The sequence below is a fragment of the Ovis aries genome, chromosome 6 (assembly GCF_016772045.2).
Source record: "Ovis aries strain OAR_USU_Benz2616 breed Rambouillet chromosome 6, ARS-UI_Ramb_v3.0, whole genome shotgun sequence".
NCBI classification, from domain to species: Eukaryota; Metazoa; Chordata; class Mammalia; order Artiodactyla; family Bovidae; genus Ovis; species Ovis aries.
The window spans coordinates 108,589,780-108,661,868 of NC_056059.1; positions in this window are offsets into that span (position 1 = coordinate 108,589,780).

Here is a 72,089-nt window from a genome sequence, read left to right on the forward strand (position 1 = left end):
TAAAAAGATACAAGAAAGATAAGAATCCTACATGATTCTTTTTCTCCCATACCACCAGGAAATGATGACAGTGACATTAAAAATTATGTTTTTCTGGGCTTTATACAATCTGTATTTTCTCCTGCTTTTGTTCATCTATGCTTCTTGCAATGAATTTGAAAGTATACATAATTTCATTAGTTTAATTTTAAATTATGATTTAACAAATTATTTTAGATACTATTTAATAAATTTACATTTTAAGATAGTTATTTTAATGTTATTTTGTTATATTACTATAATTTTCATTTACATTTATGAGCTAACCAATAAATAATATAAACAACTTCAATATACAACATCATTTTCTTTGAAATATTTTTTGATTTTGCAATTTTAACTATTTCATGACTTCCTTCCTGAAATAAATCCACAAATCTATAGTCATTGGGCTTTCCTTGAAGCTCAGAAGGTAAAGAATCAGCCTACAATGCAGGAGACCTGGGTTCAATTCCTGGGTCAGGAAGATCCTGCAGAGAAGGAATGGCAACCTATTCCAGCATTCTTGCCTGGAGAATTCCATGAACACAGGAGCCTTGCAGGTTATAGTCTATGGGGTCTCAAAGGGTCATAACTGAGTGACTAATACACACACATAGTTAGTTGGTCTTTGACAAAAGGGCCAAGGACAAGCAAAGGGAAAGGATGGTAGCTCCAAGGAAGAGTGCTGATAAAACTGGTTTTTCACATATAGAAGAATGAAATTAGAAACTTATCTTATTCCACATACAAAAATCAAATCAAAATGGCATATAGGTTTAAATGTAAGAGACCTAGAACCATAAAACTATTAGAAGAAAACATAGAAAAAAAATTTCTTGATATTTCTCTGTGCAATGATTGTTTATATGACCCCAAAAGCACATGTAAGAAAAACAAAAATAGAAAAATGGAATTTCATCAAAATAAAAAGTTTTTCTTTTCCTTGACAGGAAATATTCAACAGAGTGAATTTTTTAAAAAGCAGTCAATGGAATAAGAGAGAATATTTACAAACCAAACATTTGATAAGGGGCTAATATCAAAAGTACACAAGGAACTCAAACAACTCAATAGCAAGTAAACGAATAACCATATTTAAAATGGGAAAAAGGATGTGAACAGACACTTCTCAAAAGAAGATACACATATAGCCAACAGGTACATGGAAAGATGTTCAAGGAAGTGCAAGTCAAAACCATAATATGCTATCACCTTAATACGGTTCAAACAGTTGTATATTTTAAAAAAGTTCATTGGAGAAAAAGGAACATTGCTGGGAACATAAATTGGCACAGTCATTATGGAAAACAATATGGGAGCTTCTTAAAAAATTAAAACTAGAACTACCATTCAGTTCAACATATCACTTCTGTGTTTGCATTCAAAGGAAATAAAATCATCATCTCTAAGAAATATCCACTACCTGTACTATCACATTCATTACAGTGTTATTTACAATATCCAAGACATGGAAACAGCCAAGTGTTTATTGACAGATGAATGAATAAAGAAGATATGATATTATTCAGACACAAGGAGGAAGGACATCCTTCCACTTGTGACAACATGGCTGAAACCAGAGGGCATTTTGCTAAGCAGAATAAGGTGGACAGAGGAAGACAAATACTGCGTGATTTCACTTATATATGAAATCTATATAAAAATGAAAAGTTGAAATCATAAAAACTGAGAGCAGTGATTACCAGGGGTTAGGGATGAAAGTGAGGGAATCAGGGAGAAGTTGGTCTGGTTAAAGATTACAAAGTTGCATTTACACAGGATGAATAAGCCTACAAATTTAGTGCACAACCATAATGCCATAGTAATAATGTACTATATATTTTAAGTTGCAAACAGACTGCATCTTAAAAGTTCTTATAGCAAGGAAAAAATCATAGCTATGTGCGGCAATGGATGCTAACAAGACTTATGATTATTTTGTAATATATACAAATACTGCATTGTTATGTTGTACACTTGAAGCCAGTATAATGTCATATGTCAAGTCTATATCAGTTAAAAAGTGTGATATGTACGTGTGTGCTCATTTGTGTCCAACTCTTTGCTACCCCATGGAATGTGGCCTTCCAGCCTCCTCTGTCCATGGGACTTTCCATGCAAGAATACTGGAGTGGGTTGCCATTTCCTACTCCAAGAAGTGTGATATTGGTCTATAAAATGACAAATGTATCAATGTTACATTGTCAGTTCAGTCACCCAGTCGTGTCTGACTCGTTGTGACTCCATGGACTGCAGCACACCAGGCTTCCCTGTCCATCACCAACTCCTGAAGTTTACTCCAACTCATGTCCACCTAGTCGATGATGCCATCCAACTATCTCATCCTCTGTTGCCCCCTTCTCCTCCTGCCCTCAATCTTTCCCAGAATCAGGGTCTTTTCCAATGAGTCAACTCTTTGCATGAAGTGGCCCAAGTACTGGAGTTTCAGCTTTAGTATCAATCCTTCCAAAGAAATCCCAGAGTTGATCTCTTTCAGAATGGACTGGTTGGATCTCCTTGCAGTCCAAGAGATTCTCAAGAATCTTCTCCAACACCATAGTTCAAAAGCATCAATTCTTCTGCATTCAGCTTTTTTTATAGTCGAATTAGGAAACCCAGAAATAGATCCACATATATGAATCATTTTGGGGTTTTTAACAATAAAACTATGATTTATCTACTGACTGTAGTCCTGGTCTGCATGTAGAATAAGAAATGTCAAAGAAGATAGTATGAGAGACAAAATAGTGTTAGTTGCCTCAAATAGCACAGCATGAGTACATATGAATATGTAAGTTTGGAAGCTGAAGAGGTTAAGTCAACTATCACTAGCCATCTGCAGTCTCCATATTCTTATATGTTAAAACTATTGTCATGTTTAATACCTGGTTTGTTTTTAGTACATCACTCTGGTAAAGAATCTGCCTGCAATGTAGGAGACCTGGGTTCAATGTCTGGGTTGGGAAGATCTTCTGGAGAAGGGAATGGCTACCCACACCAGTATTCCTGCCTGGGAAATCCCATGGACAGAGGAGACTGGTGGGCTACAGTCCATGGGTTGCAAAAAGTCAGACACGACTGAGTGACTAATACTTCTACTCTCAGCACTAATACCACAGAGATGATAACTCCAAGAAAACAACTGAAACAAATACAATAGAGTCAGTGTGTGTGTTGGGGAAAGAGGTACTCCCCCAAGGGATTGTTAATACTAGTGAGGAAAAAAAAAACACACATTGAGACTAGTTTATATGGAGGAATGAAGAAATATGTTTTAACTAATCTGAGCACTAAGAGCAGCTGAATGGTAATTCATTTATATAGGTAAATGTAAAGGATAAATTAAATAATATTGCAAAATTCCAAATAGAAATGTTACCAAGTAAGGGTTTTGCTGCCATACATGTAGTTCTCAAATAAGTCTTGCTGATCCAGGGTTCAAGTGAAATTTTAGTGGAAGTCATTCCATTGTGTATGACTCTTTGCGATCCCATAGACTGCAGCCTGTCAGGCCCCATGCTCCTCTCTCCGTGGAATTCTCCAAGCAAGAATATTGGAGTGGGCTGCCAGTCCTTTCTCCAGGGGTCTTCCCAACCTAGGGATTGAACCCAGGTCCCCTTCATTGAGAAAGAATTGATACTTTTGAACTGCAGTGTTGGAGAAATCTCTTGAGAATCCCTTGGACTACAAAGAGATCAAACGAGTCAATCCTAAAGGAAATCAACTCTGAATATTCATTGGAAGGACTGATGCTGAAGCTGAAGCTCCAATACTTTGGGCGCATGATGTGAAGAGCCAACTCATTGGAAAAGATTCTGTTTCTGGGAAAGAGAGAAGGCAGGAGGAGAAGGGGACGACAGAGGAGAAGATGGTTGGATGACATCACCGACACAATGGACATTAGTTTGAGCAAACTCTCAACTAATGGTGATGGTGAAGGACAGGGAAGCCTGGTGTGTTGCAACTCACAGGCTTACAAAGAGTCAGACACAACTGAGCAACTGAACACCACCAGGGAAGCCCAAATTTAAGGGGTTGAAGGAATAAGCTGATTGGCTAGTCTCATATCAATTTATATATGGTAGTCAACTTCTGAAAGCTGGATTTTCCTTATTGAAGGACTTCCTCACTTTGTAATGGACTCCCATAGCACCATCTCAATTCTTTGAGTTCTGTGGACTGAAAAATTTTGGTTCTGGCATTATCCTGGAGACATGGGTTCCTGTCTTACATGTGTGCAATGCTGTCTCTGTAAAATAACTCCAGGTTTGATTAATCAACAACGTGTTTTAAGTAAGAAGCAAAACCAATTTAAGCTGGTCAATGTTTTGTACGTTGTTTCAATAATATCCCTGAGAAGCATGTGTGAAAATATTACATTCCACTCTCATGAAACACTAGACTAAAACTGTATCCGTTCAGCCACAAAGTGGAAGATCCCCTGGAGAAGGGAATGGCAACCCACTCCGGTTTGCCTGGAGAATTCCATAGACAGAGGAAACTGGCCGGCTACAGTCCATCTGATCCCACAGAGTCAGACATGACTGAGCGACTAACACAACATGGTCACGCTGGCAGGCCTGATTTCAAAATGCTGGTCTCTGAGTTGATGTAATCTCCCCCTGTGATCTCTGTCCTGAGAGAGCCCTGGACATCATCCTCACACTGGAACCTAGAAAGGATTATGCATCTCAAATGAGTATCAAGATATTCAATGATCCTTGGATTCTGTGCTTTTCTCTAAATAATATTATCACCCTAGATGTTAGGGATCTCCTATTACAAAGAAAATAATGCTATACTCCTGTTATCAGAACCAGTCTTAGACATGGACCAGAGAGGAAGCTGCCTACGGAATTCAGATTTGAGGGTACGATGGCACCCCACTCCAGTACTCTTGCCTGGAAAATCCCATGGACGGAGGAGCCTGGTAGGCGGCAGTCCTTGGGGTTGCTAAGAGTCGGATACCACTGAGTGACTTCACTTTCAATTTTTACTTTCATGCATTGGAGAAGGAAATGGCAAGCCACTCCAGTGTTCTTGCCTGGAGAATCCCAAAGACGGGGGAGCCTGGTGGGCTGTCGTCTCCGGGGTCACACAGAGTCTGACAGGACTGAAGCGACTTAGCAGCAGCAAGAAGAACTTCCTACCTGAATCCCTTCCACCTCTTCAGTGCTATTTGAATTTCCACCATCATGTTACTGGCTGTCATCAGGCACCTTCGGGACATATTGCTCTTTGTCAAAAGCAATCACAACCAAAGGAACCAACTTCTTTTCTCTGTTTGTTTGGCACCATGATTTATTGATCATGTATTAGTTGAAGATATGGAATGTCACTAAAAAAGAGAAAGGATAGTATAGAAAAAGAAGGCAAGGGCAGGAAAAAGGAAGTTTGAGGAAACAGAGTTGATGTTAGCAGTGGCCCTATAATTATAAGCTATGATTTCAGCATTTTCACCAAAAGACTAACCTTGTACAAGGTCACCTTTTCAATTTTTTTTTTTTGTACATGAAATGAGACGAATAGTAACCACTCTGCTCATCTCTGCAGACACTACCTAAACAGCCCCATAGGAATCTTCCAAATGTAACATTTTACGGTGACCAGAATAGCTCTGGTCAAAGCGCAGTTTTCACTCCCCTGAGATTTTTCCCATATGAAAATAGACATGAGAAGGGAAAGCAAACAGAGAATAAAAAGCATAAACTTTTGAAATACTAAAGCAGCTTAGATCAATAAGAACATATTGACCAGCCGCTGTGCCTCTTCCTGTAAGGTGGGTTGTGGAAATCAAGACAAGGGGGTGCAATTCCTACCTGCAAAAATCACTAAACACTTTATTGTGTTTGTAGCTAACATTTATCAAGGACTCAGCCAGACAGAAACTATGCTATATACTTTATCTTCTGATAATGTATACAAACATAACCAACTGTATAAAGAAACTTTATTAGTGGTTCTCAAATTTTAGTGTGGATAAAATCAGTTGGAGAACCTGTCATAAAAGTATGAATCCCAAGGATCCTCATTCCATATATCTTCAATCAGTTCAGTTCAGTTCAGTTGCTCAGTCATGTCCAACTCTTTCGACCCCATGGACTGCAACACACCAGGCCTCCCTGTCCATCACCAACACCCAGAGTTTACTCAAACTCATGCCCACTGAGTCGGTGATGCCATCCAACCATCTCATCCTCTGTTATCCCTGTCTCCTCCTGCCCAGCCGCTGCTGCTGTTGCTGCTAAGTCGCTTCAGTCGTGTCCGACTCTGTGCAACCCCAGAGACGACAGCCCACCAGGCTCCCCCGTCCCTGAGATTCTCCAGGCAAGAGTACTGGAATGGGGTGCCATTGCCTTCTCCCCTGCCTAGCATCAGGGTCTTTTCAAATGAGTCAGCTCTTCACATCTGGTGGCCAAAGTATTGGAGTTTCAGCTTCAACATCATTCCTTCCAATGACTATTCAGGACTGATTTCCTTTAGAATGGACTGGTTGGATCTCCTTGCAGTCTAAGGGACTCTCAAGAGTCTTCTCCAACACCACAGTTCAAAAGCATCAATTTTTCTGCACTAAGCTTTCTTTATAGCCCAGCTCTCACATCCATACGTGACTACTGGAAAAACCATAGCCTTGACTAGACGGACCTTTGTTGGCAAAGTAATATCTCTGCTTTTTATATGCTGTCTAGGTTGGTCATAACTTTTCTTCCAAGCAGTAAGCGTCTTTTAATTTCATGGCTGCAGTCACCATCTGCAGTGATTTTGGAGCCCAAAACATAAAGTCTGCTACTGTTTCCACTGTTTCTCCATCTATTTGCCATGAAGTGATGGGACTAGATGACATGATTTTTGTTTTCTGAATGTTGAGCTTTAAGCCAACTTTTTCACTCTTTTCTTTCACTTTCATCAAGAGGCTCTTTAGTTCTTCTTCACATTGTGCCATAAGGGTGGCATCATCTGCATATCTTCAATAGAGTTTGGAATTTACATTTTTAGCAAAGTCTCCACGTGTTCTGAAGCAGGTGGATTATGGACCACTAATACAAAAGCACTTCCATATGTTAAATATGAGATACCATGGACAGAGGAACCTCGCGGGCTACAGCCCGTGGGATCACAATAATCAGACACAACTGAGCAACTGAGAACACATACACGCACCAGGGGACACAGAGATCTCGAAGGCTAGTATCCCCCACTAAAAAAAGAAAATCCTATTGCAAGCACCACTTGAAACACTTGCGAAAAAGTGTATTAATAGGACCCCGGGCTTATCCCTTAGAGGTTCTGATGCAATAATCTGAGGACAAGTTTAAGAATCTGTGTTCTATTTGTTTGTCTTAGCCAGAAATTTTGGTCCCAAGTGATTCTTTTTTTTTTTTTAATGTTTTATTTTATTTATTTATTTATTTTTTTAATTTTAAAATCTTTAATTCTTACATACGTTCCCAAACATGAACCCCCTCCCACCTCCCTCCCCATAACATCTCTCTGGGTCATCCCCATGCACCAGCCCCAAGCATGCTGTATCCTGCCTCAGACATAGACTGGCGATTCGATTCTTCCAAGTGATTCTTAAGGTTAGGAAAATTTGTAGTAGATTAAATGAATTGTCTGTGGTAAGCTAGTAATATCTTCTCGGAAGGAGAACTGAAACCCAGTTTTCCAGCTCCCAGGCCAGAGTTCTTTCAATGTTATTTTCTCCTTGGAAAAAAGTATCGATGGGATATACCAAGGTTATTATACTGCCCCAATTTTTGGAAAGAAAAAGAACACGTGGAGTTCCTTTCTGCACCTATTTCAGGTGTCCTCGGCTCATTCTCAGGGATTCTCAGGTGGCTCAGTGGTAAAGAATCTCCCTGCCAATGCAGGAGATGCAGGTTCAATCCCTGGGTCGGGAAGATCAGCTGCAGGAGGACGTAACAACCCATTCCAGGATTCTTTCCTGGATAATCCCATGGAGAGAGGAGCCTGGTGGGCTACAGTCCTCGGGATTCCAAAAGAGTTGGACACTACTCAGTGATTGAGCAGGCATGCGCACAGCTCATTCTCGGAGCTGTGATCAGTGCGCACTGTTTAAACCGCATCACAAAGCACTTCCAGCGTGGAAATTATAGAACAGAATGGCTGCGTGTCAGGCCTGATGAGGGGTAAAAACAAATCTGTGGAAACTGTTGTCACAGTCACCAAAACTGCTTAGCCAGCTGTGGGAAGCAAACAAATCCACTGAAACATTAACTCAGGCAGAAGGTTCCAGCTCATTTAAAGCGGGCTCATTTGTTTTCCCATTACGGCTCAGCAGCGTCTACCTGGGCTGTGTTTGCAGGGTTCCGGCAGCGTCATGACAGAGCTGGGGAAGGCTGATGGATTTATGACACACTGCCTTGATGACATATTTACCAAGCCCGGCTTGCAGGATTCTAGGGGCAAGAGGCTGGGAGCTTGAAAAGGAGAGAGCAGCTGGAATTTGAGCTGGCTGGGAAAAATGATCAGTAGAAGGCTACTGATGAGAGAAGTCTCTGCTTCAACGTGTGTTGAAGCAGTATCACCTCTGATACTGAGGGACAGAGGTTTCAGAGATTCTGACCCTGTGGGGTCCTCTGGTGTTTTCTGCCTGTATAGCTATGAGGAAGTCACTTGACTCCTTTGAGCCTCAATTTCCACAATAGAACAAATAGGATTAATTCTCTTCCAACGCACAGGATTGGTGCAATATGTCACATGATAGAAATACAAGGCTGCTTCCCAGGTGGCACTAGTGGTAAAGAGCCTGCCTTCCAATGCAAGAGACACAACAGATGTGGGTTCAATCCCTGGGTTGGGAAGATCCTCTGGAGGAGGGCACAGCAACCCACTCCAGTATTCTTGCCTGGAGAAGCCCATGGACAGAGGAGCCTGGCAGGCTGCAGTCCATGGGTTCACAAAGAGTCTGGCATAACTGAAGTGACTTAGCACATTGTTATTGTTGTTCAGTAACAACAATATTGTTATTGTTGTTCTTGTTCACTCAGTTGTGTCCAACTCTTTGCAACCCCATGGACTGCAGCACACCAGGTTTCGCTGTCCTTCACCATCTTCCAGAACTTGCTCGAACTCATGTCCATTGAGTCAGTGATGCCATCCAATTATCTCATCCTTTGTCATCCCATTCTCTTCCTGCCTTCAGTCTTTCCTAGCATCAGGGTCTTTTCCAATGAGTCGGCTCTTCGAATCAGGTGGCCAAAGTATTGGAGCTTCAGCTTCAGTCCTTCCAATGAATATTCAAGGTTGATTTCCTTTAGGATTGACTGGTTTGACCTCCTCGCAGTCCAAGGGACTCTCAAGAGTCTTCTCCAACACCACAGTTCAAAAGCATCAATTCTTCGGTACTCAGCTTTCTTTATGGTCCAACTCTTACTTCCATACCTGACTACTGGAAAAACCATAGCTTTGACTATATGGATCTTTGTTGGCAAAGTATTTTTTCTGCTTTTTAATATGCTGTCTAGGTTTATATAGCAAATAGTTCATATATATAGTTATAAAGCACATTGTTCATATAACATATTGTTATATGATCTGGTATTAGAAATATTCATACATTCCAGAAGTTAAGACCTAACTATTGCTAAGAAATAATTTCCTTACTTCTGACTTGTTTTGTTGTTGCTTCATCTGAAGGATAGGAAATCACATAGTGCTAACAAGGACAGAGATTTTGTTTCTTGACTAATTTATATTTCTTGTCATAGAGATGGGAAAATATAAATTATTAAGTAAATACTATGCTGGAAGCTTTATATAATGCTTTGCATTCAATGTTCACAAAATTCTTGCAAGTTAATGACTATTATTTCTACTTTATGGGTGAAGAAACTGAGACTCAGAGAGCTTAAGAGCTTTGTCTGTAAATTACACAGAGCCAGAACTTGAGCAGTACCTGGGATATAGCAAGTGTTCAACAAACATACATACATATATGGAACGAATATGCCTAAAGCTAGAATCCTATTTCTTACTCTGGTGCACATTTATACAATAGCCCTTAATTGTATCTACTGTGCTGTGCTTAGCGGATCAGTCATGTTCAACTCTCTGTGACCCCATGAATGTAGCCCACCAGTCCCCTCTGTCCATGGGGATTCTCCAGGCAAGAATACTGGAGTGGGTTGCCATGCCCTCCTCCAGGGGATAATTATATCTATTAGTGCTCATTTATTCATTCAGAAGACTCCCCTTTAATAAATTCTTTATTAGAAATATAAAGGTTTTGTTGATTCTTAGTTTCTAAGTCATGTCTGACTCTTCGTGACCCCATGGACTGTAATCCACCCAGCTCCCCTGTCCATGGGATCTCCCAGGCAAAAATACTGGACTGGGTTGCCATTTCCTTCTCCAGGTGAATCTTCCCGACCCAGAGACTGAATCTATGTCTCCTGCATTGGCAGGTGGATTCTTTACCACTGAGCCATCAGGGAAGTACAAATATAAAGGTAAGTGAGATATATCTCCTTTTCCTAAGGGTATGATAGTTAATAGAAGAGAGTGGATAATTACAGAAGTTACTATGACACAAGCCTGAATGTGCTGAGCAAATGGAACATTCCAGAAGGGAGAGAGGAAAATAATCTTGGGCAGACACATTTCATCTGGGTCTACAAGGATATTTAGAACTTGGTGATATAGGGATGGGATTAGGATCCCATGGAGAGCCAGAACAATCTGAACATGGGTAGTATTTAATGGAAGTTTGGGAGATGGGGTGGTTTAAAGAATCAGTGGGTCTTTAAACTTTGGTGAGGTGGACAGGATAAATTCAAAGGTTTCTGCATCCATTTGGTGGCCACAGCCTCTGTACAACACCCCTAAAAGCCCTCACCACAATATGCTTATTGCAGGTATCCCCTCTTGTTAAGTGTTAAGGGGGAGGGTAAAATGAACTTTCAAAGTCTTCACTCTGTAAGTATACATTAGGTGGGCAGGGTACCGTTTTATGATCTCAAGACATTCAGCAAGACGTTTGGTTTCCCCTTCCAATTGGAGTTCTCAAGATATCTGTGCCGTATTCCTACATGCCAGTAACCAGTGAGAGCTGAATCATTAAGAAAGCTGCACTGCAAAGACACAAGGATAAAGGCTTAGCAGGGTGCTATAAGGGCTTCCCTGGTGACTCAAGTGGTAAAGAATTTGCCTGCAATGCAGGAGACCTGGCTTTGATGCCCTGGTTGGGAAGATCCCCTGGAGAAGGGCATGGCAACCCACCCCAGTATTCTTGCCTGGAGAATCCCATGGACAGAGGAGCCAGTGGGCTACATCAATGGGGTCCCCAAAAGTTGTACACAGCTGAACAACTAACACACACACACTGATGGTGCTGCAAATATTTGTCCCGTCACCCTCATTTTATTATAACAGGGCTGTAGGAAAGGTGAAAACACAATGAAGGCAGTGATACACTTGCAGAAGCCAAAATTTAAATCATGTCTGAAAAAACATTCATTTCCTGTCTTAGATTTTTGCAAACATTAATGACAAGACTATCACATTATGCATGAATATGATTAGCATAATTCTACCTAATGAATTAATTCCTTCTGTGAAACTGAAGGTAAAAAAGTTTCTCTTTCCCCTAAGCTTCTCTAATACATGCAGGTTTGCTAACAGAAATTGTTATTTTTTACATTATGATACATTTATTAGGTGGATTCTCACCTTAGGCATAGATGAGTGAATAGTGAATATACTTAATTGCAGTCTGTGCAACTTCCATTTTAAGAACCAGAAAGACAAAAAAAATTTTTTTTCAGTTTATTCTCAGGAAATTTACGGTCATATTAGGATGATTGGTTTCACTCAGATGCTTGATCCAAAGAAATTATTTTTTTCCTATGCCTTCCTGGATCTAAGAAAATGGACAACCTTACTTTGCTTTTAAAAGTGCAAGACAGTACAAATATTTTGGAAAGCTGTCTGTCAGCAGGCATCAAGAAATGTTAATGTGTTTAATCTTTTGACCCAGGAATTTCATCTCTGAAATATGTCTTATGAAAATAATCCTAAATATGGAAATCATATTGTGTATACTCAGTAGCATGTTATTTATAATAATAATTTTAAAAAACCTAGAAAACCTTAAATGTTCTATAATAAAGGAGAAGCTAAATAAACCATGGTGTTACTTGGAATGGAGGAGTATGCAGATATTTTAAGATGATATATATATATATATATATATATATATGTATATATAACTATAAAATTTGTAATAACATGGAAAATTATAAAATTAAACCTTATAGAGTTTCAGTTAACTTACCATAGTTACACAGCTAATTAGTTTTGAAATCAGATTCTGTGTCATTCCAAGTACCCAAGACCACTCTTAAGTCACCAGTTTGCTAGAAGGACTCACAGATATCCAATAAGCTTTCGTGATAACAATTGTAGTTTACTACAACAAAAAGAAAGTGAAAGTGAAAGTCTCTCAGTTGTGTCAGACTCTTTGGAATAAACAGTCCAAAGAATTCTTTAGGCCATAATACTAGAGTGGGTAACCTTTCCCTTCTCCAGGGGATCTTCCTAACCCAGGGATCGAACCCAGGTCTCCCACATTGCAGGTGGATTCTTTACTGGCTGAGTCACAAGGAAAGCCCATTACAGCAAAGTGGTAGAGGTTAAAGTCAGTAAAGGCAAACAGAGCAGAGTTCAGGAGAGTTCAGGCATAGTCAAACTTTCATTTGTCCTCTCCCCATGCAGCAGAACAGACGACATTTAATTCTCCCTGCAGCCATGTGTGCCAGTGTGTATATGTGAGCCCTCGTGTCCAGTATTTCTGTTGTGGCCAATCATGTAGGTATGGACTGACAAAAGTTTCTCAGTCTCTAATTCCTCCAGATATGAAACTGACACAGCTTGGCCCAAGGCCTTCATCATAAATAACCTGTTAGCATAAACTATCTGGAGTAGCTCAAACCTCAAGGAGTAAGAAGACACTCTTATCAGGCAGGGATTTCCAAGGGATAAGCCTGTGAAGGGATAGTCTTTGCTTTGGAATGTGCAGAGTTTGAATATCCCAGATGTGGAGTTAACCCTTCACTGTGTAAATGCCAATTAGAATTCAGAGCCTGAATGCTTAGCCATTATACATTTTGCCAAGAAATAAACTGCAGTCAGTTGCCCAGTTCAGTGGGCCACCTGAACCATAGCTAAGTGATATGAAGTTGAAAAATAATGATCCCTGCCTATGGTAAGTGGACTAGCCAGCAAGCAGACTTTGCAAGTCATATGCGAAGGTGAAAATATGCCCAATACTGAGGGGGAAAGAATAAGAATTCCCTTTGAAGTGGAGAGTTGGAGCAAGAGGTAAATTGTCACCAAGCCAGAAAAGTTCATTTGGAGGCTTGTGGGAGAAGTAGAGGCATCATAGATTTCAGGAGTGAAAAGTGATTTAGGCATTTATTTTGGCCAACTGTGGTTGAATATACAACTATCTGAAAAACATTAATTTAACAAAGTGGTTGGGGTTTGGCTGGAAAAAAGAGTGAAAAAAGAAGAAAGGCTAAAGGTAAAGCTAGATGCACAGAGGAGGGTCATTAAGGAGGCTTTGTGTTTTTAAGAAAGCTAATACTGATCCAAAAAGACACTGGGAGTGACTGAACAATTTAGAGCCCTGGAGAAAGATGGTCAGATTTTTTCTTCTTTAAAACAAGTCTCACGGTAGAGTGGAACTCAGGCTGGCTAAACCTGATGGAGGTAGGCAGACGAGGTAGGTGGTAACTAAAAAAATTCCCATGGGGAGAAAAATGAATGTCTACACTAAGAGAGTGGTTGTCACAGTAGAAAAAAAGGACAAGATGGAGAGAGAGAGCAATGGAGAGATAACAAAGGGATAGAAGATTGTGTATGAAGGATTGTGTATGAAGGAGTGAAGGAAGCCTTTTACTTCTTGACTTGGGGACTACTTGTCTTGGGGACTACTATGTTGATGTTATTATCCAACTAGAATATTGCATTAGTCAACTAGAAAGGGAGCCATCAGTTCAGATCAATTCAGTCAATCAGTTGTGTCTGACTCTTTGCAACCCCATGAGCTGCAGCACGCCAGGCCTCCCTATCCATCACCAACTCCTGGAGCCTACCCACACTCATGTCCATTGAGTCGGTGATGCCATCCAACCATCTCATCCTCTGTCGTCTCCTTTTCCTCCTGCCCTCAATCTTTCCCAGCATCAGAGTCTTTTCAAATGAGTCAGCTCTTCCCATCAGGTGGCCAAAGTATTTGAGTTTCAGCTTGAACATCAGTCCTTCTAATGAACACCCAGGACAGATCTCCTTTAGGATGGACTGATTGGATCTCCTTGCAGTCCAAGTAACTCTCAAGAGTCTTCTCCAACACCACAGTTCAAAAGCATCAATTCTTCAGCACTCACCTTCCTTCACAGTCCAACTCTCACATCCATACTTGACTACTGGAAAAACCATAGCCTTGACTAGACAGACCTTTGTTGACAAAGTAATGCCTCTGCTTTTTAATGTGCTGTCTAGGTTGGTCATAACTTTCCTACCCATTTGGGGCTTGCAATTGAGATGATGCTGTACATTCAGCAAATCTGTTTATTTTCCTCCTAGGCCCATAGGAAGATTGTACAGAAGACCTACATGATTGACTTCCAGCTGATGAAACATGGGCAGAAATGAGGTCTGTCACTCCCAGTCCCTGCTCTTAAAGTTCTCCCACAGGAACTTTTGTGTTCCTTCCCCTGTCAAGTGTAGACTTCAGGGCAATCGTGAGCTACAGAACAGAAGTGTCCTGGGACTGAGAGATGCTGCTGAAGGAAAAAGCACCATGTACACATTAGACTATTGTGGGGGTGAAGAATGGTCCTCCACAATGTCATCCCAATGAGATCTGCTGTTGTTTCCAATAGAAGTTAGCCTGCCCTCACTAAATCAGAAATTGGTACCTTGAAATAGGGAGTTGTAAAAACAAAACCAATCAAACAGCAGAAACTAAACAAAACAAAGTAAACTTGATCTGAGTGTCACTTCCTTAGTGGACTGACAGGTGATAAGGAAGCAGTTGCCTGGCAGATGAGCAGGTTGGTCACCAGACGGCTAGAGATCCAGGCTACACAGTAACAAATCACTCGATCAAATTGTGATAACTGGGGCAGCAGCTCGTGTTCCTCATGAGCTGAAAAATGTCTGTGAATGGTGTGTATTCATTGTTATTGGGTGCCTTTGGCAAGAATTAAATTAAAGGGGAAAATAGCTCAGGAAAGAATTGGCTGGTTGGCAAGCAGAAAATAAACAGAATGCCAAAGTCCAGAAATTTAGAGCTGTTCAGTATTGGAAAAGCTAACTATTCCAAGGTCCCAAGTGTAAAAGATAGAAGTTTAAGAAGCTTTGTGTGAAAAACCAGTACAGAGTCTCATCTGAATAAAAGGACTCAGCTCTATGGCAAACACCAGAATAAGGATGTAGCTTTCCCAGATATTGTTTCAGAATACCTCAAGATAGGAGTTACCCTTAAATAGAGAAAGGAGACCTCACAAGGAAGAAGCAAAGATATAAATCAGAATCATGGCTCAGGAAAGAACTTTGGGTATGGTAACGGACACATGCGGCTGACTAACAAGAAATAAATCAGAAGCTTGTGGAATTTGTAAGCTTTTAAGGAAAGTGTTTTTCCAAAGAAAATATGAAACTGGAATAAAAATAATTGAAGAGAAAAAAAGACTTTGTTCAAGACTTGCAATTACCATACAATCACCAAACTTTCACGAGCAGGAATGAAGCTGAAGATGCAGTATAGGAAGGAAATACCCTCCTTACCCTTTCAGATGTGGCCAACAGAGATTACATATGTGAGGAACCCCCTAAAAGGTGGGACCAGTCATCTCAGAGCATAATGGGCAGGAACGCTCCTACTTGAGGGCAAAATGGAAACCCAAGTCAGAACTTCTCCTTTTCCTTAAGGTAGAGAACTTCCAAAGCATCTATTCAGCAAGACTTCGACATGAGTTACTATGATCCAGGAGTTCCTTTTTTCTGTACAAATGGAAATTTTTTTTCCAGCTTTATTTCATTAGCAGTATCTAGTCTGATGAAGAGGACTCTGTGTTACCCATAGACTTGGGCTTTGAAATTGATGTAATTTCTAAATGGGGCTTTGAGTTGTCTTTCTCAGGAAGAAGGTAAAGTGGATCCTAAGTATGGGGAGAAAGAGTCAAGACCCTGAAAACTCCAAAATGATCTTCATGCTCCTTTCCTTTCTGTAACCAACATGAATTTAGAGGCCCCTGGAAGCCTCGAAGCCTAACTGTGAAAGATAGCAGAGTCACAGCAAAGAGCCTGGATCCCTGACCACCCGTGTGGAGACCTGGCCCAGCCAGGACTACACTGCACAGGGTGAGCAACTAACTTTCCAGGGCATGTATGTTGTAGCAGCTAGCAAGATGTATTCTGACCAATATAAGACAAAGGTTATGAACTAAATTTTGTACATGGTGAGTTAGAGATGCCTATAAAACATTGAGACTGAAATATTCATAAAACAATTGTATTTATTTGTGTGTGTGTGTGCCTACCATCTAGGAAGAATGTCTAAGGTGACTACTAACTCATTTCGACTTCCTCCATTGAGACATGAAGTCTAATCCTTTTGTATTTGGATGGGACGTAGTAACTTGATTGACTGATTAATGCGGCATGTGAAGCTAAGTCATAAAAAATATGCAGCTTTGTCTGGATGCTTGCAACACTAACTCCAGGAGCTCTGAGTGGTCCTATAAAATGTCTAAATACTCTGCAACTGTCATGCTGAAATAGCCATAGGTAGGGGCTATGACTGACAACCTCAGCTAAACTTTCTACCTCTCTATCAGGATGCCAGACATGCCAGCCTTCTTATATCCTCCAGACCAGCTCATCACCAGCTGAATACTGACTGACCACTGTCTATGAAAGTCTAACAGAAGCAGTGGGATGTGGGTTAGCTGGCCCTCTGGGAAAAAAAATAAGAAAGATTCTAGTGTTTCCTGGTTCTGTAATTTAAATATCTCCACTGTGGCTGGTTCCAAGATACTAAAGAGTTAGCCACAGAGTTTACAAAATTCCTGAATATTTAGCAAATGGCTCTAGTGAACCAATGCAAGCCATTCATGGCACATTATAGAAGAATCCCTAGCTGAACCTTGTTTGAATTCTTGAGCCATAATATCATAAGATATACTACAATGTTTATTGCTTTAAGGCACTAAGTTTTGAGTCATCTTTGTATAGTGATTGTTGCTGTTGTTGTTGAGCAGCTAAGTTGTGTCAAACTCTTTGCAGCCCTATGGACTGCAGCCCATTGGTAGCTAGTCGTTGTCATTCAGTTGCTCAGTCATATCCAACTCTTTGTGGCCCCACGGACTGCAGTACACCAAGCTTCCCTATCCTTCACCATTTCCTGGAGCTTGCTCAAACCCATGTCCATTGAGTCAGTGATGCCATCCAACCATCTTGTCCTCTGTCATCCCTTTATCCTCCTGCCTTCGATCTTTCCCAGCATTAGGGTCTTTTCCAAGGAGTCAGCTCTTCACATCAGGTGGCCAAAGTATTGGAGCTTCAGCCACAGCATAAATACCTCCAGTGAAAATTCAGGACTGATTTTCTTTAGGATTGACTGGTTTGATCTCCTTGCAGTCCAAGGGACTCTCAAGCATCTTCTCCAACACCACAGTTCAAAAGCACCAATAGGGAGGTAGTAAGTAACCTAACGGAGAAGGCGCTGGCACCCCACTCCAGTACTCTTGCCTGGAAAATCCCACGGATGGAGGAGCCTGGTAGGCTGCAATCCATGCGGTAGCGGAGAGTCGGACACGACTGAGCGACTTCACTTTCACTTTTCACTTTTATGCATTGGAGAAGGAAATGGCAACCCACTCCAGTGTTCTTGCCTGGAGAATCCCAGAGATGGGGGAGCCTGCTGGGCTGCCGTCTATGGGGTCGCACAGAGTCGGACATGACTGAAGCGACTTAGCAGCAGCAAGTAACCTTAAATCATGTGATTTGGATTCAAGTGGTTCAGCTGGCAAAGAATCTACCTGCGAAAGCAGAAGACACAAGAAGCAGGTTCAATCCCTATGTCAGGAAGATAGTCTCATTCAATGTACCATCATACCTTTTATTTCAACACAAAGTTAAGCAACTTCAAGAGATGATAGAGAACAGAAGAACATGGTGAGGGGCAGTCAGTGGGAATGCAAAGGGTCAGACACAAGTAAGTGACTCAACAAGAGGCATGCACACTCTTGCGTAGGTCAACAGTTTGAACAACTATCCCAAAAAGGTTTTGAAAATTTCCCACTAGCTCTTTCAACACAAGTGTGAAGAATTCTTATCTATCATTTTCCCATCAAAATAATAACTAACTGTATTTTGGTTCACTTGCATTGGTTCATTTCATTCTTCCAACTCCATGAGGAAGATACCATATTTCTCCTGTTTTGCAGGGGAAAAAAAAATGAGAATTAAAGACTTGAATATCTTGAGTAAAGTGACACAGTCAGTTGTGGACAGAAAATCAGCTGAAATTGAGGTGAACCTGATTCCAATTGTATACACTTTATTGTTGTTTAGTCACTAAGTCATGTCCAATTCTGTTGCAGCTCCTCTGTCCATGGGATTTTCCAGGCAAGAATACTGGAGTGGGTTGTCATTTCCTCCTCCAGGGGATCTTCCAGGGCCAGGGGTTGAACCTACAGCTCCTGCCACATCTCCTGCATTATGGGCAGATTCTTTATGGCTGAGCCACTGAGGGAGACTATACCCTTAACTACTATCTTCGATTGCAATGAATTCCATGTTTCTAAAGCAAAATAGGAAAAGTTAACAGTTTCAACAACTGAACCTCATTTTCCTCATCTATAAAATGAGGGAAATCTGTAAAATATTATAAATATCCACAAATATTGTGATTTATAATAAGCAAAAAAATTGATCTTTGATCCTGTTCCTCACACAGAGATCCTAAAATAGTCAGGGTTTCTTATAAGAGAGATAACAATACCTTTTATCAAAGAGGTGATTTTTGGAAAGCCTTTAGGTCACCTTAGAATGGGGATTGGTTGCCATGGAAACCAATCCTGTGATTAAAGGATTGGTGTTTTCAGTAGCTTCTTCCCCCAGCCTCCAGGGGAAGCAGAGAAGCTGCAGGCTGAATCAGTTGCTAATGGCCAATGACTTAATCAATCAGGATTGCATAATTAAAGCTTGATTAAAATTCAAAAGGATGAGGTTTAGAGAGCTTCTGGGTTGGTAACATGTGGTGGTGCTGGGGGCTGCCCCTGGAGAGGACAGGGCAGCTTCTAGCTCTGTCCCCATACTTTGCCCTATATATCTCCTCCCCCTGACAGTTCCTGAGTTGTATCCTTTTAATATAAATTGGTGATCTAGTAAGTAAAATATTTCTTTGAGTCCTGTGAGTCTTTCTAGCAAACTAATCATACCTGAGAGGGAAGTTTGGGGAACATCCAGTTTATACCCAGTGGGTCAGAAGCACAGATAGAAACCTGGGCTAGAAACTAGCATGTGAAGTGGGGGTGGGGGCTGTCTTGTAAGACTGTGTTCTTAACCTGTGTCATCTGATGCTATTTCCAGGTAGATAGTCTCAGAATTCTGTTGTATGGCAGAAAATGAAGAGGAACTCAAAAGCCTCTTGATGAAAGTGAAAGTGGAGAGTGAAAAAGTTGGCTTAAAGCTCAACGTTCAGAAAACGAAGATCATGGCAACTGGTCCCATCACCTCATTGGAAATAGATGGGGAAACAGTGGAAACAGTGTCAGAGTTTATTTTGGGGGGCTCCAAAATCACTGCAGATGGTGACTGCAGCCATGAAATTAAAAAATGCTTACTCCTTGGAAGAAAAGTTATGACCAACCTAGATAGCATATTTAAAAGCAGATACATTACTTTGCCAACAAAGGTCCATCTAGTCAAGGCTATGGTTTTTCCAGTGGTCATATATGGATGTGAGAGTTGGACTGTGAAGAAAGCTGAGCACCGAAGAATTGATGCTTTTGAACTGTAGTGTTGGAGAAGACTCTTGAGGGTCCCTTAGATTGCAAGGAGATCCAACCAGTCCATTCTGAAGGAGATCAGCCCTGGGATTTCTTTGGAAGGAATGATGCTAAAGCTGAAACTCCAGTACTTTGGCCACCTCATGCGAAGAGTTGACTCATTGGAAAAGACTTTGATGCTGGGAGGGATTGGGGGCAGGAGGAGAAGGGGACGACAGAGGATGAGATAGCTGGATGGCATCACTGACTCGATGGACGTGAGTCTGAGTGAACTCCGGCAGTCAGTGATGGACAGGGAGGCCTGGTGTGCTGAGATTCATGGGGTCACAAAAATCAGATACGACTGAGCGACTGAACTGAACTGCACTGATAAGCCACAAGCTGGTATCCGGAGCTTTGATTGTTGGTGTGGGAACCACCCCACACACACTTTGAAATTGGTCTCAGAACAACAAAATAATCAACTACTGTAAATGTCCACTTTTTGCAAGAACAATAGCTTGCAGTCAGATACTGTGAAGTCTTCTTTAACTAAAATATCACCTTTTGCTAACTCCCTCACCCCAGCTCCCTTTGACAGTAGCTGTCATCCCTTCTGGGAGTGACTTGCTGATATCTCTACTGGCGACATTTGGCTTTTGAATATACTTAAAGATGCTTCATTTCCCTTGTTGTCTTTGTCTGCACATTGTTAATGATCACCTGAGTCCCAGCTGGTCTCTGTGAATCAATGGAGGGCTTGCAAAAGCATTTTCTAGACCCAAAGGACCAATAGATCTATGATCTGTTTAGCAGTGTTGTTTCTTTTCTTCCAATTTTCATCTCACCAGACAGATAGTGGTATTTCAATTGATCTTGGTCATTTAGACTGGTTTACCACTTCCATAGGATATAGTATTGCTGCAAAACATTTGTATTTTCTTGGTCATTCATTTAATCAATATATCTTCAGTGCATCCTATTGTAGGGCCCCAAAAGTCAGGAAAACTAGGATGATTCAGTCAAAATCTCTACCTTTAGATCCCTACAACCCTGTTGGAGAGGGAGAGAGACCAGGAAAGAGAGAATTACAATGTGGTGTGATGAAGGCAATGAGAAATCTCTGGAAGGGCATTGTGGGCTCACAGAGAAGGAGGATCTCATCAGAAGATGGGGCGTTGATCTGAGAAGGCTGCTGTAACAATGTGTCTGAATCAAATAGCAGAGCATGAGTTTAAGCTGGCAGATGAAGGAGGAGGGCAGTCAGATACTGTGGAGGGCACTGTAAAAAGCGTATGGGCACCTTCAGTCACCCCTCATGCATTTAACAGATATTGACTGTACCAATACATATGATAGATACTGTGCCATTGAGTATACCAGGTACCCAGAATATGGCTTTGAATAAGAGAAGCCAGATCCTTCCACCCTGCAAAGATCTTATTGTCAGGTGGTCCCAACACTCGACCACTTGTCAGTAAGAGCTTGGAGGGGTAGGATATGACATATACCAGTCATGGTCAGAAAAAAAGAGCAGAGTGGGAATGTGGTCATGAGCTGAGGTGGGGCTCAAGGTGCTGCCCAGTAAGGAGCAAGAAGAGATGAAAATGAAGCCTCACACGAGGCCAGAGCCCAGTCAGGTCATGCAGACAGCTCAGGTATTTGTTTTAGAAAGATCTCCCTGCCAAAGCTGGGAAAATCTGGAGGCAAAAAAGAAGACCCATCACTTTGCTTTCATTTATCTCAACAAATACTTAAACAAAAACAAGATGCAAAGGTAAGAGGGATGCATGTCCTGTGTCCTCCTGAGCAAGCGTCTCAGCAGGAGAGAAATTTACACCGCAAGCTCAATTCTGGCTCAATTTCAATTTCTTCTCATAGAAACAGACGTGAAATGGTACCCTTCCCCCACCCCCACCCCACCTCCATTCAGAAGACACCAGCCCTGACTGAGGAAGTGAAGCTAAAGTGAAACTGACATTAGCTAAATTCCCAGTTCTGGGTAACATTTCCTCCAGCAGAGGAAACACTCACCTACTTGGGGGGGAGGGGGGCAGAAAAAGGAACAGGGGATGACCTCATGGTTGAAATGATTGCAAAAATTGCCTGATTCAAAATAAAGAACTCGTGACCCACACATGTCATCAGACAATGAATGACAGTCACCGTGCAGAAATGGACAACGACGGTTTAAAACACACGTTTCCATCACAGGGACCTCTGAAATCCATTACAGCAGTCATCTGATTCTGCAGTGGTGATTCAGGATTGTCTCTTGAGGCGAAGAGATTGTCCTTGTCTCTCTACAACAAAATGGTATTTTTGGAGAGAGGGAAGATCACCAGGGGGCTAATTAAAAAGAGTTATCAAGCACCGGGCGAGAGTCCAAAAGCTGAGCAGTCAGAATTTGGGAAGAGACTTTCAGGCAATCTCTTCATCAACAGAAATAGAGTGGCCGGATGACCCAAGGCTGGAGAGTCAGGTTCTTAAAGGAACAAACCGCTGAGGACTATAGAGTGCCCCCTGTCTACAGAAAAGGGCACATCACTACATAAAACCAGATGACCACGCAGCTTAGTAATGTCTCCGAGAGCCAAGTAAGGTGCTTCAAAAAAGAATCTTAGTTTTAAACTAGATCAGAACAGCAGGAGACTGTCCTAAGTGCAATAGATATTCCTACGCTTTATTTCAACAAATACTTATGTCTTACATGGGCAACTGATACAAATATGGAGCCGAGTATTTAGTCTCATGAAAATGTTCATTAAATGGAGAGAATTGGTTCTTGTATTTAATTCTTTGAGCCTAGATAATATAGGTTGTCTGGACACGGAGGTAAGAAAACAAACAGACAGACAGACATAGGTCTTCTCTGAAGGACACTTTGCCTTTAGGGTGGGAATTGCAAGCACCGAAGGTATTGTATTGTGACAGGGTGGGGTGAGATACAGAGGCAGGCTGGGTTAGGAGAGCTGAGGAAGGAGCTCTCAGGAAGGCCCCTGAAAGGGGGTGAGACTACATATAAATGTTAACAGAAGAGATAAGAAAAAAGAGATAAGAAAGGGTAGATAGGGATGGACACACATACACTAATGATGACAAAGCTCCATCTAGTGAAAACCATGTTTTTTCCAGTAGTCGTGTATGGATGTGAGAATTGGACCATAAAGAAGGCTGAGCACCAAAAAATTGATGCTTTTGAACTGTGATATTGGAGAAGACTCCTAAGAGTCCCTTAGACAGCAAGGAGATCAAACCTAGTCCATCTTAAAGGAAATCAATCCTGAATATTCACTGGAAGGACCAGTGTTGAAGCTGAAACTCCAATACTTTGGCCACCTGATGCAAAAAGCCGACTCATTGGACGGCAGTGCTAGGAAAGATGGCAGGCAAAAGGAGAAGAATGTGGCAGAGGATGAGATGGTTGGATGGCATCACCAACTCAACAAACATGAGTTTGAGCAAACTCCAGGAGATAGTGAAGGACAGGGAAGCCTGGCGTGCTGCAGTCCATGAGGTCACAAAGAATCAGACACAGCTTAGCAACTGAACAACAATTTTTGACTTGGAAGAGTTATTCCCAAATAACCTTTATGAAAAGGGGAATGAGGGGAGTTTGGCCCCACACCTCCAAACCTCCATCCCCACTCACCTGTCCTGACCCAGCAGTGCCATGAGAGGGTGTGGCAACTTGCTTGCAGTTCTTCCAGGCCTTATGAGCTTGGATGCCTTGTTTTTCCTTTGAGTCTCAGCTTCCTCATCTGGAAAACGGACAAAATGGCATTTTCCTAATACCAGCCACAGCATAAGCACTGGATAAAGAAAGGAAAAAAAACATATATGAATGGATAGATGAGAAAGGAAGGGAGATTAGATATGTTTGGTGCCTGATATTAGTAAGTGTCAAATATTAATATATGCTAACTTCACTCTTATCTTTCCCCCATATATTTCTGTAACACCACTCAGATCGTTACCTTAAAAATTTTTAAAAAGCAAAACAAACAACAGCAAAGCTCCTTCTGATACCTACAGGCACAACTAACATTTTCCTCTCCTGGGCTCCCACAGCAATTAATATACACCTCAATTATAATACTGATCACATTGGATAATAATCATTTTTAATACTCCTGTTTTCCACTCAAGAGGGGATTTTTTTTTCTAGAGATACTGTTTTATTTAGGTTTGCATTTCTAATGCTAAGCACTAGAAATATATAATTTCCAATTGCAAGAAAATATACTATCTGTACTCATAGATTAACTTAATGATCCCTGTAAAAGAGTGCTATATTTCAGACACTTTATTTTGATAACTTGATGCAGCCGAGTGAAATTGTGAGATTTGCCCAGGGTCTTCCAATGCACTCATAGCAGAGCTGGGACTAAATCTATGCCCCTTGAGTTTAAAAAGCATTCACCTTTCTATGCAGCATCTTTAAAAATATATATATTAACTTATTTGGGGCTATGCTGGGTCTTCATTGCTGCACAGACTTTCCTCTAGCTTTAAGGAGTGGGGGCTACTCTCTAGTCGTGGTGCAGGGACTTACTGCAGTGGCTTCGCTTCTTATGCAGCACAGGCTCTAGGGCATGCAGGCTTCAGCAAATGCGGCATGTGGACTCAGTAGCTGTGACTCCCAGGCTCTAGAGCACAGGCTCAGTAGCTGTGGTCCACGGGCATAGTCGTCACATAGCACATGAGATCTTCCTCGATTAGGGATTGAACCCATGTCTCCTGCATTGGCAGGTGGAACCTTTGACCATTGAGCCACCAGGAAAGCCCCTCTATGCAGCATCTTGAGAAATAAGAACATGAAATAAAGATGGGATCAGATAGACACAGTATGGGTCTCTGGGTGCAGGGAGGGGGGAAGGATAAGTGAAAACTCTGCCTGACTCGTTATCCTTCCAAACAGGAAGAGTAGGTGCACAGCACAGAATTACCTTCATGACTCATATAAATAAACAGCCAAAGGATCAACATGTGCATTTTTTAGTTTTAGTTCAGTTGCTCAGTCGTGTCTGACTCCTTGTGACCCCATGCGTTACAAGATGCTTATCAATTCCCTGGTAACAGTTCTCTCTGGAGAGAGAAAGAAGGAAATAAGACTGCTGGTGGGGATTTTAGCTATCTGTATGTTTTTTAAAGGCTGAAATAATATGATGGAATGATAGCATTTGTTAGATGAAGGTGGTGAGTACACAGGTGTTGTTGTGTGCCATACTTTTCTAAGTGTTTAAAATAGTTCAATGTGTTTTTTGTTTTTTTTTTTTTAATGAGATGAGGCTCTCCTCCCTTTCCTCCTTAGCCCACAGGTATCTGAAGGCCTTCCTAGCTCACAAGACAGAAAGGTAGGTGGAACTAAGTGATTGTCAACCTGAATCTAAGGGCAAGGAGATGGAGGAGGCAGAACAGATTCTGCCAGGCACAGAAGTTCAGAGGCCGGGGCTTTCAGGGAGGGAGTTTCCAAGAGACTAAGAGAAGGTCCCCTGTTGGGACCTCAACCCAGGGGTGAGGATAAAGACAGCTATAATTTAGGACTATATCCACTCATTTTATCTTTTGCGGTTTCCCAGAGGAGCAAGGGTCCCTCTCCTTCCTGTCAGTCAGGGACCAATCTTAATATTGAAGGGTCCTCCAGAAAAAGAATTTGAAACTTTCTTTTGCTTTGTGAAAGCGTGATAATTCTCTGGTCAATATCCATGGAGTAAGAAAATTAAAAATGTCTCCATTTCCCTTGCCTCATAATAATGATAATGATGATAATAATAATAATAATAATAATTTGCTAATGATGAATTATTTCCTAAGCATTAGAAAGCAACAAAAATGAAGTCATACAGCACAGATCTCATAACATTTAGCAGCTATCTATGTTGTGATCACACTAGATAAATATACGTTTTTAGACTCAGAATTGACATTTTCTCCCCTTTCAGAGAAATGTTTGCTATTGACTCAATTGTGCCATCTGGTGGTTTTAAGTCATAAGTTGCCTGAACTGGAATTTTTTTTTTTTAAATCTTAGATGAGGCTGTGATTCTGCTAAAGAATATGATTACACAAAATTACTAATTTTATTGAGAAATTCCTTTACTGTGTGTCTGTCTGATGAAATATTAGGTACTTTCATTCTTTCATACATTTAATTTTCTCAACGACCTAATGAAATATCCCCTCACTTTCTCTTTTGGGGGAGTGGGAAACAGGTTGAGAGAGGACAGAAATCCTGTAAAAATTCTGACAGCTGGTCTTATGGAGGTGAGAGTTAGACTCAGAACTTACGACTCTGCAGCCTCTTCTCTTCCAGTTGTACATCATAGTCTCAATAATACCTGGTTATTATCTTACAATAAAATAAATCATTAAATTGCCCTTTCTGAAAATGAGATAGATACTAAAAGTTAGTGTACTCACGCATGCATTCATTTATAACCCATACATTTGGCGTCAACCACACACTGCTGGAACACGTTAATAGATGATGTCACATTGGAGATAAAAAACTAATCACATAGTGTAAGTTATTCAGCATCTATCAGCCTAGCAAAGATGACCATACCCAAAAATAAAACATTCTAAGAAGCGGGAAAGAGATAGTTATGGCCACTGAGGAAAATTCACAAGACAAAAAACAATCTTTTGAAAATAATTGAACAGTGAATTTGCATTATCTATGCAGCAGGCTCATAATGAGATGTGTGGAATACTGGCAAGCTATGCAGATGTGTCCCTTACCCAAACAATCAGGGCATCTGAATCTGCTTTGTTGCAAAGCTGTATTAGTCGGGTTAATTAATGTCAACTCGTGCAACAGAGAAGCTCTGAATCTTCCTTAGTGGCGCAAAGGGTAAAGAATCTGCCTGCAATGCAGGACACCCAGCTTTGATCCCTGGATTGGGAAGATCCCCTGGAAAAGAGAATGGCAATCCACTCCAACATTCTTGCCTGGAGAATCTCATGGACAGAGGAGCCTGGCGGGCTACAGTCCATGGGGTCACAAAGAGTCAGACCCAACTGAGTGACTAACTTTATACATTAAAATTTGATTTTTCACTTGTATCATAGTTGAATCTTGGTTCAACCATTGTCTCTTGTATTTCTTTCCATCTGAAACATCCATCAGAAAAGCACGATCCTCCAGTTTGTTTCAGCAGGAGGAGAAAGGAATGGCAGTGGCATAACAGGCAGAATGATCATTTCTATTCTCAGTCCATTGGCCAAAAATGGTCACATGGCCCAAAGTAACTGCAAGGCATGCTGGGAATCAGAGGAGCATGTGGAGATGCAGGGAGCTTAGTTATCTGTGCACCAGAGGCCCGAAGCAACACAAGTGGTGGTTGGCCTATGAATTTGTATGAATGGGGGAAAATGGAAAAAGAAATGACTTACTGGAAGGCATTTGTGAGACAAATAATTCTCTGAAAATATTAGCAAAACGATTTTAAAAGTCAACAAATGGGGGGAAAATGGAATAATATCTCACTGGGGAAAACTAGTTGTAAGAGCAAGTTTTCCATTTGTATTAATTCTTCCTTTGACGCTCCATATTCCTCTGTGCCCACTGGCAGAAGAAAGATGTAACACGAGGCGCTATTAGACAGTAACTTCCTTTCAGTTATTTTAAAAGCTATGTATGTTACTTTCATCAGTGGTTTCTTCACTATGTTTTATCTGTTTGTGATTCTTGTAGTGTTCACTGGTATGTCACACTTCAAGTCTAGCGGTTTGTGGTTATATGTCAGTGGTAAGATGGGTTTTATTTGTCACTCTCTCATGCTTGCTGAGATCAGAGAGATATTTTGCACGTCATAATGTCAAAATAATAATGTCAGAGTTTATCAGCACTGTAATAATCTGATTCTTTAATTTTACAAGTGACTGCTTGTAAAGCCATGTAGCTGGTCTTGACTTCATTTTCTACTCAGCACTCATGAATCTGAAATCTTCTCTAGTCTAAACCAGAAGGAAAATAGATGACATTAAATGACAGTCAAGCTTATGATAAAGAGAGACAGAATCCCAGCTAGAAAAGGATCATGGGGTCCAAGTGACAATGTGACTGCGAGGGAAAGATGGACTCTGGGGGAGAGTGTTTCTGAGCATCCAAGAAAAGATGACCTGTCGTGCAACCCCAAAAGCTGCAATCAAAGACCACCATGGCTTATCCTGGCATTCTTCTGGACCCCAGCTGGTCATGTCGTTTGTTTGCTTGCATTTGGATTTTATTGTTGATAATGGTACTTTCCAGTAGCTGCCTAGGCTTCCCTGCCTTTTCAAGATGAAGGCCATCGCAAGAGCCTTACAAATAGCATGGAGTGACGGCAACCCAACGACGTTGCGGTACGTTGCGCTTGTGCTCTCAAGATCTAAACATCCTTCCCCGTGTGGAGGCCTCCCTGCAGCACTTTAAGGTAAGAGAAATAGGTCTTACTGACTTCACAGGCACTGAAGATTAACGTGAAGCAGAGTGTTGAAAGCAGTATGACTAGTTGAACCAGTCAAGGAATCTGAGTCAACTGACACCCTCTTTTCATGCTGGCTTACCTGCGGTTTTAAAATATGCACAAGAGAACACTAACTCTTAAATTTCCAAGTGGAAGAAGTTTAGGTGCTATTTCAGAGCATCTGTCTCCACCTTTGAAACCTTTTGATGATTAATGGGAGACACCAGAGTAGATTTGTTAGTCAACTTTTGTTATATACTTGGAAAAACATCACAAAGCTATTATACTTAATCAGCATAAATATTGGATCATGGTGTACAAATATCCTATAATGGTATGTGAAAATGTGAGTTAAACATATGAAGACACAAAATTACAAGATTACCTTGGGCATACCTGTGAACTATAATATGCATAATGAAACGATAGGAAGAAAATAAACTTCAACACTCATTACTATTGTTTTAAAATTGTGGGAGTGAAAATAATTTTTCTTTTTTTCTTTTCTTCTCCAAACTCCTGTGGTACTGTGGCTTTATAGTCTATAGAATAACTTTTAGGAAAACATCACTGCTATTATTAATGAGTAATATATAATTTGATACGATTGTATATTAATTATACTATGATATAGATATTATTATTGTTGTTGTTATCAGTAAACTGGGAAGCACCCAGTTCTCCTTTGTGACTGATTAGAAGTATGAAAGCACTGCTAATTTTGCTGTTATTGTTGACTGTGACTTGAAGCACTCAATCAGAATGTTGGTTTTATTAAAGTCATTACATATATAAATATATATATATATACATACATATATACCTATACATATATGTATATATACACATACACACATACCAGGCTTCCCTGGTAACTCAGTGGTAAAGAATCTGCCTGCCAATGCAGGAGATGCAGGTTTGATCCCAGGTCAGGAAGAGCTCCTGGAAAAAGAAATGGCAACCCACTCCAGTATTCTTGCCTGGAGAACCCCATGGGCAGAGGAGCCTGGCAGGCTACAGTCCATGGTGTCACAGAGAGTCATGTATATAATAATTTATATATATATGTATATATATAATTGGGCTTCCCTGATAGCTCACTTGGTAAAGAATCTGCCTGCAATGCAGGAGACTCCAGAGACCCTGGTTTTATTCCTGGGTCAGGAAGATTCCCTGGAGAAGGGATAGGCTACCCACTCCAGTATTCTTGGGCTTCCCTTGTGGCTCAGCTGTAAAGAATCCACCCGCAATGCAGGAGACCTGGGTTGAGAAGATCCCCTGGAGAAGGGAAAGGCTACCCACTCCAGTATTCTGGCCTGGAGAATTCCATGGACTGTATAGTCCATGAGGTCACAAAGAGTCGGACATGACTGAGCGACTTTCACTATATATATAATTATATGTATATAATTTGTTGTTGTTTAGTTGCTGAGTCATGTCTGAATCTTTTGCAACCCAATGTACTGTAGCCCACCAGGCTCCTCTGTCCATGGGATTCTCCAAGTAAGAATACTGGAGTGGTTGCTCTTCCAGGAGATCTTCCCAACCCAGGGATTGAACCAGTATCTCTTACGTCTCCTGCACTGGCAGGCAGGCTCTTTACCACTAGCGCCACCTGGGAAGCATATATCTTCAAATTTTAAGATTTGAATTTAGAGAAAACTTCCTCAATATGGCACTGAGACATTTTCCTAGCTTCTCCAAACCTTTTACTTAGAATCCGAAAGATAGGGTACAAATATGAAAATTCAGAAAAACAGGCATCATCCATCCTGCCAGGGCCCTCATTCCCCTTCCTCTAGCAGTTTTTTTTTTTTTTTTTTTTAATGCCAGAGAAGTTGGGGAGCAAAGACACTTAGGATAATCTCATTAGTTCCAAGCAGCAGCGTTCAGCAAAATGCTAACAGTGCAAGCCAAGAAGCAGAGCGCTGAAAGTAATGAAATGCTCATTAAGTCCCTGCACCCAGGACGCCTCCTGGTTTTGCTGATTTGGGTGACGTATTTGTATACCCAATCCAGAAATAGTGAGTCAGGCGACACCAGGTGGGGAAATTGCCAGAATCACTTCCAGAAGATTTCCTGTAGGTTTAGGGTTTGGGTGGGATGCAGTGGGGGGCAAGGAGGTCTGCTGTATTCAGAAGAGCATCCTGCTCCCCAGAGTGCCACACATGGAGATCTGAAACGACAGAAATTGCAAAATCCCAGGTGCTTCACAGTCTTCACATTCATTTTTGTTAGGAAGAAAGTGAAGAGGAAGGGAGGAAAGGAAAGAAATGAGTGAGGAAATTCCTAAAGCTGAAATGCCAGAATTTTTCAGCAATATTTCAAGATACCTTACTTGAACGTGTGTTATCTCTAAACTATCCCAGCCTGGGAATTGGCATGCTGCTTCCTGGCACCATGCTGATGACTTTTATTAACTAGAAAGCAGAAAAACAGATCACAGCGTGACTATTCAGAGGGCAAAATAAGAGAAAGCAGTCATTTGTTAACTAAGCAGATTTTAAGCTTGAAAGTGTTAACCCAGGTCTGGCTGCTCACTGCTCAAAAAGCCAATAAAGAAACCAGGCTGATGGAAAGGAAGATGTGCTTTATTTTAGATGCCCACAACCGGAGAGGGAGTAGGGAAGACGGACGCCTGTCCAAAGGCTGATTCCCCTCACTGACAACCAGGAGGCAAGAACTTTTACAGACAGGAGGAGGGAGGGAGCCACATGCAAAATAGCAGTCAGCTCTGATAGTCGTCTTGAAATTGGTCATCAGTGATCTGGCCAGTGCCATCTTTATTATTTTAAATACAGTTAACGTGTACAGCTCCAGGGTTGGTTTGTTCCCACTTCTTTGAGGCCAGTTCTCGGAACTGTGGCACCTTATATCATGGCTACAGTCTGGTTATGACGTAGTTAACTTCTCCACCTGGTGGGGGTTTTAGTATCCATAAGACAGCTCATAGGACATGACTCAGAATATTTTATCTGTAGTCTTTGAAGCGGAACTAAAGATCCTTGACTATGCTTGCTGACTAAATTATTATTATTTGATCTTGTTGTATTGTTTTCCTTTGTTGCTGCATTTTTTTTCACTTCTCTGATTGGACTTATTCTTTGACTAAAGTTTTCCACAGACGAAAGGTAGGTTGAGGACATGAGAGGCAAAGAAAGACCATGCTCTGTTTCAAAAGGAGGGTCCTGCTTGGCTTCAAAAGGAGACACAGATCCTTGTCTCCTGATTTTTTTTTTTTAATTGCAGAATGTCTACATTGGCTGATTGATCAATCGATTAATTTGTTCATGCATTCAAGAGGGAAAGCACCAAGTTTTTGCTAGATCCGAGAGTATTGCTACTAAAGTGTGGTCCATGAACCAGCACCTGGGAGTTTGTTCAGTTCAGTTCAGTTGCTCAGTCGTGTCCAACTCTTTTCGACCCCATGGACTGCAGCATGCCAGGCTTCCCTGTCCATCACCAACTCCCAGAGCTTACTGAAACTCATGTCCATCGTGTCGGTGATGTCATCCAGCCATCTCATCCTCTGTTGTCCCCTTCTCCTCCCACCTTCAATCTTTCCCAGCATCAGGGTCTTTTCAAATGAGTCGGTTCTTCGCAACAGGTGGCCAAAATATAAGAGTTTCAGCTTCAGCATCAGTCCTTTCAATGAATATTCAGGATTGATTTTGTTTAGGTGTACTGTTTGGATTTCCTTGCTGTCCAAAGGACTCTCAAGAGTCTTCTCCAACACCACAGTTCAAAAGCATCAATTCTTCAGCACTCACCTTTCTTCACAGTCCAACTCTCACATCCATACATGACTACTGGAAAAACCATAGCTTTGACTAGACAGACTTTTGTTGGTAAAGTAATGTCTCTGCTTTTTAATATGCTATCTGGGTTGGTCATAGCTTTCTTCCAAGGAGCAAGCATCTTTTAATTTCATGGCTGCAGTCACCATCTGCAGTGATTTTGGAGACCAAGAAAATAAAGTTTCTTACTGCTTCCATTATTTGTTGGAACAGCACAATGCAAGTCCCATTCCAGACATAATGTGCAGAAGCCTGCATTTTAGCAAAATGCCCAGGCTTTTGCGCACACATCAAACTTTGAGAAATGCTGAGTTAGTCCAAGTTGTAAAATCCAACAATCTCACCATCTCAGTGCTGTAGTTCTTACCTTTTTTCAGACACTTCTGTTTTTGGCTCCCAAATCTGGCACATGGGGGCCAACACTTCTCAGTTTCTGAGGCAAAAGTGACCATCAAGTTTCCACCTGTGAGCAGTTTTTGAGCCTCAGTTTCTTCATCTGAAAATAGTGTAGGAAACCACCCCTTCTGGTATTTGTGAGACTTACATGAAATCACATTTACAAACCATATACGAGAGCGACGTGGTGACCTCCTGCAGTTCTCTTTCCTGTAGCCATTTATCCACATCTATGCGTGCACATGCTTGCTCTTGAGGAACACACACTTATTTCCTTTGCATATTTTCTGGACCATAAATGATCCCACAAACTTTAGACTTTGGGGTTAAGGTGTTTACCAGCCTACAGCCTGGGGGCAGGGCTATATTGATTTGCCCTGGAAGCTAAGTTGAATTCAGATATCTGAGTTGGTACACCTGCTGCCCACTCATTTGGCCAAGGTCTTGATCAAGGTTCGCAACCTCTCTATGCCTTTGTTGCCTTAACTGCACAATGGTGGTATTAACAGTAGCTATTTTTCACTGTTCCACACGATTAGGCTTCCTTTATAGGTATGCCACTATTTTTTTTCTATCACCCTACTTCTATACTTAGTTCAACACTTTAGTTATTTTGTGTTTTGTGCTTTTCCTGCATTTGAGTTTTCCATCATTCATTCGTGCAGTATTTCCTTATCCTCTACTGTGGGACAGACATTGTGTTATCGTTATAGTTTTGTGGGTGGACACACACACAGATCCCTGCAAACAGTCAATGTGTATAAACTATTTACACATATTATGAAGTATTCTTATTTGAAATAGTTTGATTACCACCAAGGGGACCTAAATTAAAAAGTGATTACTTGGCATTTTAAAAGACCCAAGTGTATAAAAAGTATCCAAAGCAACCAGCAGAGGGCAGAGTATCCTAACAAAAGGGGAACAAATCTCACAGTCCTAACCCTCCTCTGTGGATGATATTGCCTGGTTTCTTGCTATCAGGATTAGAGCACCCTCAAGCAGCTTCTATCAAAAAAGTAGAGACATCATTTTGCTGACAAAGGTCCATCTAGTCAAAGCCACGGTTTTTCTAGTAGTCATTTACGGATGTGAGAGTTGAACCATAAAGAGCACCAAAGAATTGATGTTCTCAAACTATAGTGTTGGAGAAGACTCTTGAGAATCCCTTGGACAGGACGGAGATCAAACCAGTCACTCCTAAAGGAAATCAACTCTGAATATTCATTGGAAGGACTGATGCTGAAGCTGAGTGTTCAGTACTTTGCTACCTGATGTGAAATCCAGCTCATTGGGAAAGATCCTGATGCTGGAAAGGACTGAAGGCAAGAGGAGAGGAAGCAACAGAAGATGAGGTGGTTGGACGGTGTCACTGACTTAGTGGACGTAAATTTGAGCAAACTCCAGGAGATAGTGAAGGACGGGGAAGCCTGGTGTGCTGCAGTTCATGGAGTCGCAAAGAGCTGGACACAACTTAGCGACTGAACAGCAAGAAGTCACTTCTACCTAATATCCTCCTAAACATTTTCATTAAAATGAAATTTAAGAAACCTTGATGGAGCCTCTGATTCTTATCTACGAAGGTGTCTGATTAGCCCATTGACTTGCATTGACCTGAGCTGCATTAGGATTTACTAGGATTTATGTATCTTTTAATTTCTTATGATGGAGGTTTGGAAACCTCTGAAGACCCATCAAAATGCCTTGGGAAATTTTTAACAACAAACTCCTCTGCAAAACCACCTTCACGGGCATTTTAATCTATGCAGTTTTACAGAGCCGCAGGCTCCGAAGGGCCCTGTATTTGGTTTAATGCTCTGCTGTCACCATCTCAAGCTTCTTAATAATTTGAACCAGGGTCTCCATGTTCATTTTGCACTGGTCCCTACAGTGTATTAGTTGATCTGGCTTCAAAGCCTCAGAGTTAAGATTCTGATTCAGAAGCTCTGTGGTCAGCCTGGAGAATCAGCACTTTTCCGACAATAACAACAGGATCTAACATACAAACTCAGCCGCTACATATGTAAATGAATTCGAAAGTTTCAAGTAAATTGACATGTTTAAATTTGCTTGTGGGAAACACCACTGTTGTGAGTGCCGTTAGCCCTTGAAAAACCTAATTGGGTCAGAGATCCTAAAGGGCCTTTAGGCTGTTTATTCTAATTGTTTCTCCATGTAGCCTGCACATCAGAGCTCCCCAGAGCAGGTCAAAATCCACCAGTGCCCATAACCAAGTCTAGTTCCAAGCGCCCCATCTCAGGTCACTTGGATTCAAACACCTGGGGACTAGGCTTGGTTATGGGCACTGGTGGATTTTGCTTTGGGGACTCTGATTTGCAGGCTACATGCAGAAACAATTAGCGCAAGCAGCCTAAAATCTCTTTTATCTCCTAGGATCTCTGACTCAATGAGGAGAAGGGGACAACAAGAATGAGATGGCTGGATGGCATCACAAACTCCATGAACATGAGTTTGAACAAGCTCTGGAAGTTGGTGATGGACAGGGAAGCCTGGCGTGCTGCAACCATGGGGTAGCAAAGAGTCGGACACGACTGAGCGACTGAACTGACTGACTGAGTTGGGGCTTGGTGATCATTATTCCACCCCTGAGGGCAGCAGTCCCCAACCTTATGACCCCAGGGATTGGTTTCATGCAGAACAATCTTTCCACAGACCAGGGGTGAGGGAGATGGTTTCAGGATAATTCAAGCACATATTTATTGTGCACTTTATTTCTCATTGAATGCTCTTACTGGTCTGATACGAGGTACCCAGTCCTTGGCCTGGAAGTTGGGGACCCCTGGCTTAGGAGCCTCTAATGTGAACTAGCGTTGAAGACACTAAGGTAGGCTAATATTCTCATTTTATAATCAAAGAAATAAGGATTTGCTAAAGGAAATGGTGTATCGAAAGCAACCCTAAGTACCACGGACAGATCAATAGTAATTGCAAACTCTGACCCGTCAATGAGTCACTCCTGAATCAGAGAGTAGAATTCCCGGGGACTTCCCTGGAGATCCAGTGGGTAAGACTTTGCACTTTGACTACAGGGGGCATGGGTTTGATCCCTGGTCAGGGAACTGGGATCCCACACGCCACACATTGCTGTCAAAAAAAAACCAAGTAGACTTCAAATTTTCTGCTCCTTTCCCTCCCAGAAACTTGCAATCAGAACTGGCAGCTTGTCTACTTTAATCCAGCCTGCTCCCGTCAAGGAGTAAGACTGGTAAATATTGGTGACTAATTGTAGTCTGTTTCCCACTCTCGTTTACTCTAAGCAAATTATTACAGCGGAGTCACTTTCTACCATTCAACACTAAGACACGCACTATTTTAAATGATGGATTAAACGCAATAAATGCACCGATGATTCCAAGCATCCTGAAAAATGAAGTGCACGGAAAGAAGGCGGCACTGCAGAAAGACACCCCTGTGATCCCCTCTTGATAAACACAGCTGAACAAGGGTTCTGTCCACACCAGTGTCTGTTCCTCCAGGCTGGGATTTGGCTTCAAGGTAGGTCATGAAAGGTCAGGGCAAGTCAGTTCAGCTTCCCCAGTGGCTGAAGTTAGGCATCTAGAGCTTTAAGGTCACAGGTGCAGCATTGAAGAGAAATCAAAACAAATAACTAACAGGTCAGCTTTTGTCTTTTAAGCCTTTATTGTGTGAATTTACAGAAAGTCAGGATCAGAAAGGTTAAAAGAGAATGCCTACTTCTCTCATAGTACTTAACAGGCTGTGTTAGAACTATTAACTTACTTCCCTGCTATTGTCACTAAAATGTTACTATCTCTCAGACTGAATCACCCTAGGGTGCACAATCGTGGCTAAAACATAGAAGGGAATCAGCAAATGTTTGTTGAATGTATGTGGATTTATATATGTATTATTATCTTTGTATATTAATTTTAAATATCTCTTTTGAATACTATTTATAACTTTAATAGATTATGTTTTAAAGCAGGCTTCCCTGGTGAGTTGGTGGTAAAGAACCCGCCTGCCTATATTGGAGATGCAAGAAATACAGGTTTGACTCCTTGGTCAGGAAGGTTTCCTCAAAAAGGAAATGGCGACCCACTCCTATATTCTTGCCTGGGAAATCTCATGGACACAGGAGCCTGGCAGGCTACAGTCCCTGGAGTCACGAAAGAGTAGAACATGACTGAACGACTAAAAACAACAATAAATTATATATATATACAAATATTTTTTAGAGCAGTTATACGTTCACAGCAAAATTAAGTAACTATACGCTCCCTGTCCCCCAGACATGTGTAGCTTCCCAACTATCAACATCTCCCACCAGAATGGTACATTTTTTTTACAACTGATGGACTTATATTGATACATCATTATCACGCAAAGTCCATAGTTTATATAATGCGAGCAATACTATAATAGCAAAGAGAGCGCTAATAGCTTCAAGTCAGGCACTGTTAAAATTCTTTACATTCATTTATCACCACAAAGCCTTGCTCCTGAGTGTTTCCGAGCTGTTGAATACGCAAGACAGTGAGGTTTTTCTGATAATACGTGTGTTATCTCCCACGGAAGACTGGACCAAAATAGAGGAGCAGGCAGAGAAAGAAGCCACAGTGTAAGAGCTCGTGGCTCAGAGCCTGGCAAAGGCCCAGGGAGAAGCTTTTGGCAAATCACTTAATCCAGCTATGGTTTCAATAAATTAACGGAATGAAGCTTCCCAGGTGGTGCAGTGGTAAAGAATCTGCCTGCCAACACGTGAGTTTGACCCGTGGGTGGAGATCTCCTGGAGGAAGAAATGGCAACTCACTCTCAGATTCTTGCCTGGAGAATCCTACGGACAGAGGAGCCTGAAGGGCTACAGCCCATGGGACTGAAGAGCTGGATACAACTGAGTGACTGAACGTGTGCAGAGGCACAATTTAAGAATATGTACATAAAATTTGGGCATAACCTCTCCGCTAATCCCCTACTTTCCCTAGGAAAATCGTAATGAGAGTCATCTTTCTTGACCAGAAATACAGCACACCAGCTCACCAGGCCCTTCCGGACATAACTCTTAAGTTTCAATTCAAAAAAAGCCGGCTGACCACTGAGCTGACCACGGGCAACCCCACTTCAGAGACAAACCTGGCTGACAGAGAAAATAAACTGAGTGAGGGGTCGTCTCAAAGGCAGTTTTATAAATCAGATCCTTGCTAAACAGCCAGAGGAAAATATCAGATCTTTCTCCCTCATTCCCCAACTCTGGGAAATAGGGTCTATTTTCCAAAGTCAAGTGCTCACAACTCTCTATTGCCTTAAGAAGCAGGAGACTGGGAGGGAAGGGGCCTTGGGGGCCGTGGAGACGGGGGATCTGTGACAGCATTGTTCTGCTAAGAAGGTGGAAGAGGACAGAGGTGTGTGGTCCTGCAAAGCCCAGGCCAGGCTGATGCCGCCTGGCCCCAGAAACTCATTTATCACCTTGATGGTTTCAGCTCATTTGCAGCCAAGTTATTGTCACCCTTAAAATAATGTGGCTTGACAGGGAAAAAATGAAATCCTTGTGAAAAGGTACATAGTCATCACACTCTGGAGTCAAAATATAGACTGCAGTATCCAAACACTGGCCCCGAGTACGGCGGGGGTGGTATTTCCTCTCCCCCGCAGGCTTTGGTTTTCCAACAGGACATTAACATTTATGTCATGTTAACGCGCACCTAGGCATGGCGTGTGGCCTGCCGCCACGGCCACGGAGAAACGCAAACTCCAGCGCCGCCTCGGCATGACCGCCAGGCTCAGGCTCGCAGTGTAAATGTAGACGTGCGTTTCCTTGCCGGCAGAGTTAATAGCGGGCGACGATTTAAATGTTTAGCCACCCCCAACCCCCACCCCTATCCCCCGCCCCCCACCCCCCACTCCATGAGGAGACTCCAGTTCTGATGTCTGGAAAGCACTAAATCTTGCAGCGCTAACCAGGAGCAACTGATGCTGGCTCCCAGAACTATGATAAATTTAGCCAAAAGCAGAGTCCCTTGAAACACCCGCACACATCCGGGCCGCCTCATTTAATGAGCTGCGTGATCTTGATCGACTTTTGTTAGCCTCAGTGTTCCCGTCTGGAAAATGGGGTGATGAGTATACCTGCGGGACTGCGCAAAGAGGAAAGGAGATGGTGTGCACACAGGGGGTTCTCCGGGTGTCCCGTGGGCAGCAGAGGATCAGTGAGGTGGGGGGGGGGGGTGCGATGGGACTGGGGATGCGATGTTGGGGGTGGGGTTCTTCTTTCCTTCCGGTTTCTGCTTTACATTCCTTACCTTGCACAGCCTGAAAACTGTGTTCGAAGTACCTCAGTCTCAGAGAGCAAATCTAGTTTCCCACCATGGCATGCTAGTCAACCTGCTACTATTACTAACTGCCTCGTTTCCTATTCTGCACAATCTGGAACCAGACACAGACAGCAGGGAGGGGTCAGCCTCATTGCAGAGGCTAAGAAGGGAGCCTGGTGACAATCTCCTGGGGTAGTTCCTGCCTCTGACCTAGCTCCGGAAGGCTCTCTTCTGTCCACTCGGATCCCCAGACTGATAAAGCATCCACTACACTATCGCCGCATAGGCTCCATCGACCGGAAATCCCTTCCTTTAATCTGCCCTAGCTGAATTACAGTTCTCCCTCCCGGTACCCATGGCCCAGGGCCTGGGGTGGGGGTGAGGTTGCATCCAGAATCCCCTCGGATAACAAAATCCATGGAAGCTCGCTTTTTTCTCCCCTGTACAGTCAGCGCTCTGTATCCCCGGATGCGGAACTCGGGGGTAATGTACCCATCTTTCCAGGGCCAGTCAGAGCACTGCTCACCCAGCCCATTAGGAAGTCCTGCTTGGAACTCTCAGCAGGTTCTCACTTCCTATAGCACTGCACGCTCACTGACTGCTTAATTGTCTGTTCCCTGCCCCATCCTTTCTTGCTACGTCACAAGGGCAGGGCTAACCTCTGGGAAACCGTTGAGTACCTCTTTCATCACTAACATGCGAGGGTTGCTCAAGAAATGTTTAGGAAATTTATTTAAATATGCCCAGAGGAGATACAAAATGTGGTTGGTTCATGCAGTGTCTGTGTGAGTGTGTATGTGTTACAGTGGCTCCCACAAAATATGGTCATGTGTCTTTGTAAGTCTTCAGGATTGAACAGTTTAAAATATAACTAAATCTGTTAATGGGCCATGATTACACGACCAGTACATATATTGTGATAATACATTTACAAATCTTTCCCTATATGTTTCAATTACAAACAACAAAGAAAAACCAATGAAAGCAAAGCCTGGATTTCATTCAATGAACAAATACTTTTGAGAAGCAAAGAAAACAGTAAATAATGTCACTTTTAGCAACATGGATGGACCTAGAGATTATGAAGTAAGTCAGACAGAGAAAGGCAAATCTATGATATCACTTATATGTGGAACCTGAAAAAAAAATGTACAAAAGAACCTGATTACAAAACAGAAATAGAATCACAGATGTAGAAAACAAACTTGTGGTTACTGGAGAGAGGAACAAACTGGGAGATTTGTATTGACATATCCACACTACTATAAGTAAAATAGATGACTGATAAGAACCTACTCTGTAGCACAGGGGACTCTACAAATACGCTATAATGACCAATAAGGGAATAATCTAAATAAGGAGCTGATATATGTATATGCATAGCTGACATACTTTGCTGTACAGCAGAAATCAGTGCAATATTATAAATCAACTATACAGGCTTCTCAGTGGTAAAGAACCTGTCTGCCAATGCAGGAGGTATAAGGAGATGTGGGTTCAATCCCTGACTTAAGAAAATCCCTTGGAGGAGATCATGGCAACACATTCTAGTATTCTTGCCTGGACAATCCCATGGGCACAGAAACCTGGTGGGCTTCAGTCCATAGAGTGGCAAAGAGCCGGACATGATAAAGCAACTTAGTGCACGTATGTATACTCCAAGAATAATTTTAAAAATGCTTAATATGAAAAATGAGAAGTAGCAATAAAGATTTTTTATTTCGAGGCATGTAGGTATGATGGAGGCAAAGTGGCTTAGAGTATGAAACTAGAAGGGAGGGGCTTTAGGCTGTCATTTGTTAAAAAAAGAGTAATAAGAATAACTGTGTGTGTATGTGTTAGCTGCTCAGTCGTGTCTTTGTGCCCCCATTGCTTTCCAGACTCCTCTGTCCATGGAATTCTTCAGGAGAGACTACGGGAATGGGTAGCCGTTCCCTTCTCTAGGGGATTTTCCCAACCCAGGGATAGAACCCGGGTCTCCAGCATTGCCGGCGAATTCTTTACCATCTGAGCCACTAGGAAAGCCCAATAAGAATAAGTAAACTAACAAAATTAGCTGACTACTTAAACCACAGACATGTGGTTTTAAATTAAAGATTTTACTTTAAGTAATCAAGCATACAGAAAATGACTAAATCCTATTACAATTTGATGAATTTTCTCAAAGGGGGCATGACAAAATAACTACCACTCAGATGAAGAAACACCGATATCAAGACCTCCCTCCTTCTCTCAGCCATTTACTAATTCTTCCTCCCAAAATACAACCCCCTTTTTGACTTTTTACACCATAGATTAGTTCAGCTTGTGTTTGAATATAAATGAAATCATATGCTATTTTGCTTTTTTTGTTCAAAATTAAGTATGTGAACTTCATTTATTTTTACTAGTGTATAGAATTTCATTACATGAATATACCAAAATTATTTCATTCAATCTACTGTGGTTAGACACGAGGGTTGTGTCCAGTCTGGAGACTTTATAAATAACACCACTATAAACAGTCTTGACGGAGAAGGAGATGGCACCCCACTCCAGTACTCTTGCATGGAAAATCCCATGGATGGAGGAGCCTGGTGGGCTGCAGTCCATGGGGTCTCGAAGAGTTAGACGTGACTGAGCGACTTCACTTTCACTTTTCACTTTCATGCATTGGAGAAGGAAATGACAACCCCCTCCAGTGTTCTTGCCTGGAGAATCCCAGGGACAGCGGAGCCTGGTGGGCTGCCATCTATGGGGTCGCACAGAGTCAGACACGACTGAAGTGACTTAGCAGCAGCAGCAGCAGTCTTGAGCATGTTTTTTGGTGTATATATATGCAAGTAATTTTGCTAATTGAAGTTGCGAGGGGTAGGGTGTGTCCATAGTTGGAATGAAAAGATTCATATACATGGGACCCAAATACCATTTTAATGAGAGGTTTTAATCCATTTCATTAGTACATGATAGGAAAAGCATTCAAAACCCAGTAAGACTATTGAAGATTTACATGACACAACTAGAAAACTTGATCATAATTTATTTCTCTCTCTCTCTCTCTTTTTTTTTGCTTGCTTTGTTAATTTCTGATATATCTATCATGAAGGTATGTTATTAGGACACCCATCTAGACTTGTATCTTTTGGATGGATTAGCCTCTTAAATATAAAATGTCCCCATTTTTATTCTTACTAAAGACCATCTTTTAGTAACTTTTTTCAGCGAAAATCTGTGGGTGGTTGTTCTCTGTTATTTGCACCTCTAAACATAATTTTACATTACCTTCATTCTTAAAGGAGTTTAGAATCATAGCTCGGTAGTTATCTACTCTGATTACCTGGTTCATGTTTATCCACGTCTTCAGAGATCTGTCCTTGCTCTTGGGAAGTCTATTGCCAATCTGAACTTATTCCTCTGCAGACAATTTCTGAGTCTATTCTCTTAAGTTATGTTCCAGATTCTTCCCTTAGTTATGTTGTTCTGTGGTTTAATATGATGCATTCAAATATAAATCTCTAGAAATTGTTTCCAAACCTAACGAATTTTTTTCGGTGTGTGGTCTTAAAATTTGTCTCTCTTCAAACTGTCTAGTAAATATGTGATCAGTTCAGTTCAGTCGCTCAGTCGTGTCTGACTCTTTGCCACCCCATGCACTGCATCACGCCAGGCTTCCCTGTTCATCGCCAAATCCCGGAGCTTGCTCAAACTCGTGTCCATCGAGTCAATGATGCCACCCAACCATCTCATCCTCTGTCATCACCTTCTCCTTAAGAACCCCATGAACAGTATGAAATATGTGATAGAGATTCCCAAAGTATATCACATGTTCTCGAATTCTCTATTTTTCATCTTCTTCTGAGTCTGTATTTCATTTACATGTTCAGATCCAATGTCAGATACATTCCTTCTACCATCGGCTGAGTCTTTCTCAGTTTTTAATCTAAGTTTTTAAAAAGTAGTTCACTAGGTATGTTTCCCATTTTTAAAGCTGTCAGTTGCTTTATTCCCAAATGTACCAATACATATTTGACATCTTCCTTTAATTATTCTAAAGAAAACACTCCTATCCTTTAGCAGTATTTTGTAAAATATTTCACACTTAAGCGTACAGAAATATGAACAAAATATTAACATTAATTTGAGTAAAAATGATACACTCTCATTTACACACACTGTGTTGACTAGAGTGTAGATTACTGGTAACCTAGAAGTCCTTTTCTCATCCCTTTCCAGTTGGATTTTCCCCTGTCAAGTTAACACAATCTAAATTTCATTCTGATGAATTTCTTGTTTTTCCTTAGTGGAAAAGGAAGCTAGATATAGATATAGATACAGATAATGGTATAGATATAGATATACAGGTCTTCCCTAGTGAATCTGCCTGTAATGCAGGACATTCTGGTTTGGTCTGGAAGATCGCCTGGAGAAGGAAAGAGCAACCCACTCCAGTTTTCTTGCCTAGGAAATCTCATGGACAAAGAAGCCTGGAAGACTACAGTCCATGGAATTGTAATGAGTCAGACACGGCTTAAGGACTAAACTGTCACATCTTATCTATGTAATATATTAATACAAAAATATCCTAGAATATTGTTATATTATCTAGACTCACTAAACTTTATACATTCTAATCTATTGTCCTTTATGTCTACATTTATTTTGTTTGATATAATAGGTTCAATCATCTTTTTTAGTTCATATTGATGTAGCAAATTTTTTTTTCATATTTTGAATTTAAGCCTCTCTTTCTGTGTATCTCTCCTCAATAACACTAACGTGGATTTTGTTTTTAATCTACTAGGACAAGTTGGCCCTTAATAGACAGTTGAGATCTTATATATTTTTGTGGTCACTCTTTTATCTGGGTTTATATTGATTATTTAATTGTGTATTTGGTTTCTGCCTCATTTTTTTCTGATTCTCATTTCTTTCTTGTCGTCTTTTGGATTGACATTTTTTATTTTTTCCTTTTTTTCTCCCTCCATTCTTCCTCTCTACGTATAGTATTTTAGTGGTTACTAGAATTATTTGATCAGGTATACAACTGTATACGTGTATATAATTCTGCATTGACAAGCATTTTTTTCAGCATTTTCAAACACTAGTCTAGTTTTCTGTTTTTAATCTTTGCTGTTTACAAGTTCATTATCTGTCTCCCGGTGATCCCATTGGAGGTATTTGATCTCTTTTCCCCTGGCTACTTTTAAGATCTCTTTTTCATGGTAATTAAAGGTTTCTAGTTGAGGATTCCCTTCAGTTTTTCCTGGTTGGTGTTGACTGAGATTGGGGGATCCGAAGATTGGTATTTTTAAATAACTTTATAATGTTTTCAGCCTCTATCATTTTGAATGTTGCCTTTCCCCCCTATTCTCTTTATAATGTCCTTCTGTAAGCCTAGTAAGAACAATTAAAATGTCTCCTGTTATCTTGTCTCTTCTCTTCATAATTTTAATCTCTTCCCCTCTCTCTTTGTTCTCTGAGCTAATTGCAGGTAATTTTTTTTACCTCCACATTCCACTTTAATATCTATCTCTTCAATTTTATGTAATCTGTTTCTATTTTTTTTTAACTTTGGTAAAAATAAATAGCATAAAACTTGGCATCTTAACCGTTCTGAGTGCACAGTTTTCTAGTGTGAAGTGCATTCACTCTGGTCCAACCGCTCTGCAGAACTGTTTTCCTTGCAGAACTGAAACCTTGTAGCCATTAAACAACTCCTCCTTCCTCCCTCTCCCTACACCTGGCAACCACCCTGCTACTTTCTGTCTCCATGGGTTTGACAAAACTCTAGGTACCTCTGGTCAGTGAGATTATACACTATTTGCCTTTTTGTGACTAGTTTATTTCACTTAGCATAATGTTCTCCAGATTCATCCACTTTGTATTATGTCAGAATGTCCTCCTTGTTAAGGTTGAATAATATTGCATTGTTGGGACTTCCCAGATGGCTCAGCTGGTAAAGAATCCTCCTGCTAATGCAGGAGATGCATGAGACCTAGGTTTAATCCCTAGGTTGGGAAGATCCCCTGGAGAAGGAAACGACAACCCACTCTAGTATTCTTGCCTGGAAAATGGACTGAGAAGCCTGGCAGGTGAGGCATGCTTACATGCCCAATATTCCATTGTATGTTCATAACATGTTTGGTTTATTCATTCATTCATCAGTGTGGACACTTGAGTGGCTTCGATGTTTCAGCTGTTGTGAATAATGCTTCTATGAACATGGTATGCAAATTGTGTCTTCTGTAATCTGTGTTTAGTGGTGGAGGGAGCAGGAATTTATTCCATTTTTTAAAAATATATGAATTATGGCATTTTAAAATCAAGGCATGATTAACATGTTACAGTACGTTAGCTTCAGATGTACAATATGATGCCATCTTAATCTATCCACTGAGCTTTTTATTTTAATTATTACATTTTCATTTATACATTTTTATTTTACTCACTTTAAAAAATTCTTTATTATTTTTATAATAATGCCAACAACAATATTAACAATAAACCTCCCTTGCCCATGCTGTCAAGCTTCTCTTATACTCCTTTATTCATATAAAGCATTGTTAATTTACATATTGTTTTAATAATTCAAATATCTGGTTTTCTGAAGCTCTTCCCCAGCCCCTTGGCTGTTCTTTAGCTTGGCGTGCTTATTTGCATATTTTGTGATTATTAAAAACATTTTGGAAGTTGCCAATTTTCCTGCAATGTTTACCTAGGGTACAATTTGAGCCCAGAATTGAAATAATATGTCTCTAGAGAACAATTTTGCTTATCCCTCCAAAGAATTTCTGAACATGGTCAATTCAGTTTATTACACTTTAACTTAAACTCTCTAGTTGGCGTTTAGACATGCAGATAACATGAATTCAAACCCTTAACCCAAGAGCTGTCTGTCTTGTCGTCACTAACTTGCAATGTATTGAATCAGGCAAATGTTTCATTCCTACTTTCCATGTACGGTGATGAATGTGCTCATATATGCTTTGATTTATGTTAAGAGCTCAACTTCTGTGTAATTTTTTATCTGCACATGCCTCTCTTAGCAATTATCTCAACCTTTTATCTTGTGTTCAGGCCAGATCAAGCTCTCTGTAAGGAGTCTAGGGTTCTTGAAGGCTCTGTACAGATGTGGTTTTTAGCTTGTACACACCACTGTGGATTTTCTCTTAGTCCACAATGATTATGCTGTCATTTGTACACATAGTGCTGTATATGATTAATACAGTAAAAAGAAAAAAAAAAGCACTTTTGAAAAGTAAGACTAGTGAGGTTATTCATGTATTTATGCAGTCCTTGTTAACTGGAAGGCAATATCCTTTTTTACCCTCAAATAGTGTTGATTTATTCCTATCTCCCTGATTTTAAAAATCTGTGCTTATTTATTATTACCACCTAAAGGTATGAATATTATTGTTCTAAATCTCTTACTGACAAAAGTATTTTAAATTTTCATGATTTGGTATGGTCATTAAGCCCATAGCACTGATCACCTCCTGTATCTTGAAATTATTTTTCAAGAATTATTTCTATTAAGACTCTCTGTTATCTTCTATAAATGTCTTCAGGGTATATTTCAGATCAGATCATAATTTTTAATATGCAGCAATAATTTATCAGACAAATTAAAAATTAATGATCACATTTCATTATCATACGTTTGAGATTTTAAAGAAATTTTAAAGAAACTCCTTAAGTTTACCTTGGAATGTGAAATGCCAGACTGGATGAATTACAAGCTGGAATCAAGACTGTCGGGAAAATTTTTACAACCTCAGATAATGCAGATGATACCACTTTAATGGGAGAAAGGCAAGAGGAGCTAAAGAGCCTCTTGATGTGGCTAAAAGAGGAGAGTGAAAAAGCTGGCTTGAAACTCAATACTCGAAAAACTCAGAATATGGCATCCGCCCCCATCATTTCTAGGAAATTAAATCAGTCAATCTTAAGGGCAATCAATCCTGAATATTCACTGGAAGGGCTGATGTTGAAGCTGAAGCTCCAGTGTTTCAGTCATCTGATACAATAGACGACTCATTGGAAAAGTCCCTGATGCTGAGAAAGATTGAGGACAGAAGGAGAAGGCATCAGAGGATGAGATAGCTGGACGGCATCACCGATGCAGCAAACATGAACTTGGGCAAACTCCGGGCAATGGTGAGGGACAGGGAGGCCTGGCGTGTTGTAGTCCACGGGGTCACAGAGAGTCAGAAACGACTGGGTGACTGAACAACACCAACAACCCATCCCTTCATGACAAATAGATGAGGAGAAAGTGGAAGCAATGATAGATTTTATTTTCTTGGGCTCCAAAATCACTGTGAATATTGACTGCAGCCATGAAATTAAAAAACACTTGCTGTATACATCTGTGTCTCTTTTGCTGTCTCACATACAGGGTTATTGTTACCATCTTTCTAAATTCCATATATATGCGTTAGTATACTGTATTGGTGTTTTTCTTTCTGGGTTACTTCACTCTGTATAATAGGCTCCAGTTTCATCCACCTCCTGGAGGGGTGGTATGGGGAGGGGGGAGAGAGGGGGGTTCAGGATGGGGAACACGTGTATACCTGTGGTGGATTCATGTGGGTGTATGGCGGAAACCATACAGTATTGTGAAGTAATTTTAAAAAATAAAATAAAAATAAAAAAAGCTTGCTCCTTGGAATGATAGATATGACAAACCTAGACAGCACATTCAAAAGCAGAGCCATCATTTTGCAGACAAAAGTCCAGGTAGTCAAAGCTATGGCTTTTCCAGTAGTCATGTATAGATGTGAGAGTTGGACCTTAAAGAAGGCTGAGTACGCAAGAATTGATGCTTTTGAACTATGGTGGTGGAGACGACTCTTGACAGTCCCTTGGACTGCCAAGAAAATCAAATCAGTCAATCACAAAGGAAATCAACCCTGAATATTCATTGGAAGGATTAATGCTGAAGCTGAAGCTCCAATACTTTGGCCACCTGATGTAAAGAGCCAACTCATTGGAAAAGACTCTGATGCTTGGAAAGATTGAAGGCAAGAAGAGAAGTGGGCAGCGGAAGATTAGATGTTTGGATAGCATTACTGACACAATAGGCATTCATTTGAGCAAACTCTGGGAGATAGGGAAGGAAAGGTGAGCCTGGGATGTTGCAGTCCATAGGGTTGCAAAGAGTTAGATATGACCGTGACTGAACAATTCTTAAAGATAGTCTGGAAATATATATCAAGATCTCTTAAAAACGTATATACTATGCAGACCCATAAATTTGCTTAGAGAATACCAATTATGCGTTGAATTTTTGTTTATCAAGATATGAAAACCATCCATTATAACACTTTTATATACCTGAAAAAATAAGGCAATAAGTACAGAATTTTGTATTTTATTTGTTGCTTTGTTGTTGTTCAGTTGCCCAGTTGTATCCGACTCTTTGTGACCCCATGTCTCTTTGTGATTCTTTGTGACTTCAGCACTTTTGTTACTGCAACAAGCCAGGCCTCTCTGTCCCTCACCATCTCCCGAAGTTTGCCCAAGTTCATGTCCATTGCATCGATGATGCCATCCAGTCATCTCATCCTCTGACACCCTCATTTCCTTGTGCCCTCAGTCTTTCCGAGCATCAGGGAGTCTTCCAATGAGTCAGCTGTTTTCATCAGATTACCAAAATACTGGAGTTTCAGCTTCAGCATCAGTCCTTCCAAAGAGTATTCAGGGAAAACAACTCATTGATTTCCCTTAAAACTGACTGGTTTGATCCCCTTGCTATTCACGGAACTCTCAGGAGTCTTCTCCAGCACCATAGTTCGAAGGCATCAATGCTTCAGTGCTATGCCTTCTTTATGGTCCAGCTCTCACAACCGTACATGACCACTGGGAAGACCATAGCCTTGACTAGATGGAACTTTGTTGGCAGAGTAACGTCTCTGATTTCCAGCAAACTGTCTAGGCTTGTCATAGTTTTTCTGCCAAGAAGCAATCATTTGATTTCATGACTGCAGTCACCAGCCACAGTGATTTTAGAGTCCAAGAAGAGAAAATCTGTCACTACTTCCACCTTTTCCCCTTCTTTTTGCCATGAAGTAATGGGGCCTGATGCCATGATCTTAGTTTTTTTAATATTTAGTTTTAGGCTAGTTCTTTCCCTCTCCTCCTTCAGCCTCATCAAGAGGCTTTTTAGTTCCTCTTCGCTTTCTGCCATTAGAGTGGTATCATCCGCATATCTGAGTTTGTGGATGTTTCTCCTATCTATCTTGATTCCAGCCTGTAACTCATGCAGCCCGGCATTTCTTATGATGTGTTCAGTGTATATATAAGTTAAAAAAAACCAGGATGACAATAGACAGCTCTGTCATACTCCTTTCTCAATCTTGAATCAATCAGTTGTTCCATACGGAGTTCTGTTACTTCTTGACCTGCATAAAGATTTCTTAGGAGATAGTAAGTTGGTCTGGTATTCCCATCTCTTACAATCAAAGGCTTTAATGTAGCCAATGAAGCAGAAGTTGTTTTTTTGGAACTCCCTAGCTTTCTCTATGATTCTGTGAATGTTGGCAATTTAATCTCTGGTTTATACTTTATAATCATTATTTATACAGAATAATGATGATAAAATTATTTTTAAAAATAAATTATAGTGTCTATATGATAAGATATTCATCCATTAAAGATGATTTCCAAGAATATTTAAGTTTGAAAAAATGTTTATATGAACTGATAGTAGGAAACAAAAAATAATGTATAGATTATTATACCAATTCCTTCTCTGTATCAATCAGGCTATCCATTTATCATGTATCTACCTACCTATCTATTCATCTGTCTATATAATTATTGATTTACCTATATATCTGAGACAAAACTGGGAAGAAAAAAAATAAACCAAAAAGTTAATTCTAATTTACATGGTATAATTCTGGTATTTTTCTTTGTATTCCATTTAATTTTCAAATTTTCTATAATGGATATAGCATTGAGGCCATGGAGAAAAGACAAATGTTTATTATCATCACAGAGCTATGTTCAGAATGGAGAAGTGATAAATTTAGGAGAATGAAAGGGAAGGAAAAATTGAAGGAAGGAAGGAAAGACAGGAGGGGAAGAAGGAAGGGACTTGGAATGCTGTCTCTCTTGGCATTTTTCATTTCATTTTTCACTATATAGTATAAGCGCAAAACTGAAAGTCACTGATAAAGAAGGATTTGGTGCTGATCACTGCAGGCACTTAAAACTCATCAGCTCAGAGTCTGCTAACATTTAGGAAAGCAAACAGCCAACCAGGGGTTCCAAATACAAGCACAGGGCAGAAGTCAGCAAAGATCATTATGGCAATCTTCAAAGGCCAGCTCAGACCACACATTTGGGTGGCAGCTCACATGGTCACCATTCAAGAATTCAGAGGAGCAAGAAGGAGCCGGAATTGGGGTGGGGGAAGGGTGGAAGAGCTGTTTCCTGTGCCACAAAAGAAGCTAAGTGATGTCACATTTGAGACCAAAGTAAATATTTCTGAGTTACAGTGAGCAGCAACACTCTATATCTGGTAATGTATTTGAAACGAGTCAATTTTTCCCCCGCTTGCCATTGACAAGTCATCCACAAACACACAGTTCTTGGCATGAAATTTTGACCACCAGGAAGAGAACTTGCCCAGGCGAGCATGAGTGAAGCATGTTTTGTTGTAACAGCACTACTGATTCATCTCACAAGTCAAGGCCAATCTTAGTTTTTCAAGGGCTAAGTTGTCACCTGCGCCTCTCTTTCTAGTCTACTGTTTTCCTGCTTTGGTCTGCAACAGGCTTTCTCTGTTTCACTCCCAGCTTTTCTCCCAAAATTCTTTCTGAGGCTTTAACTTGTCATATTGCCAACACGTGACCCAACTCTACATGACTTCTTAGTACAAGAGTCCACTGACATTCTCTCAGCGTCACAGTTCTTAATTCTTTTGAGAAAGTCCCATTAGCCAGATTGGGACAATGTAGCCCACAGTGCAATCAAGAGCGTTATAAGCTGCAAGTGTGTTTAGGGTGGTCCCTCCTAACAGCTGCGGATGAAGTTGTTTCTATACTAGAGTTAGCAGTTAACATCTGCTATACTTACTTCTTAGGGAAAAAGACATGCTTGCTTAACAAAACACTAGTGTTTGATCAGAAGGTATCAAACAGTAAGAAAGGGTTAGAGAGGGAGATATTTATTAAGCATCAGAACTTATACATGTGGAAGCCCATTTAATTACATGAAATGTTATTCTTCTAACAGCAGTAATTATTGAGCACCTACTACTGAGACACTTTCCTATATGTGGTGTCATTTCATCAAATGTTGCAGAATTAACATTATTGGCGTGTTACAAATGGGAAAAGTTAACAAGGGTTCTGGTCGCTGATGCTGATGAGGGCCTGGGGGCAGAGGTGTTTTCTCCACAACCAGGCAAATCTCTGACACCAGCTGAGTGCCTTGCAATCCAACACAATTCTGACACAATCTGCCCAGATAGAAAAGGTCAGATCACACAGGTTAACGGCTCAGTCCCACAATGGCAAAGGTCCATCTAGTCAAAGCTACGGTTTTTCCAGTAGTCGTGTATGGATGTGGGAGTTGAACCATAAAGAAGGCTGAGCACAGAAGAATTAATGCTTTCAAATTGTGGCGCTGGAGAAGACTCTTGAGAGTCTCTTAGACTACAAAGATACCAAGCCAGTGAAAAGGAAATCAACCCTATACATTCATTGGAAGGACTGGTGCTAAAGCTGAAGCTCTAATACTTTGGCCACTGGTACGAAGAGACAACTCATTAGAAAAGACCCTGATGCTACAAAAGATTGAAGGTGGGAGGAGAAGGGGATGACAGGATGAGATGATTGGATGACATCACCAACTCAAGGGATATGAATTTGAGTGAACTCCAGGAGATAGTGAAAGACAGGGAAGCCCGGCATGCTGCAGTCCATGGGGTCTGAATGAGTCAGACACGACTTAGTGATTGAACAACAACAATTCACAAGACTATCTCTTACAAGGAATTCAGATACTGTTACAAGTGTACCTTGTCATGTCTGTTTCAAGCAGAAGAAATATAGATAGAAGGTTATAATCACTCCATCCTTGGGTTCAATTAATTTGCCAGAGTGGCTCATAGAACTCAGAGAAACATTTTAATTACTAGATCTTGGATTTATTATAAAAGATAAGACTCAGGAACAATCAGATGGAGCAGATGCATTAGGATAAGCTGTGAGAAAGGGCACAGCTCTCTCCAAGCTGGCCAGTCTCCCCAAATCTTAATGCACTTGGCAACCCCGAAGCTTTCTGAACTCTGTCTTTTGGAGTTTTTATGAAAGTATCATTACATAGGCAGACTCAATTAAGTCATTGACCATTGACAATCAATTCAACCTCTTTGCAACCCCATGGACTATAGGCTGCCAGGCTCCTCTGTCCATTGAATTCTCCAGACCAGAATATTGAAGTGGTTATCAGTTCCTTTCTCCAGGGAATCTTCCCTACACAGAGATTGAACCCCGGTCTCTCACACTGCAGGTGGATTCTTCACCAGCTGAGCCACCACTAAGCCTATTAATTCTGGATTGGGTGCACTATCCCTTCTCCAGGGGATCTTCCTGATCCGGGAATTGAACCAGCTACAGGGAAGCCCTCTAGTCCCTCATACTTCCCTAAAAGTCAGTCATGTGGGACTGAAAGTTTTGATCTCCTAATAATGTGGGTGGTTTTTTGTTTGTTTGTTTAAGTCACTCAGTTGCGTCCGACTCTTTGCTACCCCCATGGACTATACAGTCCTTGGAATTCTCCAGGCCAGAATACTGGAATGGGTAGCATTTCCCTTCTTTAGGGGATCCTCCCAACCCAGGGAGAGAACCCAGGTCTCCCGCATTGCAGGTAGATTCTTAACCAGCTGAGCCACAAGGGAAGCCCAAGAATACTGGAATGGGTAGCCTATCCCTTCTTCAGGAGATCTTCCCAACCCAAGAGTTGAACCATGGTCTCCTGTATTGCAGGTAGATTCTTCACCTACTGAGCTATCAGGGAGGGTTTCCAAAAAGTTATCTCATTAACATAACAAAAGACACCTTTATTGCTCTCCTCACCTAAATTCCAAGGGTTTTAGGGCTCTGTACCAGGAAGGAGAACAAAAGACCAAATATGCATTTCTTATTATTAGCCACGATATCACAGTTCTGGCTCCCTGGTGGCTCAGTGGCAAAAGAATCTGCCTGCACTACAGGAGATGAAGCTTCCATCCCTGGGTTAGGAAGATCCCCTGGAGGAGGGAATGGCAGCTCACTTCAGTATTTTTGCCTGGAAGACCTCATGGACAGAGGAGCCTAGCAGGCTACAGTCCGTGGAGTCACAAAAGAGTTGGACACAACTTAGGGAATAAACAACAGTAACAACACAGTCAGTCTTTGAGTAAGTTGCCCAAGGATACACAATTGGAATAAAATTTCAAGAAAACTCACACCTGTCTGACTGAATTAGGTAATGCTTCTTTGAAAAACTCAGTTTACTCTAGAGTCAACCAACGATTCACTGCAGGATCTGGTTATGCTCATCAGGCCTCGTGCTTCTCACGTATGAAGTAAGAATATTCGCTTCTAGGGTCTCTCTCAGTTTGGGCTTCTATGAAGCATTGACGTTTTACTTCTCACATGGTTTCATTCTATTTATAATGTTTGTTGCCATCCTTTGATTTTAGTAGTAATTCTAAGTGTAAGAATGGCAAATAAATATTAATGATGAAAGGAAAGCTAATAGCTCAGTTGGTAAAGAATCTACCTGCAATGCAGGAGAACCTGGTTTGAGTCCTGGGCGGGGAAGATCCACTGGAGAAGGGATAGGCTACCCACTCCAGTATTCTTGGGCTTCCCTTAGGGCTCAGCTGGTGAAGAATCCGCCTGCAATGTGGGAGACCTGTGTTCTACTCCTGGATTGGGAAGATCCCCTGGAGAAGGGAAAGGCTACCCACTCCAGTATTCTGGCCTGGAGAATTCCATGGACTAAGTCCATTGGGTTACAAAGAGTCAGACATGACTGAGTGACTTTCACTTTAAAAAGAAGTTCTGAAGTCAAGATGAATGATTCAAGGTTTTTAGATATATAGTATCATAGCTATGAACATATCACAGTTTACTTCAATAGATTTAGCAAATATAAATTGAGTACCTCCATTCTTCATGGTCAGCCACTGAAAGAGACATTACGAAGAATCACGTGTAAAATGCTGTATTGAGAAAGTGTTTCATGGACTTCCAGATAAACACAGATGAAAAGATGGGACTCTAAAAAGTTAAACAATGAAATCACTTAAGAGTTAGAGAATTTGGGAAAGCTTCCAGAACAAAAGGACCCTTTGAGATGTGTATTGAGCACATTAGCCAAGAATAATTATTAATCTGAATCAACAATATTCATGCTAATATTTAAACAGCACTAGTTGAACCTTTTAACTTGATTTGAAATCATTTGATTTTCCCTTTACAATTTTTCTGTCAGTCCAAGTTCCACAAGACAGCAGAGAATTTAAAAATATCACCACCAGGAGACAAAATGTATAGAATTCTGACTCCAGGAGCTCCTTGAAGCCAGCTCCTTGAAGGGGGTTGGGGAATGTTCAGAGCTTGAGCACAGCTGTAAGGCTTTTTCCCTTAACTTGTGTGGCATGGAACTGAGTGTAAAGGATGGGAAGTGATGTGGAACCGGAATTCAGAATGATCCAGGTCCCACTGCAGTAAAAGTCTGCCTGAGAAGCAGCTGAGTACATAAAAGCTCATAAAGAAAACCAAAACAATGATATTCCCCATTGTGACTGTTTAGTCTTTCTGTAGAGACTCATGGGGTCCTGCCTATTATCTATTTTTAATATCATTTGACCTGAAAATTCATGCTACCATCTGGAAAAAGAGAAGTTTTTCCTTAATGTGAATATGAGTGAAGAAAAAAGATGAGGAAAGAGTTACAGAATGTTAAGCCCCCCTTTTTTTTCTTTTTTGAATTAGCAGATGTCACTCGTTTCTTGATATTTTACAGGTAACTAAACACATTAGACATTCCAACAAATTGATCAGTCACTCTTTATCTGGTGCCACTGAATTCTCAAATGAGAAAGTATGAAATCTAAGATTTTATTTCACATGTATGATTTTTTCCTTTAAAGTAGAAATCCATCTGTTCTTTGAAGGTATATCACTAATTGCTTCATTCATTAATTTATAATTAATCACTATTCTCTCTTTTAGTTTGAAAGAATTGGACAATTTTGTGTTTCCTCTGAGGCTGAACTAAAGATCTCATTAAATTTAATGTAATCTTTATAACTCAGTCATTCGATCAAGAGTCCCAGTGTGGGAGCTTAATATATGCTGGGAACTCTGCTACATACCTGGCATACGGACACAAACAGGCTCTTATTTTTTATCAACACCATCAGGCATCTGAAGGCCAGGAAGTTCAAGAAATAATTTAGAATGCAGAGCTGTGTGTGCACATGTAGGGAACACAGCAACCACAGGTTCAGAGGTAATCTAGAGCAATGAAAGATGAAGTATAATGGGTCCAAGGAAAGATGAAGGGCAGTGGGTAGACAGTGCACAGTGAGTGATTAGAATTATCTTGGAGGAAATGCAGGACTAACGCAGAAGTTTTAAGTAGGAAGAGTAATTTGCCAAATAAACCACGTAGAAAGGTCATGACAACTCTAATCACCGAAATTGGCATTTCCTTCTTCTGTTTCAATTAAGTAGACCATTTCAACTTCACAGAAGTCACACTATAATGTACAAGACTCAGTAATCCAGCAAAGCCAGATTTCACTGAGGACTGCTACACCCTTTCATCTCCCTGGGTCAAGTTAAGGAGGGTCTACCCCTCTCTGATGTTCCCTTTATGTGGCTGCTGCTGCTGCTGCTAAGTCACTTCAGTCCTGTCCGACCCAGGCCCACCAGGCTTCCCTGTCCCTGGGATTCTCCAGGCAAGAACACTGGAGTGGGTTGCCATTTCCTTCTCCAATGCATGAAAGTGAAAAGTGAAAGTGAAATCGCTCAGTCATGTTTGACTCTCAGCGACCTCATGGACTGCAGCCTGCCAGGCTCCTCCGTCCATGGGATTTTCCAGGCAAAAGTACTGGAGTGGGGTGCCATTGCCTTCTCCGCCTTTATGGGGAAAGAGTCTTAAAACAACCCCCCCATCTTCTCTAAACCTCGAAGAAGAGAAAGTGACTACTAATTGGTGATTTTAGAATGAGAAACTGGGTATGTGCAGCCTATCCTTTTCAATCAAGAGGACTTTTAACAACTTTTTAAATGCTCAGTCATTTCTGTATTTTTTTCCTTTTTCACTAGCATAGGATGCTATTTAAAAGCGTGAATTTCAGAGCCAGACAGAGCTGACTTGAGTCTGACCTCTGCCACTTACTTAAAGCTATGATTTGGATACATTGATTATTTTGATGTAGAGTCTGCAAAAGATTTCTTTACATGCACATCTTTGTATGTATTAGTATCTAGTTTTTATAGGGTATATTTCCAAAAACTGACATTGATGGGTTAAAAGTTATACATATATTTATTTTTAATAGCTTTTTGCTACATGTATTTCCCCCAAGGCATAATAATTCACATCCACCAGTTATGTGTAAATGTACTTTTTCTCTAATCCTTGAAAAAAAATCATGCATATATATACAGAAAGTTTATATATATAGATGTATATATAAAACTAATGAATGGAAATTAATATCTTGTATTCTCTTGCCTGCTCTTTCCCAACAGTAAAGAAATTTAGCATCTTTATATATGTCGTTGATCATTTAGATTTGGAGCGGATGTTTTATATTAATTGGTTTAACAAAGTATTTAAGAATGCAGGTCCTGAGCTATACTGCCTATATCTGAATCCTATGAGATTGTTCTTTTTTTTTTCTCTCTCTCTCTTTTTCTATTTTGAATTATGGTTATCAGATTTTTTATTAGGTTGCTGATTTCATAAAATGACATTGGGATTTGTCCATGATTCTTATTATCTTATTATCTTATGATTATATTATTATCTAACTCATGTTTAGGGAATATGGGAATTGAGTTGAAGTCTCCTACTAATTATCACAGATGAGAAGAAGAGAGAATCTGAGATTGACTCACCCATGTCCTTCATCTACTGCAATTTTGAGATCTTTAACTCTATTATTTGCTCAGAATCCTTCCTTTAGTAATTTATTCAGTGGTATGAGTGGTTGGTAGGTGCTATATCTTTCAGTTCAGTTCAGTTCAGTTCAGTTCAGTCACTCAGTTGTGTCTGACTCTTTGCAACCCCATGGACTACAGCATGCCAGGCCTCCCTGTCCATCACTAACTCCCGGAGTTTACTCAAACTCATGTTCATAGAGTCAGTGATGCCATCCAACCATTTCATCCTCTGTCATCCCCTTCTCTTCCTGCCTTCAATCTTTCCCAGCATCAGGGTCTTTTAAAATGAGTCAGCTCTTTCCATCAGGTGGCCAAAGTATTGGAGTTTTAGCTTCAGTATCAATTCTTCCAGTGACTATTCAGGACAGATTTCATTTAGGATGGACTGGTTGGATCTCCTTGCAGTCCAAGGGACTCTCAAGAGTCTTCTCCAACACCACAGTTCAAAAGCATCAATTCTTCGGCACTCAGCTTTCTTTATAGTCCAACTCTCACATCCATACATGATTACTGGAAAAACCATAGCTTTGACTAGATGGACCTTTCTTGGCAAAGTAATGTCTCTGCTTTTGAATATGCTATCTAGATTGGTCATAACTTTTCTTCAAAGGAGCAAGTGTCTTAATTTCATGGCTGCAATCACCATCTGCAGTGATTTTGGAGCCCAAGAAAAGAATAAAGTCTGCCACTGTTTCCATTGCTTCCCCATTTATTTGCCATGAAGTGATGGGACCAGGTGCCATGATCTTCATTTTCTGAATGTTGAGTTTTAAGCCAACTTTTTCGCTATACTTTCATTTTCATCAAAAGGCTATTTAGTTCTTCGCTTTCTGCCATAAGGGTGGTGTCATCTGCATATGTGAGGTTATTGATATTTCTCCCAGAAATCTTGATTTCAGCTTGTGCTTCTTCCAACCTAGCATTTCTCATGATATACTCTGCATATAAGTTAAATTAGCAGGGTGATAATATACAGCCTTGAGTACTCCTTTCCCAATTTAAAACTGTCTACTTTTCCATGTCCAGTTCTAACTGTTGCTTCTTGAGCTGCATACAGTTTTCTCAGGAGGCAGGTCAGGTGGTCTGGTATCCCTATCTCTTTCAGAATTTTCCAGAGTTTGTTGCGATCCACACAGTCAAGGGCTTTGGCATAGTCAATAAAGCAGAAATAGATGTTTTTCTGAAACTCTCTTGCTTTTTCTATGATCCAGTGGATGTTGTTAATTTGAATTCTGGTTCCTCTGCCTATTCTAAATCCAGCTTGAACATCTAAATCTTTAGAGAGCTACAAATATGTTGCCTTTATTTTCCTGAGGCAATAAATTCCTAGGCAGGTTGATAAGAAGTCCAGGGTTGCCAAGGAGGAGAAAGGGGTTTAGGGCTCCCAAGGAGGAGATGGGGTCTGGAATTCTCAAGGAGGAGGAAAGGACAGACTTTAGTGATCAAGCCTGGCCCCTGGTTCCGAAGCTAAGTTTTCTTCTTTGGATATCAGGAATCGGACGTCATTCACCGTAAGCTATCATTACCAGGAAGTTGTTGATACATGATTCTCAGTGTCACTTCCTTTCTCCTCAGTATGCGTAGATGTTTCCCCTCTATTTTCTATTTTCCACTCTTTCACATAAATTCTCTATTTATCAAACAGATGTGCCTTCCTTTGTAGCTAAACTGCTCTTTGTGTCTGGAGAATCTTCTCATCTTTACCCTTGAAATGCATACATTTCATCAGGCTGTCTAGGTATCTTTTCTTCCCCAAATTTCCCTTTCATTCTAAAAATTTAGTTGTTTCTTTCACCTCAAGAAAATTTCCTTTTATGTTGTGTGTGTGATTATTCCCTATTCTCCATATATTTACTAGATGCTTTGTGGAAGTCCTGTTATCTGCATCTGAGGGTCTTCGTGTCTCTTATTTCCCTTATGATTTCCATCTCTTTGAGTTTTGTTACATGCTTTCAGGTGGTTCTTTCATCCGATTATCTAGGTCACAAGTTAAAAAGTTTTGACAGCATCTGTTCTTTTCTTCAATGTGCCTATTAATTTTTGTTGTCGGTGTTCAAAAACATGACTTCTGCCACGTGAAAGTCCTGAAATGTTCCTATTGGTTCAAGTTGTTGGCTCTCTCCAGCAATTCTGTTTTGCTCTTTTCCTGATTTGGTGAATCAGAGGTTCCTCTCCTCTGGTAGTTGGAACCTGAAGCACAAGCTGGAATCAAGATTGCCGGGAGAAATATCAGTAACCTCAGATATGCAGATGACACCGCCCTTATGGCAGAAAGTGAAGAGGAGCTAAAAGCCTCCTGATGAAAGTGAAAGAGGAGAGTGAAAAAGTTGGCTTAAAGCTCAACATTCAGAAAATGAAGATCATGGCATCTGGTCCCATCACTTCATGGGAAATAGATGGAGAAACAGCGGAAACTGTCAGACTTTATTTTGGGAGGTTCCAAAATCACTGCAGATGGTGACTGCAGCCATGAAATTAAAAGACGCTTACTCCTTGGAAGGAAATTTATGACCAACCTAGATAGCATATTTAAAAGCAGACATTACTTTGCCAACAAAGGTCCATCTAGTCAAGGCTATGGTTTTTCCTGTGGTCATGTATGGATGTGAGAGTTGGACTGTGAAGAAGACTGAGTGCCGAAGAATTGATGCTTTTGAAGTGTGGTGTTGGAGAAGACTCTTGAGAGTCCCTTGGACTGCAAGGAGATCCAACCAGTCCATTCTGAAGGAGGTCAGTCCTGAGTGTTCATTGGAAGAAATGATGCTAAAGCTGAAACTCCAGTACTTTGGCCACCTCATGCGAAGAGTTGACTCATTGGAAAAGACTCTGATGCTGGGAGGGGTTGGGGGCAAGAGGAGAAGGGGACAACAGAAGATGAGATGGCTGGATGGCATCACTGACTTGATGGAAACGAGTCTGAGTGAACTCTGGGAGTTGGTGATGGACAGGGAGGCCTGGCGTGCTACGATTCATGGGGTTGCAAAGAGTCGGACACGACTGAGCGACTGAACTGAACTGAACTAAGAGTTTATTTGTGTGTGTGTGTGGTGTTTATTGGAGTTTGCTACTAGTCCTAAGTAATATCAAGGAAAGGTAAATATTCCCCGTCTCTGTGGCTGGAGTGGTGAGAAGCAAGCCTGCAGCCAGTAGCCTGTTGGGACCCCAGAAGGACGTCTGCTTTCTGGTCTTCCTGATCATCCCAGCCACAGGGTCAGAAGGCTCAGCCCACCTAATGAGTGTCTTCCCCAATCATGGTAAGGGCAAGACAAAGTACACTCACACAGGCAGATGTTTATTTTCTCCGCAGCCTTCATTGGATCCCTATGGTCCAGGCTCTCACTAGGATATTCAGCATTTCAGTTCTTGGTCTAAGACTTCCCACTGATTCTCAGGCTTTATCTGATCTGTATTTAAAACATTTTTCTCCCACAACCCCCATATGTTGTCAGCAAGTGTAAGAATTTCCTTGTACCCTGGTGCGCCTAGACTCTGACTCGGGGCGGAATCAGGTTGGGAGCAGAGAAGAAATGCACTCAATTCATCATCTTCCCAGAGTCCCCCCAAAGCTTGTGTTACAAAGAAGGAGTTGCCAGAGAGGAACTGGTTCTTTCCCAGTCACTTTTCCTCACATCAATCTGGGATCTAGAAACAAGTGCATATTTATGTTTATTACCTGATTTCCCAGTCAAGAATGTAAGTCCCATGAAGGCAGAGGCTTGACTGATTGGATTTTCTTCTATACCTCATGGACTCCATCCCCAAATCTGCTCTACCTACCCCTGTCCCCACCACAGATGATGGCCCCACTGTACTTTCAGTTGTTGTGGTCCAGTCACTAACTTGTGTCCCCATGGACTGCAGCACGCCAGGCTCCTCTGTCCTCCACTATCCCCCAGAGTTCGCTCAAATTCTTGTCCATTGAGTCAGTGATGCTATCTAACCATCTCATCCTCTGTCACCCCCTTCACCATTTGCCTTCAGTCTTTCCCAGCATCAGGGTCTTTTCCAATGAGTCAGCTCTTCAGTTGCAACTTTCAGTTGCTCAGGTATAAAAATGTGGGGTCATTTTTAACTAGCCATCTTTCTCCCTCGTTAATCAGCCAAATCTACCACAGAATCTATAAGCTCCATCTTCAAAAGATGTCCATAATTTGGCCACTTCTTCCCACATTCATGATTAGGTTTGGTTCCAGCCACTGTCATCTCCTTACTATATTATTAAAATAGTCTCCTTTCTGTTCCAAGCTTATACCTTGACCCTCACATTCTATTTTCAGCGCAGCAGCTAAAGCTATCCTTTTACAAATGTAAAAGCTGTCCTCTTCACAAACAAACAAGCATATCTACTAAAAATATGCAGTGGATCCCATTTCATTCAGAATAAGAGCTGATGACATTATACTGACCCTCCAAGGTCTCCAATATCTTGAGCCCTGTGGATTTTCTCATCTCATGCCCTGTTTTTCCTACTTGCTTACTCTGTTATATTCACTTTGATTCTTTTTTAGTCTTCAAGCTTGCTAGGCATAGCCCTGATTTGGTATTTTCCACTTACTGGTCTCTTTGCCTAGAATGTTCTTCCCCCAAATATCGATATAACTAATAACCTTGCTGCTGCTGGTGGTGGTTCAGTCCCTAAGTCGTGTCCAACTCTTGAGACCACATGGACTATAGTCCTCCAGGTTCCTCTGTCCATGGGATTCTCCAGGCGAAAATACTGGAAGGGGTTGCCTTTTCCTTCTCCGCGAGGTCTTCCCAACCCAGGAATCGAACCTGGGTCTCCAGCATTGCAGGCAGATACTTTATCGACTGAGCTACAAGGGAAGACACCAGTACCCTTGTTACACCAATATTTTGTTTAAATGTAAATTTCTCATTGCCTGATCTGTTCTTTCTTTTTTTGACAGCTTCTCTGAAGTATGACTGTCACATAATAAGTTGCAAATAGTGATATCTAAAGTGTATAATGCTGTAAGTTTTGATATATGGATAGACCTGGGAAATCATCATCCCAGATAAGATGGTGAATACACTCATCACACCTGAAGTTTCCTCATACCCTTTCCTCATCTCTCCCTTCTAACTCCTTTCACCTCATCTTGATCTTTCTTTCCATCCTCAGGGAAATATTGCTTTGCTTTCTCTAACAATAGATTAGTTTGCTTTTTCTAGGATTTTGCATAAATGAGTTATACAGTATGTACTCTTTATTGGCTGACTGCTTTCACTAAACTGATTTAATTTCAGATTCATCCATGTTATTGTGTGTATTGATGTCTTTATTTTGCGGTGAAATATCCCATTGTATTGACATACTATTGATCTATTGGTGAACATTTTAGTTCTTGTCAGTTTCTGGCTGCTACGAAAAAAGAAAACCAAAATCTTCTACAAACATATGTGTGAAAGTCTTGTATGCATATAGGAATTCTGTTCTTTTGGGCAAATACCTAGGAGCAGAATGGCTGAGTCATATGGTGTGTTGTTTAGCCTCTCAGTCATGTCTGACTCTTTGGGACCCTATGGACTACAGCATACCAGGCTTCCCTATTCTTCACCATCTCCCAGAGCTTACTTAAACTCATGTCCATTGAGTTGGTGATGCCATCCAACCATCTCATCCTCCGTTGTCCCCTCCTTCTCCCACCTTCAATCTCTCCCAGCATCAGGGTCTTTTCTAATAAGTCAGCTCTTCACATTAGGTTGCCAAAATATTGGAGCTTCAGATTCAGCATCTGTCTTTGCATAAAATATTCAGATTAGATTTCTATTAGGTTTGACTGGTTTGATCTCCTTATCGTCTAAGGAAGTCTTAAGAGTCCTCTCCAGAACTGCAGTTCAAAAGCATCAATTCTTTGGCGTTTAGCTTTCATTACAGTCCAACTCTCACCTTCATACATGACTACTGGAGAAACCACAGCTTTGACTAGATGGACCTTTGTCTGCAAAGTGATGTCTCTGCTTTTTAATACACCGCCTAGTTTTGTCACAACTTTTCTCCCAAGAAGCAAGCATCATTTAATTCCATGGCTGCGGTCACCATCTGCAGTTATTTTGGGGCCCAAGAAAATAAAACCTGTCACTGTTTCCACTGTTTCACCATCTATTTGGGCCCAAGAAAATAAAACCTGTCACTGTTTCCATTGTTTCACCATCTATTTGACATGAAGCGATGAGACTGGATGCCGTGATCTTAGTTTTTTGAATGCTGAGTTTAAGGCAGCTTTTTCGCTCTCTTCTTTCACCTTCATCAGGAGGCTCTTTAGTTCCTCTTTGCTTTCTACCATAAAGGTGGTGTCATCTGCATATCTGAGGTTCCTGATATTTCTCCCAGCAATCTTGATTTCAGCTTGTGCTTCATCCAGGCCTGCATTTTTCATCATGTACTCTGCATATTAGTTAAATAAGCAGGGTGACAATATACAGCATTGACATATATTGATGTATAAAAATCCTTTCCTGATTTTTAACTGGTCCATTTTTCCATGTCTGGTTCTAACTGTTGCTTGCTGACCTGCATATAGGTCTTGCAGGAGGCAGGCAAGGTGGTCAGGTATTTCCATCTCTTGAAGAATTTTCCAGTTTGTTGTGATCCACACAGTCAAAGGCTTTAGCATAGTCAATAAAGCAGAAGTAGACTTTTTTTTTTTTCTGGAATTCTCTTGCTTTTTCTACGGATGTTAGCAATTTGATCTCTGATTCCTCTACCTAAATCCAGCTTGAATATCTGGGAATTCTCGGTTCACATACTGCTTAAGTCTCACTTGGAGAATTTTGAGCATTATTTTGCTAGTGTGAAATAAGTGCAGGTGTGCAGCAATTTGAAAATTCTTTGACACTACGCTTCTTGTCTTGTGGCTACTGCTGAGTTGCCCAAATTTCCCAGCATATTGAGGGCATCATTTTCACACCATCATCTTTTAGGATTTGAAATAGCTCAGCTGGAATTCTATAACCTCCACTAGCTTCATTCATAGTGATGCTTCCTAAGGCCCACTTGACTTCACAATACAAGATATCTGGCTCTTGGTGAGTGATCACACCATCGTGGTCATCTGGGTCATTAAGATCTTTTTAATGTAGTTCTTCTGTGTATTATTTTCACCTCTTCTCAATATCTTCTGCTTCTGTTGGATTTGTGCCGTTTTTGTCTTTTATTGTGCCCATCTTTGCATATGTTCCCTTGGTGTCACTAATTTTCTTGAAGAGATTTATCTTATGGTATATGGATGTTTAATTTATAAGAGACAATTAAATTGTCCTCCAGTGACCATACCATTTCTGTTACAGTTTCACTATTTCCTGGCCAATAGTTAGTATGTTTACTCTTTTTAATTTTAGTTATTGTAATAGATGTATACTATTATCTTACTGTGGGTATAATTTGTATTTCCCTAATAAATAGTGATGCTGAGTATTTTTTTCATGGGCTTACTTGCCATGTGCATATATTCTTTGGGGAGATAGTCTTTTTTAAGTTGATTAAATGTTTTTCTAATTGTGTTATTCTATTGTGTTATTTCTTATTACTGAGTTTTGAGAGTTCTTTATATATTTTAGCTATAAGCCCTTTACTAGATACATAGTTTATAAAAATATGTCCCATTCCATATCTTTCAAATAAGTGGGTCTTTTTAAACACTTTTTTTTGTAATCCAACATATCAATTGTCCTTTTATTGGCATTATATCTATGAAATCTTTACTAACATCAAAGTCATAATAGTTTTCCCTTGTTTTATAGTTTTAAGTTTTAGACTTAAGAATATGGTTCATTTTGAGCTTTTTTTTTTCTGAATATGATTAAACTTTATTTTCTTGGGCTCCAAAATCATTGTAGATGGTGATTGCAGCCATGAAATTAAAAGAAACTTACTTCTTAGAAGAAAAACTATGACAAAGCTAGACAGCAAAGCAGAGACATTACTTTACCAACAAAGGACCGTATAGTCAAAGCTATGATCTTCCCAGTAGTCATGTATGGATGTGAGAGTTGGACCATAAAGAAGGTTGAGTGCCAAAAAATTGATGCTTTTGAACTGTGGTGCTATAGAAGACTGTTGAGACTTCCTTGGACTGCAAGGAGATCCAATCAGTCAATCCTAAAGGAAATCAACTCTGAATATTCATTGGAAGGACTGATGTTGAAGCTGCAATACTTTGACCACCTGATGCAAAGAACTGACTCATTTGAAAAGACCCTGACACTGGGAAAAATTGAAGGCAGGAAGAAAAGGGGACAACAGGGAATGAGTTGGTTGGGTGGCATCATCAACTCAATGGACATGAAATTGAGCAAGCTCTGGGAGGTGGGGAAGGACAGGGAAGCCTGGCATGCTGCAGTCCATGGAGTAGCAAAGAGTCAGACACGACTGAGAGATTGAACAATGACAAATGAATTAAATTTTACTTTTTTGTACATGGATAACTGATTCAGCCAAATTTGTTGAAATGGAAATATTTTTATAAAGTTCTTCTGTATCTATGCCAAGAATCAGTCGTCCATTTATGTGTGGGTCTATTTCCAGACTCCATTCTATTACATAATTTCTGTCTTTGCGTCAATGCCACAAAGATCTGATTATGATAGCTTTGTAAAACTTGAAATTAGGTTGTGTTCTTTCAACTTATTCTTCATGAGCATGCTTTTTAAATTGAACTCTATTCTACCCTCCCTCCTGCTCTGTTTTTTTTTCTTTATATGCTGCACTTAATACCTTTTAATGTATTATGTAGCTTATGTATTTAATATGTAAAGTTTGTATAAGAATGTCAGTTCAATGAGGGAAGAGACTTTTTACATTTTATTCTGGTTACTAATAGATCTAAAGTTCTTAGAATACTGCTCAGTACATAAGTTTTAACTATCTATTTGTTGATTGAAATGAGTATAGAATCAGACCTTTAAAAGGCTGAGAAGTATCTCAGCATTCATTTCATCCAATTTCCAAAAATATAAAACTATATATGAATTTAAAAATTATATTATATATTTATAATATAAAAATATATTAACATAAAAACTAAAAAATGAAGAAACAGAGGACAAGAGCTATAAAGTCAGTGCTCACCCAGTAATCAGAGGGTACCTACTTAATCGCTGAGCCTCACTTCCAACTCTTACTTTCTCTCATCCAAGCAATATTGAACTGTTCATGGTTTTGCCAATATGTCCTCTGGTTCCTGCTTTGGCATTTCCCCACAGTCTGGTATTTTTATCTGAGATGCATTTCCCTTTCCCTTTTTTCATTGATTCAAGTATTACTTCTACTGGAAGCTCTTCCTACACATTTAAAACTGATTTTAGACCCTTCATCTTTCAGCCAGTGTACTCCCAAAGTTTGGAATATGACCCATGTGTTAATTTATTTTCTGCACCGGACAATGTTCTCTGTGAAGGCACAGGATCACGTCTTAAATGACTCATTACTCACAAAGGCTGACACAATTCCTGGCATGCAGCACATGCATTTGAATGGATACATTTCTACAAGTCTACCTTTTGACTTACCGAAAAGGATTGCTATTTATCCTTATTTCTACATTTATAAGCTAGGCTGTTTTGTGTTTGTGTGAATGCATGTGTGTATTTCTCATTGTTATTACGCTTCTTCAAGTTTTATTTTAACCATCAAAAAGATCTGACAAACGTGAAGCTGATTTCTCAAGTATATGTTACGCTTGTTTTCTTTACCCAACAAAGAGCCAACAGGAGTAAATGATGTCAAACATGCCCACAGAGCTCAGGCGACTGGTCATAAAGGTCACTTTTTTTTTTTTTTTTTTTTTTTACTATTTAATCATATGAATTAAAACACAAAATAGCCAAATACAACATCAAATTTTCTAGTAATATTGCACAGGCTGACACATACTTGAAAATATGTTAAGTTTTTTTGCATCAAAACAAACATCCAAAATAAAATAAAACTGCTTCTGAGCACTACCTGTGCACAGACTCTTGGCAAATCCATCCATCAATTGAGACTTCCAGCTCCAGGCAGATAGTTTATCATTCAACCAGAATAGAAACATGGAGATTCTTTGAATATATACTAAGAAATATACTAAGAAAGCCATAAAATACTTGATATTATATCTGGTAAACTTGACTTTGCATATCAAAATTTTTAGTCCAGAAATAATTTGTAAAAAGATTTTCATTGAGAAACATCACTATTCTGCTATTAATTGGAAAGGGCAAGGGCTAATAATAAAGACCAGTTAAATCTCAGAACTATGTGAGACACTGTAAGATTTTTTTTCACAACTTTACTTATTTATTTATTTTTTGAAGCGTAGTTGATTTACAATACTATGTTCATTTCAGGTATACACAAATGATTTAGTTATATAAATACATTTTTTTCAGATTCATTCCATTATAGACTATTGCATGATATAGAATATAGTTCCCTGTGCTTTATAGCAAATCTTTGTTGCTTATTTTAAGTATGTTAGTTTGTATCTATTAATCCAATACTCCGAATTTATCCCTCCCCCTCTCCCTTAACTATTTGGTAACCCATAAGTTTGTTTTTCATATCCATGAGTCTTTTTGGTTTTATATATAGATTCATCTGTATTATTTTTTAGATTCCACATATATGTGATATCATATAATATATTTGTCTTTCTCTGTCGGACTTACATCAGTTAGTATGATATTCTCTAAGCCCATCCATTTTACTTCAAATGGTAATATTTACTTATTTTTATGACTGAGTAATATTCCATTATCACAAATACCCCATCTTCTTTATCCAATCATCTGTTGATAGGCCCTTGGATTGTTTACATGGCTAGACTATAGTAAGTAGTGCTGCTTCTCTATGAGATTTTAACCAAATGATAAAACTTCTCTTGATCCTGTTCTGATTCAGAGGACTAGAAGACAGGTGATTTTATAGGCAGCATAGATGCCGATTCATAGAAGAGACTAAATAAGTACTAATTCCCTGCTATTTCTTTGTTTAAACCAATTCTGACAATACAAAACATTCATTTTGACTCCAACCTTTCCCATTGGTTTAGAATTCTGTTTCATTGAAACCTAGTGATGTAAGCTCAACATTTAGAAAACTAAGATCATGGCTTCCAGTCCCATCATTTCTTGGCAAATAGATGGGGAAACAGTGGAAACAGTGGCCGACTTTATTTTGGGGGGGGGGGCTGCAAAATCACTGCAGATGGTGATTGCAGCCATGATTAAAAGATGCTTACACCTTGGAAGGAAAGTTATGAACAACCTAGACAGCATGTTAAAAAGCAGAGGCATTACTTTGTCAACAAAGGTCTGTCTAGTCAAAGCTATGGTTTCTCTAGTGGTCATGTATGGATGTGAGAGTTGGACTGTGAAGAAAGCTGAGTGCTGAAGAATTGATGCTTTTGAACTATGATGTTGGAGAAGACTCTTGAGAGTCCCTTGGACTTCAAGGAGGTCCAACCAGTCCATCCTAAAGGAGATCAGTCCTGGGTGTTCATTAGAAGAACTGATGTTGAAGCTGAAACTCCAATACGTTGGCCATCTGATGCGAAGAGCTAAGTCATTTGAAAAGACCTTGATGCTGGGAAAGATTAAGGGCAGGAGAAGGGGACGACAGAGGATGAGATGGTTGGATGGCATCACCGACTCAATGGACATGGGTTTGGGTGGACTCCGGGAGTTGGTGATGGACAGGGAAGCCTGGAGTGCTGCAGTTCATGTGGTCACAAACAGTCAGACATGACTGAGCGATTGAACTGAACTGAACTGAAATGTAGTGATGTAAGTTCTGCAGTTATTTTTTTTTTAAATTTTTTGAATATTATTTTATTTTATGTTTTTAAATATAAATTTAATTATTTTAGTTGGAGGCTAATTACTTTACAATATTGTATTGGTTTTGGCATACATTGACATGAATCCACCACAGGTGTACATGTGTTCCCCATCCTGAATGCCCCTTTTGCCTCCCTCCCCATCCCATCCCTCTGTGTCATCCCAGTGCACCAGCCCTGAGCCCCCTGTATCATGCATCAAACCTGGACTGGCATTTCATTCCACATATGATAATATACATCTTTCAATGCCATTCTCCCAAATGATCCCACCCTCTCCCTCTCCCTCTCCCACAGAGTCCAAAAGACTGTGCTATACATCTGTGTCTCTTTTGCTGTCTTGCATACAGGGTTATTGTTACCATCTTTCTAAGTTCCATATATATGCATTAGTATACTGTATTGGTGTTTTTCTTTCTGGCTTACTTCACTCTGTATAATACGCTCCAGTTTCATCCACCTCATTAGAACTGATTCAAATGCATTCTTTTTAATGGCTGAGTAACACTCCATTGTGTATATGTACCACAGCTTTCTTATCCATTCATCTTCTGGTGGACATCTAGGTTGCTTCCATGTCCTGGCTATTATAAGCAGTGCTATGATGAACAGTGGGGTACACGTGTCTCTTTCAATTCTGGTTTCCTCAGTGTGTATGCCCAGCAGTGGGATTACTGGGTTGTATGGCAGTTCTATTTCCAGTTTTTTAAGGAATCTCCACACTGTTCTCCATAGTGGCTGTACTAGTTTGCATTCCCACCAACAGTGTAAGAGGGTTCCCTTTTCTCCACACCCTCTCCAGCATGTATTACTTGTAGACTTTTGGATCGCAGCCATTCTGACTGGTGTGAAATGTTCCCTCGTTGTGGTTTTGATTTTCATTTCTCTGATAATGAGTGATATGTAGCATCTTTTCATGTGTTTGTTAGCCATCTGTATGTCTTCTTTGGAGAAATGTCTGTTTAGTTCTTTGGTCCATTTTTTGATTGGGTAGTTTATTTTTCTGAAATTGAGCTGCAGGAGTTGCTTGTATATTTTTGAGATTAGTCGTTTGTCAGTTGCTTCATTTGCTATTATTTTCTCCCATTCTGAAGGCTGTCTCTTCACCTTGCTTATAGTTTCTTTTGTTGTGCAGAAGCTTTTAATTTTAATTAGATCCCATTTGTTTATTTTTGGTTTTATTTCCAATATTCTGGGAGGTGGGTCATAGAGGATCCTGCTGTGATTTATGTCAGAGAGTGTTTTGCCTATGTTCTCCTCTATGAGTTTTATAGTTTCTGGTCTTATGATTAGATCTTTAATCCATTTTGAGTTTACTTTTGTGTATGGTGTTAGAAAGTGTTCTAGTTTTATTCTTTTACAAGTGGTTGACCAGTTTTCCCAGCACCATTTGTTAAAGAGATTGTCTTTTCTCCATTGTATATTCTTGCCTCCTTTGTCAAAGATAAGGTGTCCATAGGTGCATGGATTAATCTCTGGGCTTTCTATTTTGTTGCATTGATCTATATCTCTGTTTTGTGCCAGTACCATACTGTCTTGATGACTGTGGCTTTGTAGTAGAGCCTGAAGTCAGGCAAGTTGATTCCTCCAGTTCCATTCTTCTTTCTCAAGATTGCTCTGGCTATTCGAGGTTTTTTGTATTTCCATACAAATTGTGAAATTATTTGTTCTAGCTCTGTGAAAAATACCGTTGGTAGCTTGATAGGGATTGCATTGAATCTATAGATTGCTTTGGGTATTATTGCTTTTCACTATATTGATTCTTCCAATCCACGAACACGGTATATTTCTCCATCAATTAGTGTCCTCTTTGATTTCTTTCACCAGTGTTTTATAGTTTTCTATATATAGGTCTTTTGTTTCTTTAGGTAGATATATTCCTAAGTATTTTATTCATTTCGTTGCAATGGTGAATGGAATTATTTCCTTAATTTCTCTTTCTATTTTCTCATTATTAGTATATAGGAATGTAAGGCATTTCTGTGTGTTGATTTTATATCCCACAACTTTACTATATTCATTGATTAGCTCTAGTAATTTTCTGGTGGAGTCTTCAGGGTTTTCCATGTGGAGGATCATGTCATCTGCAAACAGTGAGAGTTTTACTTCTTTTCCAATTTGGATTCCTTTTATTTCTCTTTTTAAATTTATTTATTTTAATTGTTTATTTATTTAAATAAATTATATAAAATTTATTTATTTATTTTAATTTTATTTCTTTTTCTGCTATGATTGCTCTGGTCAAAACTTCCAAAACTATGTTGAATAGTTGTGGTGAGAGTGGGCACCCTTGTCTTGTTCCTGACTTTAGGGGAAATGCTTTCAATTTTTCATCATTGAGGATAACGTTTGCTATGGGTTTGTCATATATAGCTTTTATTATGTTGAGGTATGTTCCTTTTATTCCTGTTTTCTGGAGTTTTTTTTTTTTTAATCATAAATGGATGTTGAATTTTGTCAAAGGCTTTCTCTGCATCTATTGAGATAATCATATGGTTTTTATTTTTCAATTTGTTAATGTGGTGTATTACATCGATTGATTTGTGGATATTAAAGAATCCTTGCATCCTTGGGATAAAGCTCACTTGGTCATGATGTATGATCTTTTTAATATGTTGTTGGGTTCTTCTTAAAACTTCTTTGTATAGCCATGATCAACAGATCAGCATTGGCATAAGGTGTCAAATATACCTAGGTCCAAATTATGGAAGTACAGTCCATACAGCACTGTGTTAGGGCCACTGGAGACCTTAATAAAACTGAAATTCTTGAATCCCACTTCAGTCCTAGTGCATCACAGTTTCTGGGGGTTAGACTCAGAAATGTAGATATTTGACAACTTTCCAAGATTACTCTTATGCACATCATAGCTTATTAATTATTGCCAAGTGAATGTAAGAGATAAACCCTTCCATATAGAAGGACACAATTTGTTGAGGGAGCAAATATGAACATACATCATTATAATATGATAATAAAACCTATAATTAAAGAATAAATCAAGATCTTCCAAAAACCCAGAGGAGTCCAAAGTCTCTGTGTGTTTGGGGTTCTCCGTATACCACAAATTAAAAATATGCTAAATCAAAATTGCAAAAATTTAGTGTGACATAATTTTACTATTCACAAAATAA